General features: G+C 42.6%; 1 long non-coding RNA gene across 1 annotated transcript; it reads right to left on the minus strand.

The window, feature by feature from the left end:
• Window positions 1-2,414: 2,414 nt before the first annotated feature.
• Window positions 2,415-35,930, minus strand: LOC308592166. The gene is made up of 6 exons (XR_014010403.1): window positions 35,513-35,930; window positions 31,044-31,275; window positions 24,683-24,787; window positions 9,403-9,506; window positions 3,744-3,832; window positions 2,415-2,629 (listed from the first exon to the last, which is right to left on the minus strand). It is a non-coding gene; the product is annotated as an uncharacterized lncRNA (long non-coding RNA).
• Window positions 35,931-72,089: the final 36,159 nt, after the last annotated feature.

The following is a 72,089-nucleotide window of genomic DNA, read 5'->3' on the forward strand; positions in this document are numbered from 1 at the left end:
AGCCGGAGCTGTTTAGGGCTTTAAACGTCAGCACTAACACTTTGAATTGTGCTTGGAAACCTACTGGGAGCCAGTATAGGTCTTTCAAGACTGGTGTTATGTGGTCTCGGCAGCCGCTCCCAGTCACCAGTCTAGCTGCCACATTCTGGATTAGTTGTAGTTTCCAGGTCACCTTCAGGTATGGTGATCTCACAGGTAAACTAGTCCCCAGTTGACTGTGACTGACAGCAGCTCTTTGGGGTGTGAAACGAAGGTCTGCTACTTGACTATTACGCTGGAGAAACTGAGGACTGAACCTGAGACTATTTGGCGTTCAGAGCTTGTGCCCTACTACGGAGCTATTTGGGAACGGCTGAAGGTGGTTTCCCTGCTTGAGAAAAGACCGAACTACTTGTTAAACACAGTTGCACATGGCTCTATATAATATGTTCTATGGTCCAAATAAGCATTGTCAGAAAAGCACTGATTTAATTGCTGCTGAGATGACCCCACCACACACACACACACACCAATAAAACCTTTTGCAGGTGTTTCTCACACAGGGTCACCTTTTCCCTTTCTAAGACAGTTTAGTCAAAGCACTTGCTCCAGAGGTGTATTATTTCTTTAAAATATTTCTGTGCCGTTGTTGTTGTTTTTTGCCCTTTTCCAAAACAGTATCTGAAATGGGTTTACAAAATTCAGCATGAGATCACAATAAAAAGCACATCAAACCATTTGGCGCAACTGCTTCTGCAATCTCCCTCCATACCCTACGTCCCAGTTAAAAAGAAAAGAAAAGAAAATTCCATCATTTCATCCTAAAAGGTGGTTTGGAAACTTCAGAGATCCTGCCTGAAACAGATGGGATTCCATTGCTCAAAGGCTGGTCTTTAAAATCTATCATCATTATTAAAAACGTGGACACGGTTAAACCTTGAATGCTGTGTGCCCAGCTGGATTAATTAATACCCACCAGTCATTGACCTTTCACTGAGAGCGTGGACAATCATTCCCCTCAAGACAGATGATCCTTTCACTCGCCTTCCATAGATGATGCATGGAGGGACCCCCACATGCAAGACCACACACTTTCTCTCTCTCTCTCTCTCTCTCTCTCTCTCTCTCTCTCTCTCTCTCTCTATCTCTCAGAGATCAGACTCCCAGGGTGTGACATGTTTTCTTTCGGATCAACCCATAATTCACTGAATATTCATAAAACTGAAAATCAATAATATTTGTGGTGCAGCCAGCAATTCAAATAAAGGAACCCTTCTGTGGATATGCATTGAAAACTTTTGCTGCCTGGATTGAGACCAAATGGCCTTTGTGCCATTATGGGGGTGGGGGCAATATTATGTAGACATATGAGGAAAGGTCTCTTTTGCCAGCACATCTACTCACCCACCCTGAAAATTTTGGCCCCCCAAAAAGAGAAAGAGTACCTGAGTACCCTCTGGCACTCAGCTACAGAGGAAAACAAGTGGGAGCTGCAACAAAATGTTGCAGTGTTGAGTGCTGCTTTTTAGTGTGTTAGCCAGCCCTGCCTTCTTTCAGGGCAGCCCATGACTCTCCATCTTGAACTAAAGCAGTTTTTACAGCTCTTACCATCAGGAAGTTCATCTTAATGTTTAGTCAGAATCTCTTTTCTAGCAATTTGAATCTATTGGTTTAGGTCCTACCATCTGGAGCTGCAGAAAACAAGCTTTATTCATCTTCCATGTGACAGATATTTTCCTCTCAGTCTTCTCTTCTCCAGGCTAAACACTCCCAACTCCACCAATCATTCCTCATAAGACTTGGTTTCCAGGCCCTTGATCATCTTGGCTGCCCTCTTCTGCACACATTCCAGCTTGTTCATATCCTTCTTAAATTGTGGTGCCCAGAACTAAACACAGGACTCCAGGTGACGAAGGCGGAATAGAGCAGTTCCTACTACTCCCTTTGATCTGAACACAATCTTTCTTGGAAACCAGTGCAGGTGAAATTAATCAGGGGTGATATGATCAGCAAAGTTTCTGAATGTTTTTGGGAGGCAGCATTCTCACATGGAGCATGTTGCCATCTGGATGCGACCAGGGCATGGGGGACAGTGGCCAGATCCAGGAAAGCACATAACTGGCAGAAGGAGGCAACCTTCTGAATTCTGGTGTGAAACGTGGTGTAACTAGAAACCTGCAGTTCCTAGACACTTTTCTCAGTCAACCATATACAACTAGCACAATTTGAAAATTATATGTATTTGAGGCCATTCTCAGTATGTAAGAGTACCCCTCATAGAAGATACCAGCCTTCTGTAAACTTGACCCCTTACAGATGCTTTGGACCCACCTCACGGTACACTAATTACACAAATTTCTACAAATTACCACAGATTATATAGTGGGGGACTTGTGTGAGGGAAAACTTAATGATTTAGAGTCTCTGGCAGGAGCTGATCAAACAAACAGGAAAAGCTTTATTAAACAAAAAGAAGTTTATGAAACAAAGTGGGTCAGGAAATGCGTTGTTTCAGGTAGAAGCTAACTTATTCGCTTTAACTAACTATAAGATGTCTCAGGCTTAGGCACAATACTATAGGCCCAACTCTTCTTAAACTTCAGTTACTAAAAATCAGTTGTTACGCTTCAGGTGGTAGATGTTCAGGTTTCTAGAATAGGTGATAAAATGCTCAACTCAGTTTCTGTTACTTAGATATTACTGTTGAATACTTTCAACACCATACAGTTTCCTTCACAGCTTAATATTTTGGTTCATAAGCGAGGGGCACTTCTCCTCAGTTACCCACTCTCTTAACCATCCCACACCTGAGGTCTTCTAAATGGTACAACAGACCCAGGGGGTCACCTCACCCCTTGTCACTGGGCTGGGGATCTTCTGCACCTAGAAGAACTCTCCCTTCCTGGCAATACTGAGACCCAGGTAGCCTGAATTCCCACAGGATCTATCTCTCCTGGCTCGGACTCAGCCCTCCCAGAACACTCCTGTCTGTATACCCTTCCCAGACCCTCAACAGGGTCTCCCTATCCAAGCTGTCCTCTCGCTATGGATAGTCACCTCAGTGCGGATGTTTAACTTAACTCAGAACCAGTTCTCCCTATCTCATTCCCTATCTCCCAACCCGAAATGTAGCCCTGTCTGAAAACCAAACCCTGTCTCTCGTCTTAAATCCAGCCCTATCTAACTCTCTCCCTCAGAAAATGCTCCTTTTACCCCCCCCCCCAAAGTGCTGTTCCTCCCCACTCTGTGGCTAGCTGACCCTGGAGCCAATCAGCAAGAGGTTCCAATACCATGGCAAAGTTTAAGAGGAACTGCATCACCAGACTCTAGTCTGGCTATGCTGTCCATCACAGACACCATCCAACCGTCTTAGGGACTCCACTCTGGATTTGTGGAGACACTCCTAGACTTACCAGCCTCCACAGCTGGAGGCAGCAATGTTTCTGAAGACCAGTTGGTGGAAAGCCTGGGGGGGTGCTCTTGTGCTCAAATCCTGCTTAAGGGTTTCCCACAGGCATCTGTTTGGCCACTGTGAGAAGAGGATGCTAGACTAGATGGGCCATTGACCTAACCCAGCAGTCTCTTCCTATTTCCTTATGTTCATATATTCTTAAATACGGGTGCTGAGGATTGACCTGGGACCTTCTGCATGCAAAGCAGGTGCTCTGTTCCTCAGCCACAGCCCTGCCAAATTAAAAGCCATTTTATTGGCATTGACATTCAACACATTTTAATCTCTTCTGATGCTGTCGTGCAAAGCTCACCTTCCACGGAGGATCTGAAATTCTTCTGATCCCGCCAGCTGTGCCTCAGCACTCTTCCAAGGTGCTGTTTCAGAACTCAGCATTAGTCCCTGGAATGAAAAGCAAGGTTACATACAAGTAATTGAAGACAAAAATGCAGATCAATTAAAGCTGAGAAAATTCAATGTCTATTAATTTTTAATGTGCGTTGAGTGGATCTGCTGTCATCCCTTGCCTATGGAATTTCAGTTGACGCTACTTGGTGTATTCCTTGATTCTCTGTTTATATAGCATGCAAACGAAGGAGAAGGAGAAAATAAGGTGGTCCTCAGACGCTTTCGAAGGAGCGACTAATTGTACGTTTCCCATCAAACACGCTGCACTCGTCTTCCATCACTGTCCCAAGTCCATCTTTTATTTATAACATGACGAGATTTTTAAGGCTTTTTAAAATTTTGATGACTTCGATGGAGAATGACGACAGGATGGAGCTGTAGTTAGAAAATGCCTCTGAAGTCCAAGGAGAGCAAAAAAGAAGATAAGGAAACATGTTTTGGTTTTGTCAGAGACCAGAATATCCATGTTGCTTAATAGAACATTGAATGTATCAGGAAGTCAATTTCACATATTCTCAGAAGCCATGAAATATAGGCAAACATGACAGCTAAGGATGAGTTTTTATCATCAGAGTAGCACATTTGTTTCTTCCCCTTCAGTGCAATCCTACTCAGAAGTCCCTTTGAATTCAATGGCTTGCTCCCATGTCATATGATTACAGCCCTTATTTGCATTCTGTGTGGATCTTTGATTGATAGTGGTGAAATCTACAAAAGAACATAAGCAGAGCCCTGCTGGATCTGACCAAAGGCCTATCTAGTCCAGCATGCTGTTCTCGCAGTGGTCAAGCAGATGCCTATGGAAAGCCCAGAAGTTTCCCACAATGTCACTGTTTGGAATGGTTCTCTTTTCTAGGAAGGTTCTGTTCCAATGGTGTCTTGCTCGTCACCTTGGAAATCCATGTATAAAAATTGTGTCGCTATCCTGCCCTAATGCACCTGATGACTTGCACTACCTTCAAAGGAAGAGTTGTGTGAAGGATTTCTTTAACCTCTTAATTGTTAAGATTTGCTCCAGAGGAAATTCTCTAAGGACTTCCATATTCAGATGGATGTCAACCAGAAGGAGGGGCTTTTCAGTGGTGGACACTGTGGTTATTAAATACCCCCCCCCAAAAAAAAAGAAGAAAGATTCTGAACGTGGGAACACAAATGTCATTTTAAAATCTGGCTAAGATATATTTATTTTCCAGGACTCATAGTTATTGAATTGTGCTTATGCTGTTTTATTTGATTTCATTTGATTCTTGGCTGTTTTACTAAGCCTGCCATCTCATCTGATTTCTCTGCTGTTTTACACTAGCTTTGATTGTATACAATTTTAATGCTTGAGTTGGCTTTTAAAATTTGTAACCCACTTCAAAGAGGTTTTAACATCGGAAGATAACACAAATGCTTAGCAAAAAAACCATGAATGCACACAAGTTTTTTTAAAAAAAGTTTTTGCATTAAAGTGGGTTATGCTTTCTTCAGACACTAGATATCACTATTGGTCATGCCCCACTGAATTCAGGAAGCAAAGACTACATTTTGTTATGCTGCGTTCTGACTTTAGGTGTCACTATTATCTTTTCTAAAAAAGGTAAATGACTGGTCTAGTGCCACACCAATACAGGAGTATTGGAGTGGCTTCTCGTGTTCCATGAAGAGAGCAACCAAAATGAACAAGGAAATGGAACAACTCCCCTATTAGGAATGGTTATAGCATTTGTGGTTTTTTAGTTTAGAAAAAAAAGGTAGGTAGGAGGATATATTATGGAAATACATAAACTTATGTGTGATGCAGTGAATGTGGATAGGGAAATGTTTTCCTCCTCATAATTCTAAAATTTCTTGAATTCTAGAATTCCAGTTTATTCAGCGAAGGTGGATGCTGGAAGGTTCACAACAGTCAATAAAGTCCTTCTGAATTCACTCTCACAAGATGGCCTCTAACTTGGATGGTTTTAAAAGAGGATTAGACAAATTTATGCAGGAAGAGAAAGCTATCAGTGGCTACTACCTATGATGGCCATGTTCTGCCTCCATTGTTAAAGGCGGTATGCTGCTGAATACCAGATGCTGGAAATCACAAGTGGGGAGATTGCTCTTGTTCTCAGTTCCTGCTTGTGGGCTTCCCATTGGGGCATCTGGGTGGCCACTGAAAGAAGAGGATGCTGAACTAGATAAGTCATTGGCCTGATGCAGCAGGCTCTTCTTATGTTCTTATGAATTCCACATGAATTTGGAGCCCAAGCATATCTCCAAAAGAGTGCTGTACAAATGGCCATTTAACACATTCTAAGAACCATCGAAAATGCATTCAGGTGTTCATGTTTTGCTGCTTAATGTGATGGGTTAAGGGGCTGTTCACTACTGATGTCATATTTGAAAGTGGGTGGGGTGGGGGGAACCAGGAGACGAATCCACTCTGCACAGCTTTAAACTCTTTTCTCAAACCCCTCCTCTCCCTGCCTCCATAACACATCTCTGTATTATCATTAGCTTTTTGAAATCTGCAGAAGCTAGCTATATTTTGATTAACTACCTTTCCTGTTTTATCAACTGCTTTTAGTTCCTTGGCTTCCTTCCAAACTCATTTGGGTGGCCACATGGACCAAGCAATCTTGGCATCAAGGAGCATTTGCCTTTACAAATCCAAATCCTACTATTTTTTTAATTGTCATCTTCCAATCCAGACAATCAGCCTGTCCTACAGTAGACAACACAACACTTCCCATGGTTTTTGAGGTGCATTGCATTTCCATGGTGAAGTTCTCTGGTAGTTTTCTGATGTGAACGTCAACATTTCTCTCCAGGCCATTTTCCCATTGTATGGATGTGTATGACCAAGGCAATATTCACTGCATCATACCCTGAAAAACGAATTTGATCCAGTCCAAACCACCAAAACCATGGTCTACACCAGCACCAGACATTTTTTAAAGCACTCTTGGACCTATTGTTTTTGACAGGGATGCCCAACTGTCAATCACCTGATGTCAATGTGATTTCTTTTTTTGTGGGACGCTTTGCAAGGGGTTTCCCCAAGATCTGAAAAGCAGCTTCTACTCATAAGACCATTAGATGGGCCACTGGATCAGGCCTATGGCTTATCTAGTCCAGCATCCTGTTCTCACAGTGGCCAACCACTGCTTTAATAGGAAACCAGTATTCAAGCACAAGACCTCCTGTGGTTTCCAACAACTGGTATTCAGCAACATTGCTGCCTCCATCTAAGGAGGGCAGAGTAGAACCATCATGGTAGTGGCCATCCACAGACCATGAATTTATAATTTAAAGCCATTCCAAATTGGTGTCTATACTGCCTCCTATGGGAGGGAATTCCATAGTTTAACTATGTGCCGCAGGTAGAAACCTGAATCTTCCAACACTCAGTTTCATTGAATATCCACGAGTTCTACTGTTGTGAGAGAAGAAGAACTTTTCTCTGTCCACTCTCTCCGTGTCAGGCTTAATTTTATAAACTTCTATGGTGTCACCTCTTACTTGTCTTTTCTACAAACTGAAAAAGTCCCCAAGCTCCTGCCACTATTCCACTCTTAACCCATTTCTTAGTTCACCCACCATTATTAGCTAGCAATACTTTTCAGTAAGAACTGGGCTGAAATTTTCCAGGAAAAGAAATAAGATGCACCTAAAGAAAGCCCTCCTGGATCAGGCCAGGTCCCTGCCCCAGTCCAGCCTCTTGTTCTCACAGTGGCCAGCCAGAAGCCTATCATGAAAAGCTGCAAGGAGGACCTTCCTGTGACTTGCAACAACTGGCACTGAGAAGCATTTCTGCCTCTTGTAATGGAGGCAGGCCATAGACATCAAGGCATATAGCTATTGATAGCCTTCTCCTCCATGAATTTGTCTAATCCTCATTTAAAGGCATCTGTGAAACAATCACCTTGCCAACAAAGGTCCGTATAGTTAAAGCTATGGTTTTCCCAGTAGTGATGTATGGAAGTGAGAGCTGGACCATAAAGAAGGCTGGTCGCCAAAGAATTGATGCTTTTGAATTATGGTGCTGGAGGAGACTCTTGAGAGTCCCATGGACTGCAAGAAGATCAAACCTATCCATTCTGAAGGAAATCAGCCCTGAGTGCTCACTGGAAGGACAGATCCTGAAGCTGAGACTCCAATACTTTGGCCACCTCAAGAGAAGAGAAGACTCCCTGGAAAAGACCCTGATATTGGGAAAGATGGAGGGCACAAGGAGAAGGGACGACAGAGGACGAAATGGTTGGACAGTGTTCTCGAAGCTACCAGCATGAGTTTGACCAAACTGCGGGAGGCAGTGGAAGACAGGAGTGCTTGGCGCGCTCTGGTCCATGGGGTCACGAAGAGTTGGACTATACGACTATACAACTAAACGACTAAACAACAACAATGTGAAACAATCCCCCCAAAAAACTGTTGGAGAATTCACCAAAGTTGCTGCGTGCGCACACACCGCCTTCTAAGAATATTGCCCTCTCTCTGCCACCTCCAAATCAAGGAGGCAAATTCAAAGAGACCGTTTTAGTTTGGGGAAATGATCTCCGAAAGCAACCCTAAATATTAGTTAGCTAATCGGGCTATTTGATAGAGTGCTTAAAAGCCGAGGATGTTTGAAGGCCCAACGTAATATAATTTCTGCCAGTGATGTTCAGTTATAGCGGTGTCAACATTCATCAAGCTCGCTCACTCTGGTAACTTCATTATAGCAGCCACTCTGCTCTTTAACCTGTTTTCCCCACTCCTTTGCAAGAGGAAAACCTCCCTGAGTGCCTTAAGCGTATTTGGAGATCTCTTGCATAATGAACATCCCCTTCTGCAGCTGAGGGCACAGGTGTCAGCTCCTTGTCAGCCTCCAGGGCCAAAAACGGGAGTCCCTGAAATGTTGAACGAGACACCCTGCCACTACATTTTCCTGGTAGATGCTAAACTGTAAAACAGATTGTTCAAACCTTACGACACCCCCACTGCACCCCTCTGCATTCATAAGGCTCATTACGGCCTCTAATTGCATTGCCTACTTATTGTTTCCTCCGCTGCGCCATCGCCTTCGCAGCATCATTCCTAATTGATGCCATCCAGGCCGAAGCATTTTTAATAAATAAATAAATGCCCAAGTGCAATTTAGGCCAACATATCCCACGATGAAGGAGCTTTACCCCCCCTCCTTCTTTTTGCCACCACCAGGACAGAAACTCATTACGAAGTTAAATGAACTTGTTCCAAATTTCTGCATCCTCCTTCAGTTTCTCCCATCAATCTTTTTAAAGTGGCTTTTTGGCAGTCAAAGTGGCCATCTCTGTTCTGCAACAAAAGGACTTCCAGCTGAATCGGTGACCTGACTCTCAGAAACGATGGCGTCTTTGTTAACAGCTGCAGCCACTCTTCCATTTGTTTCATAGACAACTGTACAGCCCTACTTGATGAATGAGGAACTCCTCCCCACGCTGAACTCTCTTATGACCAAGAAGCTTAAGGCTTGTCCCATTGGTCTCCTGTTCCTGAGAAGAAGTACATGGAAGTGCCTGGAAGGCAATCTTCCCATCCCACCAAATGGCAGTCAATTTAGCAAATTCACTCACACAACGTTCCCTTGATGTATTGCAACTGGGTGTATTCAAATGACCAGAAAGGAGATTGGACCAGAGGTTGATGGCCGTCAGTCATGGATTCTTTAGCTGGATTCCTACATTGCAAAAGATTGAACTAGATTACCTTTTGGGTCCATTTCAGCCCTACAATTCTATGATTGTATATTCCTGCATGTTCTGTTATCAGTTATTTATATTGGACAATGTGATGATGTATCCATTCCAAACTTAAACCTGTTTCTCTTTAAGTTTCTCTTAGATTTGTTCCCAATAGAGGCAGCACACTATTCATGATAAAACTGAAAACAACCACTGCTGAGCAAAAATAAATTCCATGGAGAACACTGAACAGTCACTTTAGTCTGAAGCAAATGTTCTGTATTGCTGCTGTGTTATTGACAAAAGTCATATTCCAGCTCACTAATAACATTCAAAGAGCCATGTGGCTATTTTAATGCCACATTTTCAGTTATTACTATAAAAATTAGGTAGAAAATTACAGTGCTAATATTCATTTTGAACAAAATAGTTGAGGGAATTTGCATTATTATGATAGCATGGTGACTCATTCACCAAGGAAAGCTTTGCCTTTCTTCATAAAACTTTCCCATTTTTCAGAGTTTCTTCCCTCAAACTTTCCTCTAAAAGCAACCCATGCAACAAGCTAAAAAAAAAAATCTCCAGTCCATTCAAATAGAGAGTCAACTGCTCTGGATGCTGTGAGATGTCTAGTCCAGCTTCTACTCAAAAATCTCAAATGAACGAGACTCCACCACCTTACAAGTCCATTCCACTGTCAAACAGCTTTTACCCTCAGAAAGTTCTTCCTAATGTACATTCAGAACATTCTTTCTTGCCATTTCTTTCTGATAGTTTGGGTCCTTTCCTCCTTAGCAGAAGAAAACAAGCTTGCTACCTGTTCCAGTGACAGCTATTTAGATATTTGGAGATATCGTGTTTCTTATTGTGTTTTGACTGCATATATCAGGGATGTCCCACAGGTCGATCATGATCTACCAGTCAATCTCAGGGTGCCCCTGGTTGATCCTGGTCGATCGCTCAACAACTTCCTCCCCAAGACAACTTTGGTCAATCCAATGTGTAGATCACTTCCAGTTTTTTAATAGTGGGAGTAGACCGCAGCCTCTTGGGAGTTGGACATGCCTGCCATAGATTGCTTTGAAGACCCAGCTCTGTAATGAGGAGGGACCTTAGCTCAGTGGTAGAGTTTTGCATGCCAATGACCCCAAGTTCAATCAACAGGAGCATCTCAAGGTAAGGCTGGAAGAGGACCCTTCCTGAAACCCTGGAGAGCTGCTGATGGTCAGTGTAGACAATACTGAGCTAGATGGATCAATAGCCTTACTCAGTGCAAGGCAGCTTCTGTGATTCTAAGCTCATCCACTACCACACAGGTTCCCCTTGGCAGTGATATCTGTGTTGTGGAGCTGCTTCCTAGGAAAAGTGTGTCGAGCCTGCTCTGTTTCAATCTTCAGAAAAATAGTAAAGACTCATTATATTTATCCCAGCAAGCATTTGGGGGATTGTGATGGATTTTTAATTGCTACATTTTTATGTTGTTTATGGTGTCTATGCTGCTTTTAAAAGTTTGCCTTTATTGTTTTGCTTTAGGATGATGGATTTTTAATGGTTTTTATTTATTGTGGGCTCCTGCTTTTATGCGATGTTGCAAGCCACCCCGAGGGGTCTCATGACAGGCAAGGTAGCAGTCTAAAGTGAAATAAAATCAAAACATCTATCCTGAAAAAAAAACACCACTTTTTGTTTCGGAGATCTGAAATGGCGTGGCACACTCTGTGTACTCCTCCCATGTCTGGGCTCTGAGCATTTACCGGATTGCAGAGCGAAATAACATTATCACTTTAGCAAGGGGGAAAGTCCCATCGAGTTGCTCCTTTGTTTTCCTTCATAAATGAGTTGCAATAGTTAATGAGCGGGACTAATTAGGACTGCAGCAACCACAGCATGTAACAAAGACTCCTGCCTCACTAGCAGCACTACAGACTGTTGACTGTTGAACCAGTTTGGAGAAGATCCATTATTTTCATTAATGGATCTCATTCTTATGTGTGTGTGTGTGTGTGTGTGTGTGTGTGTGTGTGCATGCACGTGTGTTTTACTATCAGATTAAAATCACATTTTTTATTGTTTTTCCTAATGCAATCTGGTGTAATAAGTACAGAATGAATGGAATAGTTATTGTTTTAATTATTTTTTCATTTTGTTCTTTATCTTGCATCTTCCTGCCCTTATTTACTACTTTTATGTCTCCTGATCCTCCTGTAACTTGCTGATTTACCTGTAGGCATTTAAGTGTATGTGTAAGTTTTCCTGCATGCGCAGGCATATTTGGGGGGGGGCACACACACACACACTCAAGGGTGTCCATAAAAACACATCATGCGTTATTGCTTTTGCCAGCATTAGAAAATAAACTTAAAAGGAAAAACATAATAATTATCCTAATTAAAATCGCCTCCGCCACTGCAAGAGGCAAAGTTCTGGGTTCCCTGAGGTAGTGCTTCACTGGAATAGAAACTTAGCCTGTTTACTAATATGCAGAGGTGCCAAGTTGAATAAAATATTGTGGGGGGCCAGGTAAGACCCGCCCTGCATAATTGATCAGATGACACAGTGCACGCACACCATTTGAATAGGAAAGCCAACCAACTTTGTGGGGGCCCAGCCCCCACAAATATTTTATTGTGGGGCCTGAAGCCCCCACAACCCCTAGGAGTTGCCTCTTATGCTAATATGGGTCACACAGTTCTGCATACACTTCTTAATTATTGATCGATCTGTTTTCACCTTGCTGCACTTCACATTGTTCCTGAAATGCATAATAAAGGGTGCAGCACTAGGGTTCCATTATGGCCATGGGATATTTCAGACTTCCATTTCCACAGGTAGAGAGAGAGAGAGGACCATTGGACTCCCCTGTAGAAGCCTCCTTATTGCATTTGTAGAAGCCGCCTGTCTCCCACCATCAATGCTATGGCAGCAGAAGAGCATATCAGAAGCTGATCAAGGGAGTCTATTCCCCCAACATTCCCTATGCAAGGGAGGTAAATGTACCAGCCATAGAGCCTGTGAATTTATTTTTTGTCTGACTACACCACAACCCCTTTTCCATCCAGGCACCACATTCATCTTTCAAACACACACACACACAGCAGGATTGCTCTGGAATTCACACAATTCATGGTTATAAGATGTGATGGTGGTGGTAAATAGCTAAAATGGCTAAGAGTGGTTTAACAACCAATCCCTTTCCCCAGTGAATTCTGGGATTGTAGCTCTGTGAGGGGCAATAGGAGTCTCATAACCACTCTCAGCACTCTGAACAAGCTATAGTTCCCAGAATTAATATTTTTTGCCGGGGGGGGGGGGGAGCCAGGACTGTTTAAAGTGGCATCAGTAATTATTCCTGCCTCCTTTCAGAAGTTGCCTAAAAATTGTGTTACTCAGGCAGCCCTTCAAAGTGCAAGTTTTCTTTTGACCGACAGTATATACGTATGATTTTTTCCTGATATTTTTTCCTGTGGGTTTTGTTTTGTTTTTGTAGCTTTTGTATGGGGTACACATTTTGCTGTTTGTGTTTTGTTTGTTTTTTACCAAAGTGCTATTTAGAAATGTTTACAGAAAAAAGTCAGGGTTACGGTCTGGTTGACATGTGCAAACCAGACATGTTGCCTTTTAGCAATCTCGTTCTGGGGTACTAGATCACCTGCAGAAACCTCAGCATGAATCGGATTTGCAATGATGCTGGTAATTTTCCAGATGTTTCCGTCGCTGGTTGCTAAAGCAAAGTCTGGCTCACAGTGAGGTTTCTTTATGCAGCCCTGTAGACAGGGCATGGTAACTGGCTCGAAGAGGGTTCAGTTGTAATTTCCAGTGGAAAACAGCAAGGAACAAAGAACATCACTTGTAGCCACTGAAGATCAAGTCAGCACATTTAAAAGTTTAAGAGGAGACAATGTCACAAAGACCCAAGCCCTCTGCAAAATCTTTAAGCATTGACTTCAGCAAAGTAACAGCAAGAAATGCTCTCAGAGATACAAAATCTAAGAAAAATAATGCTGGCATCTAATTACCCCAGTGCAGTTTGCTGCTTTTATCTGTAATTGGACTGTATAGTCTTTCATTCTAATTTACTTTACATCTAAACTGTGATAATCAAGACAAGCAGAACAGAATGGCCTGTAACTGACTATACCACTGACACCCGTTAATGCCTAATTATAACAACTAAATTAAAGATGTGACTGTAAAGAGGTTGAGTACCAGTCTGAAGCATTTAATTCGGTGGAAAGAAGTAGAGATTTTAAATCCTATGTACGAAAATCAATATTATGGCTCATTATATTGGTATTGCTAAACAGATTAATGAAATTAAGTATTTTGCTTTTTTTAAAAAAAATGTTTTATTGCGATGTAAAGATTGTTGCTACTGTTGTTTTAACAAAAGGCCTAGATAAAGAAGAAAACCCACATCCTGAACCAATTTACACAGCAATCTAATTAAGATAGTGTTCAGAAGACTCTCTTGTGATACCCACATGTCATTTCAGGATACGGGTTATAAGTGTCATTCATAGGATTGTTATCTTGCAGAGGCTTTCACTTAAAAGGGCTCATTTCCAGGGCTTTGAAAATCATATGTAATGTTGTATAGAGGGCAAGGATTGTATCTGTAGGATAGATTGTTGTGTCACCCAGAGCCACAGAGGCATCCAGGTTGAGGTTAATGTAAGGGAAACACCCAACCAAGTGAATCAGAAGATGAACAGGGACTAAGAGGGAACGTAAACTGGTGGTGAAGGAAGAATTAAAGCTAGAAAACCGAACAATTGTCAGAACAAGGACAGAAATGTTGGCCTATAATGAACCACAGGACTCCTATTCCTAGGGCAGATGAAAATAGGAAACATCTTGCACAAAGTGTCATCCACTTCAATCAGGGATGGGGAACCTTGAGCTCTCGGGATGTTCTGGAGGTATTGTGGTATCGATTTCAGCTTATTCAGTCAGCTGATATGGGCAAAGTGCTAGCCAACCACATGCCCTCTTGATTCTTGTCCCTCTTGTCTTATTAAATCTAGCAGGGTGGGTAGAGTTGGCTGGTTGGCTGGCTCCAGGATGTGGTTGATGCTCCATCTCATGACTGGGTGGTCCCTATTGCATTGAAAGAGATGATTGTGTGACCCACATTAAAATGCTGGTGAATTTTCATGAAGACTTCTAAAAACAAACAAAAACAAGCAAAACTGATGTGGAAATATGGAGAGCTAAATTTAAGACTGGAAAAATGAGAAACTGAGAGGTCAGAATTGACCCATCCCAAATTTTAAGTGCAGTCAAGGATGCTGCCTCATCACCAGAAGTTGAAATAAGAGTCAGTTGCCAGTCGAGCCAGATTTTTCACATGGAATGTAAAGCACCATTTCACCCTTTCCCTCAGGGAGCAAAATGTCTCAAGACAGTCTTGCAAAAGCACTTGAAGAGGGTGCAGAGTCAGGCCTGGAGAGAGACCTGAAGACAGAGATGCCTGGAAAACCCCATTCAGCAACCAGGCCATCCCTGGTATAAAGGAGAGAGAAAAAGAAAAAAAGTGAAATAGCCATGAACTAGAAAAAGCACAGTTGAGACAATTCAACTGCAAATTAAATGCATGCAAAACTCACAATGACCCTTTGCGGCAACAGTGAACGGTGATGACATAATCTTATTAAAGTTGACGACTAGTTTTTAATGAGTAATTAACTGGAATTTAAACTTTTCTGGAAGAATGCAAACAAACAAAAACAGTAAAAGGGGGGGGGAATACCAGCAAACCATGTCGATTTGTAATATGGCACCATATAAAATCAGATAGATGCAATCAAAGTCAAGCAAGAACAAGAAGAAGAGGGGTCAGGTTGGAAGGGGGCAAGGGGGCATGGAGGCTGGTGCAGTACAGGAACAGCAAGAATTTGGGACTGACTCCACCACTGCCCCCCCCACTGCACTGACCCTCCTGCCACCATGTCTTCTCCCCACCCCGTCCTTCTCAGTTACTAGCAGCAACCTCCATGTTGGGAATGCAGGCATGCAATGTGCCCTGCTAATCGCTACTGGGGAATCAGTCCGTTCCTGATGTTCACTTCTTTGCCTGAGCCGAGTAGCAGCTGAGGAACTGGGAACCTTGTTAAGGGAGGTATCAAAGGTCCTCCATTGCTATGCAGGGCACAGTCCTGATGATGTCAATCTCTTGAGGTATGGTCATGAGTGCAGCAGCATCCCGTTCCTTGGCCCCTTACATTTTGGTCTTCCTCCCGTCATTCTAACAAATGTTTCAAGACAAGTTATGACATTTGGAGGACTAGCACATTTCCCTGCTTAACTGCAATTTCTTATGAGCCAATGCCCTTAGACACATTTATTTCCTTTTGTCCAAAAATACAGCGAATAAGACAAAGCCAAAAGCTGGATAATAATCTTTCCCCACCCCACCCCAGGGATTGCTTGTTCCCTACAGAAAATGCAGGGAGTTTTATTTTTACAATATGAGCAGGGAACATTCTCTGAATGACAACTGTGTCAAAATGAGTGGCCAAAAAGTTTGCAAGGATGCCAAAGTCATAAAGGAAAATAAGTTCAGAAGAAGAAAAACCCAGCTTCGCTGCCTTCAAAAGCAGAAACAAGGGACCTGGAAGCCTCCAGAAGTTGTTGGACTCCAATTCCCATCAGCCTCAACCAGTATGGCCAATGGCCAGGGATCATCGGAGTTGCAATCCCTCTGCTTGCAAATCGTCTGTCTAACCCCTCCCCAGAGAGACGATTTCTGGGATATAAGGAAGGGATTGGATGGGGTGGATTGGAGCTTAGCTACCAAGACTTCACATCTGGATAATTTGATATCAGATCAGACTTGAAATATGTCTTATGGATTTGCCTACAAGCTGATTACTGTACTCTGGATGATTGGCACACAAATCTGAAACCCAGGTGGTGCCATAAAGTGAGCAAAAAGGCCCCTTTCACATTTTCAAATGAATGCATATAGCTGGAAGCAGAATCAGAGCAACAGATTATGCCCTCAAGTTGTCTGTGTCCCTTTGAAAGTGGGAAGAAAGACTCCACAGACAACTGCATGTCTGAAGGGCTCTCTCTCTCTCCTGCTTTTCCATAGTTCCCAATCACACCAGAATATGAACTTCCTCAGTTCCAAAATACTCACCCAGCCAGTTTCAGTCAGGCCCCAAGCCATTCAGCTGTGGGGCTAGCAAAGGAAAAGGAAGAGCAAAGAAACGCAAGCAGAAGAAGCAGAATTCCCCACAGCAGCAACTCAAGTTGGAAGAAGAAAGTTGATGGAAGAAGTATCAGGAATGACAGCCAGTTAGGCAGATCCACAGTATACATTTAAAGCACATGACTTAGAATAATAGAATTGCAGAATTGGAAAGGATCCCCAGTGATCATCTGGTCCAAACCCCTGCAATGCAGGAATCACAGCACAAGATGGCCATCCGACCTCTGTTTAAAAACCTCCAAAGTCCACAACCTTCCAAGGTAGTCCATTCCATTGTCAAATAGCTCTTAACATCAGGAAGTTCTTCCTAATGTTTAGTTGGAATCTCCTTTCTTGTAATTTGAATGCATTGGTTTGGGTCCTCCCCTCTGGAGCAGCCAAAAGGAAGCTTGCTCCATCTTTCACATGACAGCCCTTCAGGTATTTGAAGATGGCTCCCATGTCACCTCTCAGTCTCCTCTTCTCCAGGCTAAACATGCCTAGACGTAAACAGAGCCGAAATTATTCATATTTGTTATTGTATATGCCTTTTTTAAGGACCCATCATACAAAATCAGATGCCATGACAGTATAAAATGCTGGTGCAATAAAATGGAAAACTCTCCTCCCCGATAATGTCTAATGTTCCTTTTCTTTCCCCAAAAGTGCCACTTCTGGCTGCACCTGCTTGATGCACAGTTCAGGAAAGCAGATGAAATCGCATCCAAATTTATTACCGAAGACGGTCCCCGGGTGAATGGCAACACTATCCATCTTTTTATAGGCAGGCACATATAACAGGTTTAAGCATCTCTTTTGGAGCAGTTTAAAGACTTCTTTGCTTTCACAGGTTTATTAAGTTTTCATTAAATTATGAAATGGCCCCAGTGGTGAGGTCCAGCCATTTTCATACACCTGAACCAGCAAAAGTCAAACCATTCAATAAACCAGGAAATTTCTTCTCCTCCGACCCCAGTGCCTGCACACCCAATATGGGGCCTTGTAATCAATAAAATGTGACAGCTGAAATACTGTCACATGGCCAGCCTTAAGGCCGATTGCCTGCCACAGGTGTGCAGTAAATAATGGCAACCTGGTTGCAGGCAGGCAGTGAACTGTTCCCTGTGATCACCTGAAGCACGAGAAATGCAGTTCCTCACACGGCTGTTTTAGAAATGTGCTCTGTGTAGGCAGCGGAAAGAGGCTGCCAAATCCTGAGATGATGGATAGAAGAGGTTGGGGTGATAACATTGTTTAATGTTCCCCCATACACTAAAGACTCAGTGTAAGTAGAAAGCTAATTTATTCCTGATTATTATTATTGAACATAAATATTATCAAAGGTCAAAATAGGCTTCTAAGTGGTTTACAAGTATAAAAGACAATGACATGTTATTAAAATACATAAATCCCTACTTAAAATGCAGTGCAACTGCATCTTACGTACAAATATCTGGGTAACTAACTTTATCATTTCTTTGCATCGTCCTTGGAAAAAGAGACAAATGGGTTCCACCAGGTTCTGTCCTGGGCCTGTTGTTGTTGTTCAAGGGCATTATAAACAACTTGGATGAAGGAATCTAGGAGGTACTCATCAAATTTGCATGTGACAACAAACTGGGAAGGGTAGAAGACAGAATCAGGATTCAAGATGAGTTTAACAGATTGGAGAACTGGGCCCAAACTAACAAAACAAATTTCAATAGGGACAAATGTAAGTAGAAAGGAGTTTCTGACTAACTAGCCGGAATAACTTTTTAACAGTAAGAGCTGTTTGACAGTAGAATGGACAACCCCTCAGAAGGTGGGTCTCTCCTTACTTGGAGATTTTTAAGCAGAACTTGGATGACCATCTGTCATGGAAGCTTTAACTGAGTTTCCTGTATTGCAGAGGGTTGGACTAGAGTCCCTTCCAACATTACAGTTTCTGATGCTTACCAGGAGAGGGGCATGCACGGGCAGGAGAACTGGATTGGCAAAAGGTATTACCCAACTAAGTTCTACACACAGTAGACCCACTGAAATTAATGTTCTCGAGCAAGTCATCCATTCCAAAGGGTCTACTCTAAGTAGATCTACTCTTGGATACAACACAAAATATTGAGTTTTGATGGCTTTTTATGGTGGGAGGGAGCTGCTACCGTGGAGGGGTGTTTTTTTTAATAGGAGGCAACTTGCATTTTTAAGCCTCCCATTTTAACTGCTCAGCTTCTTCCTGGTTGGTATACAAATTCAGTATTGGTCGAGCTTTTCTTTTTATGATCCACAACACACAATTCCAGCAGCATATCTATATGGGCAAAACATCTGTTACAGGAAAGTCAAAGGCAAGAACTAAAAGTAACACTAGTCTAGCTTTGGACTCAGGGTGCAATCCTAACTATGTCTGCTCAGAAGTAAGCACTATTGCATTCAGTGGGGCTTACTGCCAGGTAAGTGAGGGTTGGATTGCAGCCTAGCCTCAACTCTGTTATTTAATGCTAAGTGCTGAGTCTTCTGTTACATTCACTGAGGCCCCTCTTTCAAATTAAATAATCAAGCGTTATAGCTTCCACACCTTGTAATCCTATGATCTCCGCAATGACTTTTTGAAATACCACAGAAGTGGAAGTAATGCCAAACGGCATTCACTTAAATTTATAATGTCCAAATGGTGTATTAAAAGTCATTAGCTCACAGTTTGAGTCATCTAACTTTCCTTGTGAATATGCATGTCCAACATCTTAGTACTCAGAATACTTTCTGCTTCTGAAGTGTTGTCTGCTTCCTCTTCAGTACTATTTATTGGACAATATTCATATTTTATGACTTTATTTGAATCATATGGATCAATGAGTATCTGTATTTTTTTTTTTTAGGAGACTCACCTGTTCAAGCTGCAAAATTAACTCTTTGTAGATGGTTAGACTTTTTGAATCATTATACCTTTTGAGGAAGATTGACATTGTCTATAGTAACAAAGTATATTGTGGCTGCATCGCCGGGAGAAGGTCAAGCACGGAGCCCAGTGTGGCATGGCTTCAATGGCCGATGGCTCCTCACACTTACTCAAGAGAAGCCAAACACTGAAGCTGCGCTGAGCTCCATGCGCAGCCTCCTCTGCCCCCTCCCCACAGATATTGAGGGGGCGAAAAACACCTCGGCCCTATAGAGTTGGTGCCAGTGGAGTCTCCTAACAACTCTCAGTCCCCTTCACAAACTAAAGCTCCCGTTATTGAGAGCCAGTGTGGTGTAGTGGTTAAGAGTGGTGGACTCGTAATCTGGTGGACTGGGTTTGCTTCCCTGCTCCTCCACATGCAGCTGCTGGGTGACCTTGGGCCAGTCATACTTCTCTGAAGTCTCTCAGCCTCACTCACCTCACAGAGTGTTTGTTGTGAGGGAGGAAGGGAAAGGAGAATGTTAGCTGCTTAGGGTAGTGATAAAGCGGGATATCAAATCCAAACTCCTCCTCCTCCTCCTCCTCTTCTTCTTCTAATATATAATAGTGTTTTAAATGTATAGTGTAGATTGGACCAATGACAGCTGCCTCAGCTCTGAGGGATCTGGGGCCTGGTGACTGTGACAGAGTGCTTCATAGTTGGAATTTATAAGGAAAAAACACATCTATGTCTGATAAAGATTTTTTAGAAAATTAAATGCTCAAGGTGGCATACATGGTTCTTCCCTATCTCATTTAATCCCTACAAAAACCCTGTGAGGTAGATTAAGCTGAGAGGCAGCGACTGGCCCCCTGAGCTGACATGCAGTGAGCTTCGTGGCCAAGTGGGAATTTGAACCCTGGTCTCTTCCAAGTCCTAGTCCAACACTTTAACGACTATACCAAACTGGCTCTCAATGTGCATAAACTAAATAGGGCCAAGTATCAGCATTTGTTTGGGAGGCGACCTATTGCACGTCTAATGCGCAGAGTATTAATGTAGTCTTCCCACCCCCTTCATTCGGGTTTTTTTTAAAAAATGGAGGGGGGCATCACCTCACCATTCATTTACTCTGCCAGTGTGCATACACACAATTCTAGGGTGGACAATGCCAATGTAGGAGCGATGTAATTTGAACTCTCCAATGTACACACAATTTACTTTAAATGTTGTATGGTTGCAAGCTGATTAACAAGTCAGCTCAGAATCCAATTTATTATCATTCTTGTCATATTTTGGATTCTTCCCCTTTCCGTATGACTAGAAAATATCAGTAAAAAAATTAACCTAAAGCTTAACGGCTTATGTAAGAATGCTCGACTAAAAAATGTCACTGGAGTTATTGAGCTGCACCATTAAACCCCTCCCTCCCAAATACGTTGCAGACTAATTTCTATCTAACGCTTAGTCAGCAAACAGAAATGCCAATGGTTTTCTTAAAATTCTATCTGTATGAACCAAACCAATAAAGGATCTCTTCTTAAAGTTGTGTATATCTTTGTAGCTTAAAAAAAAAAAAAACCAACACCAAACAGCAGCCTAATATTTAATTTTGTTATACAAAATAACTTTAAGGATATATATATATATATATATATATATATATATATATATATATATGATTCTTCTGATTTCCTTCAGCTCACTGTATTTGATTTACATCAATTAGGTCTTTCTTATAAGATATCATATAACAAGAAGGCTAATAACCCAGAAATAACCTCATTAAAAAGACAGCATATCAGTCTAAGCAGAATGAACTCTTAAGCAGAAAAACTACTGACCTGGAAAGTAGCAGGAAGAGGTAATAGCAATGGGAGGGGGGGGGAGAAAAATGCATTCCTGTTAACTAGTCAAAAGTAGAAACCACTGGCTATATTTTTTTAAAAAATAATAATAATGCAATACATGTCTGGGAGAAAGGTGTGTTTTGAAAAACAAATTATTTTTTATCTTTTCAGATTCTGCAACTCAGAGGCTTCCTAAGATGTATGAAATGGCTAATTTGGGGTGTTGTCTGGTGCTATCTAACTAGGACATTTATGGGTCACAGAATACGTTTTTGGCCAGCCAAGCAACAATAAGCTTGTGCGTTTCACAAGAGTGGATGACCCCTCAAATACCATTGCTAGCTCTCTGGTTACTCTCTGTTACACGAGAGAAGCACTGACAGGGTGTAATGCGCTGACATCATCAGCATGCTGTTCCAATGATTACAAATCCACCTTATTATGCCTGGTAATGGCCATAAAGAGTTGTTTATAGAGGGCAAGCGGAAAAGGTGATTGGAAAACCCTTGGCTCCTCAGAAGAGAGGCCTGCATAACATAGTGCCCTTATAAAACCATCATGATGAACATGCAAAGATGGTTTTCTTCTGCCCCAAAACTTTCCTTGAGGAATTGTTCGCATGTTTTGGAAGTTGGCGTAGGGCCCATGAGGGAGAAGAACATCATGGGATTCTTCGGATTGGCTATGCATGGCGCTTTGAAGTCCCAACATCAAGACTGCATTGCATTTGACTGCATGATGTCATTGTGATGTCAGATGATTGACAGGTAGGAAGCCCCATTCCTCTGCCAAATTTAGGACCTGGCCAGTGAAGCCAAACAGGTTCCCCCATCTCTGATTTAAAACATTGGCCACCAGCAGTGATGGCTACCCACTTGGATGGCTTTAAACGAGGATTAGACAAGATTATGAAGGGGAGGGCTACTAACAGCTTCTGCCAACCTATCAGTTTGAAAGCATGCCAAAAAGTGCAAGTAGATAAATAGGTACCACTCCAGTGGGAAGTTAAACAGCGTTTCCGTGCACTGCTCTGGTTTCAGTGTTCTGTTGTGCCAGAAGTGGCTTAGTCATGCTGGCCGCATGACCCGGAAAAACAACGGGAGGCCCCATTAGCTAAAGTGGTACCTCAGGTTAAGAACAGTTTCAGGTTAAGAACAGACCTCCAGAATGAATTAAGTTCTTAACGAGAGGTACCACTGTACATGCCTTGTTTCTTTTTTCAGATTGTACACTGGATTCATCCAACCTAGCTCCAGAAGTGGCAGAAAAAACTGCACTCATTTATTTTCTCACACAAAAAGTCAAGAATAAGCCCCAAATATTGCACCTCCCCTCCTCAGAAGGAGGAAGGGGAATCCCCAACACAGAATCGCCAACCAAGTATGCCACATAATCCTGTATATCCTAGAAGATGAGACGAAACAATGGGTCCACTAGGAGGGAGACACCGTCAAAAATATCCCCACAACTGCAATGCATTACTGAATTAAGTCTGGATAAGAAGAAGAAGAAGAGTTTGGATTTGATATCCCGCTTTACGAGACCACTACACCACATTGTTGTGAGCCTCTTGTATTGAACCCTCAAAGGGAATTTTCTCCTACAGGCTCAGTTCCGTTGAGCCACATGTATTTTACACTGCTGATCACCTTTGGCCTTTGACTTGTTCTTAGGACTTGCTCAGTGTTTTATGGTTTTCTTTACCATTTGATAAAGAGATTTACACATTTCCTAAACACACACACACACACCCAATAAGAAGTAATCTTTCTCTCTCTTCCCTTACCCTTCCCAGTAGAGTTTCAATGCATAAAATCTGTGTTAACACCATCATACTTCCAGTTTTGCAAAAAGAGAAAGAAAAAGCCTTCCAGCTACATGTTTATTCTAGGTTTAATCTACTCAAAATGGATGTAGCTTCCTTTTGCTCAGGGCTGCACTGCAGGCCAAACCACACTGGCTGGTCAATGAGGAAGTTGCTTTGAAATTTCATGACATCTCAATACATTTCCTTGAGCTCAAAAGGATTCATCTATAATAAATGCTACAAACTCAAGATCAGACCTCAAATACGCAGCACTGGATATATTGGAAGATGAGTATGGGTTGTATCCCATTTAAGTTTCATTCTGAGTAGACCCATCGAAAGTAATAATCCAAAGTAAGTTATGTCCATTAATTTCAATAGATCTACTCTGAGTCAGACTAGCACTGGCTAAAGCCTTTAGTGTTTAATCCACTGCTTGAACTATAGGTACAGGGGCTTATCTCCACTTCAATGCTAGTTGATCAGGAATAACTTCCTTGTGGTAAGAGCTGTTTGACAGTGGAATCGACCATCTCAGTAGGTGGTGGACACTCTTTCCTTGCAGATTTTAAAACAGAGGTTGGATGGCCATTTGTCATAGATTCTTCCTGTACTGTGGGGATTGGACTAGATGACGCTTTGATCTCTTCCACCTTTCAGTGCTGTGATTCTATGATTGCCGCTCTTTGAGGCTGAATTGCATGCTATATTTAAATGTAAAACAACTGTGACCCTATTCAGGGAGTCAAGTTTTGCGATGACAGTTTGACCACAATGACAAAGAAATAGCATTATCCACCTTTCAAAGAGAACTGGCAGATATAATGTATTTGGATTGTCATCAAGCTTCTGATGGCCACACCTTGGAGGAGGCAATTAAGGAAATCACTAAATAGTTTCACACTTAAAGGCAAAGTTAAGTTCTGGTAATGAAGAGCAGGAAGTGACAAAAAACTTTTTAGCCTCCAACCAAGTCAATAATATCTGTTTTTATTAGGGAAAAAATGGGCTCCAGTGTATTAAATTTCAATTTCCGTGCTGTTTCACACATTATTTTTCCTAACCTGAAGATTAATATTTGAGCATAGATCTGTGTGTGCAATTAATGGATAGATATGCAAGTGGCTATTTTGCATAGCTGAACATTGGCTGGCTGGAAAGTAGACTGTTGTTTTAATAGAACAATTGGAGATGGGTACATCAGTTGCTTCACAGCCTGTGCCAATTTTGCACAGGTTCATCCCAAAATTCATTCTCCCTTCAGGAAAATTTGTCTTTGGGAAAATTCTCATTGCAGTGCCCCATTTTCTAAATTATTTTCTCTCACATTATTATTATTATTATTATTATTATTATTATTATTATTATTATTAGTCTTCTTCCCAGATTGGGGCTCAAGGCAGCTTAAACAAATTCAAACAGCACAGATAAAATACAAAAAGCTAAAAACATGTAAAAGATATACCAGAACATCCTATTCATCCATCTCCTTCAGTATTGTCCACTCTGACTGGTTGCAGTTCTTCACGGTCTCAGGCAGAGGTCTGGCCCATCCCTGAAGAAAATATTTCTGGGGAGGAAGTAAAAGATAGGCTGGGTTAGAGCTCAGCTGCCAAGACTTCAGACCTCAGTCAGATGACATCACACTAGACTTGAAATGGGGCTCGTGGATTTGAGGGCTTTTACGCAACCTGTGAGAAGAGGGCACTTTCAGCCTTTTTCAAGCACATTCATTTGTTATTATTATCATAGCTGTTTTAAAAAGAAAGACCATCCTTTTTGGGGAAAAAAATAATCCTCTAAAGCCCCAAGTGAGCTAAGTAGGAGGTTTTGCCGCCAAAATTTTGGCAGCCAGGCCCCATCAATAATTTACACATCACCCAGAAAGCATATTTCTCACTGTCATAGCAATTTATCATTAGATAGATGTTCTTGGCACCCAACACACAGTGTTAAAACTTGATATAGACAGCCAAATAAGTGAAATGCGGAATGCTGACAGAGTAGCTATTGGCAAGCTTTGATGTATCAGTATTTTAGAAGATATCAACTTCTCCGATGAATGCTGAGGCAAGGCGAACAGTTGTCAAAAGGGAGAGATTGGTGGCTTGTCTTCCTTAGGCGGTTGTGGGGGGTTTTTTCTTAATGCATATGTTTAGTGCTAATGATTTGAGCAGTTCCAGTTGCTCCTAATTGCACTGTGTAGATTTCAGTTTATTTCTTTATTTATAAAAAAACTATTTATATACCGCTGTACTATAAAAATATATCACAGCGGTCTACAATGTAAAATCATAAAACCATACAGTAAAATAATATAAAAAAATAAAAACAAGTTAAAAGGAAACACACACCATTAGACCATTGTGGGAGATGTACTATTGATGTCCTGCATCAGCCTGGTAGAATAGGAAAGTTTTCAGTAGGCATTTAAAAGCTGTTACAGGAGGTGCCCATTGATTTTCTATTTGCAGGGTGTTCTACAGGACTGGGCTGATGACACAAAAAGCTCAGTTTTCTCACTGTCTGGGTTAAGCCCAAGGAGAATGCCCCATGGTAAGTTCCTGAACCAAACTCCTAGGCACAGTAAAACTATATGGTGCCTATACGCTTTCTGTGTGTGCAGAGCTTCCTCCTACAGAAGGAGAGCCAATTGAAATGCCATACAAAATAATTAATTAATTAATTAATTAATTAATGTGTCCAGTTCTGGACACCATTCTTTAAGGATATTGACAAGCTGGAGCATGTACAGAGGAAAGTGACCAGGATGGTTGAAGGTCTGGAAACCAAGCCTTATGAATAACGATGGAGGAAGTTGCATATGTTTAACCTGGAGAAGAGGAAACCAAGAGATGTGATCATCAGATATCTAAAGGGCTATCATATGGAGCAACTGTTCCTCATAAGGCTTGGTTTCCAGAACCTCAATCATCTTGGAGTCAAGATTTAGTGTTGGAAATGCTTGCTTTTTTTGCTGTTCTTGGTATTAATTTTTTGTATCTTGATTGCTGGGCCTTATTATGACTTATGTGGGGATCGTTTAATTTTACTGTGTGCTTATGGAGATGTTTTCATTTATTGCTCATGACTCTTTTTTGCTGTATTTTCATAATTATGTAAATCTCTTCATGTTGTAAGCAGCCTTGGAAAGGAGGCATATGGATAAATTATGGTGATGATGATAACCGATCAAATTTCGCCCCCATATTTCGTCTCTCTCTAGACTCCATCTGCCCCAGCTGCCTAAAGAATTTGACAAGGGATGCGGGGATGACTGCTTCTTTTCCCTGCTCCGCCTTCCCCTTGATGCCTGTTTGCAAGAACAGGGTGTTCCTTGAAGAGTAATGTTTGCTAACTCTCTCACGCACATGCTTCCTCCACTGCCACCCAGCTCCCATTGCACTCATGGTAGCCAGGAAGGATTTCGGAAGACAGACAGCAAACCGGGCTCTAGCAATTGGCAACTGTGTCAGGAGTGACACTCAAACAGAGTGAACACCTCAGTTGTGGAGAAATATGGCCTCCTCAGCAAAGGTTGCTTAAAACAAAAGCTCATTTATCTGAATGCGGCAGACACGCAATCAATTTACATGAAGAATTTCAAAATTAGTCAGATTGTAATGAACTATGAAATGCTGATTAATGCGTTTTTGCAATGTTTGGTTAGAAGTGCACGGTGCCCTGTAGCATATTCTTGCTATTTCCAACATGTACAGGCTAATCATAAGGTTCATATTAATTGCCAGAACATAAACAGTCTCTCAATTCTGACAATCTCTCATCCTTAAGCGCACGCACACACAGAGAGACACACAAACACAAATATTTGCAAATAGAGAGCCTGTCATTAAGGTGAGAAGGTGAGGTAGTTGGTGAGGCTGGGAGACACCTGCTGGCTTCCAGGGTCACCCATTGAGTTCCATGGCTGAGTGGAGATTTGAACCCTAGTCTCCAAGGTCCTGGTTTGACACTCTAACCACTACACCACTGACTTGATAGGGAAGGGTAAAGACCCATCAACCCCTAGAATTTGGCTCCTATGGATGGATGAATAGGTAGGTAGGAATATCTATCTATCTATCATCTATCTATCTATCTATCTATCTATCTATCTATCTATCATCTATCTATCTGTCTAATCTATCATTTCTATCTATCATCTATCTATCTATCTATCATCTATCTATCATCTATCATCTATTTATCTATCATCTATCTATCTATCTATCTATCTATCTATCTATCTATCTATCATCTAATCTTACCTTTCCTCCAACAACCTCAAAGCAGCTTACAAGATACTCCCTTCAAATATCATCTTCATAACAATGCTATGAGGTAGTGTGATTGGCCCAGGATAGGTGAATGGCTGAGCAGGAATTAGAACTCCAGTCCCAATGTTGTGGTGCCCTTCTAGCTACCAAGAGGGGGAGAGGGAAGCTACCAAGAGTGGAGAGCAGGTCATTTGGTGAAGGGGTGGTGGTGGAGCCAATCTGACGCTCTTGACACTGTGCGCCCAGCACACCCATACCACCCAGTTGGCAGCTACCCTTATTGGTCACACTGGCTGTGGCTGATGGGAGTTGGGAGTCCAACATCTGGAAGGTGAAAAGTTCTCCAGTAGGCGAAGTTTGAAACTAGAGATTCCGAAGAAATATTGTTTCTGATTCTCCCATCCCAAAAGTCACATCCTTACAGGGCATGTCTTAAATAGTTTCTTTCTGATTTATCTGAATCAGTCCAATTATTCATGTTTATGCAAGAAATGCATGAGCTTTCTGGCTTCAATCCTCCATATCCTTTCCTCCAAAATGAAGGAAATCCCAGCTGGACTTTGGAGTTGACATGCATAAATTTTTTGCTGAATGCGGACTGGCCTCTTTCTGTAGTTTGATATGGTTGGTGTCATTCATATATATATATATATATATATATATATATATATATATATATATATCCCATAGCTGGATTTTAAATGTGCATGCTGCTTATCTCATCTAATTTTATTCAGAGTCAGATTTGTTAATGAAGAATAGGAAACAATATTATTGGTTATGTGGTTATCAATGAGAGTTTTGGAACTGCCCTTGCAATAAAAATTCAGAAGCAGGGCAAAATTATTGTTATTTTAAAAGAGTTTATTATCTTGTGTAGGTGAAGTCTTCTCAGAAGTATGGGATATGTGAAAAAAATAAACATAAATCCCATTGTACACAATGGAAGATCTTTCAGTTTGGGGTTGGTGGTTGCCAGTAGCAACAAAGAATGGAAAATTGCCATCTGGCTTCAGGTTTTAAATGGGATTTGAATAATCAATTTAATAATGGATCTTGTACACGCCTCACAAAAATAATCACTTGTGTTGGCTTCTGAACAAAACTTTTGAATAAGACAAAGATATGCCTTACAAATGTAATACAAAGCGAACAATCATCTACCACAATTTTGATTTGCATTCCTAACTTTACTTAAAGTTGAGAGGAGCTGCTCTCCTCATCTGCTGGGTTGTTCAGATACAGCTCATTTGTAAATAGACAAGATGATCACTGCAAAGAGGCAACAGAGCTAGAGGACTCCAGTTCCCCAATCCTCCCACAGAGTATAAAATGGCTGCCCTGAGGGAAGCCATTTTAACTGGCTTAACACAGCAGCCATTGCCTCATGGTAGGCTTGCCAATTCTCCCAAGGTTCATGGGTAAGATATGTGGCCCCTTGGCAGAGCATGTGCAACTGACACCGAAGGTCCCAGGTTCAATCCCTGCCAACTCCATGTCAAGTTTTTCTGTGCCCTTACTAAGTAAAGGTAAAGGGACCACTGACCATTAGGTCCAGTCATGACCGACTCTGGGGTTGCGGCACTCATCTCACTTTATTGGCCGAGGGAGCCGGCGTACAGCTTCCAGGTCATGTGGCCAGCATGACTAAGATGCTTCTGGTGAACCAGAGCAGCGCACAGAAACGCCATTTACCTTCCCGCCAGAACAGTACCTATTTATCTTCTTGCACTTTGACATGCTTTTGAACTGCTAGGTTGGCAGGAGCAGGGACCGAGCAACGGGAGCTCACCCCGTCGCAGGGATTCGAACCGCCGACCTTCTGATCAGCAAATCCTAGGCTCTGTGGTTTAACCCACAGCGCCACCCACATCCTATGTGCCCTTACTATATGATTATAAATTATTTCAAAGGTTCCATTTGGAAGGTCCTTGCACTTCAACTTACCATATGTAAGGGAACTTTTATTTTTTTGTTTTAGAACAGGGTTTTCATAAAATGGGTGAAGGCTATGAAAAGGCTGGCGAAATTAAACATCTGCATTGTTAATATTTTCACTCTTCGTAGATGGAATTATTGTTTAGGAACAGGGATGCTGCATAAAGGTTTCACACTATTCCTTCATTTACAAGATAAATATCGTACCAAAAATATCCTCACACAGTGCTGAGACCAGCAAAAAAGATGGAGCTGATTATCCTGAGCTAGAAGGGTTACAGTTGTACAGAGAAGCTTGAGAAAGATTTCTATTTCTGCAAAGTGTCCTTAATGTGGCACATATCAAATTAGGGAATTACGTGGCACTCCTGTGGAAGCAAAATCTGAGGCCGAGCACTTATGTTTTCAAGCTAACATCTTCCTGACTAGGGTTGATTTTTACTTCTACCATTAGTCATCAGACCAGTTCCTACTCCTTAGCCTTGGGATGTCCACTGTTGCTGAGGTAGGGTTTTCTCCTGACAACCTGCTTAGCCCCTCCACAGTGTCCCAAGCCACTGGGCCTCTCTCCTGGTTTCCATGCTCTCATGGCATTCCTACTCCTCTTCTGGCCAAACCTGCCAAGAAGTGTCCATGGGAATCATGACAACTGACTGATCCAGTGGGGTCTTCTTATATACTTACTACAACTTCATCTGAAGGAACAGTTGAGGATATTTAGCCTGCAGAAGAGGAGACCTGAGAGGTGATACGATGGCCATCTTCAAATATCTCGAAGGGCTGTCACATGGATGATGGAGCAAGCTTGTGCCAGTAGGTAGAAATCAAACCAATGGATTTAAGTTACAAGAAAGGAGATTCCAACTAAACATCAGGAATAACTTATTTGTGGTAAGAGCTGTTTGAAGTGGAATGGACCACTCCTCAGTAGGTAGTGGACTCTCCTTCCTTGGCCTGATCTAGTGGGCTTTTCTTATGTCATTATTACAACTTTATCTGAAGGAACAGTGGAGGGAGTTGGGGATATTTAGTCTGGAGAAGGGAAGATTGAGAGGTGGTAGGATAGTAAGCTTCAAATATCTGTCCTATCCCCTCTCAGGCTAAACTCCAGGCTAAACTCACCCACCTTTCTCAGCTGTTCCTCACGAATGAAGCTTGGTTTCCAGGCCTTTGATCATCCTAGTGGCCCTCTCCTGCACACGTTCCAACTTGCCAATGTGCTTCTTCAACTGTAGTTCCCAGAATAGGACACAGGACTCCAGGTAGGGTCTTCCCAAGGCAGAAATGAGTGATAATTTTGGGAAACCATTTTAATTTTTTTTCTACAATCAAGTGATATAAAGAAATAAATAAAATAAAATACCACTACTTCCTTTGATCTGAACGCTAGACTTTTGTTGATGAGGTCAAAAATTGCATTAACCTTTTTTTTTTTTTTTTTTTGCTGCTGCATCAGTGTTGACATGAGACTTTTGTGGTCTGCTAAAACTCCTAGATCCTTTCAACATGTAAATATGAATATATCTGACCCTAGACTCCACCTTCTGCAACAGACATGGCACTGAAAAAATTCTCCCCCACCCTCCATGTCCATCCAAACTCAAAGCTTACAGAGAGATGATTTGCATGGCAGATATCTGCTGAACCAGCTTGGCTCCTCGTTAGGTGTGAGGCAATATGTTTCAGTTCATTTTGAGAATGTGATGTGACTTGGAGATGAAATGGATGTCCGTCTGCTAGACAGGTGCCAGAAACATCATTATTCCATCTCTGCGTGATTAATTCCTCTTGGGCCCCTGCCAGATGGCATGGAGAGAACACTCTGCGCTGCCAATCAAGTGACCTGAAATGACAGAACAACGTTGTGAGTAGCCAGCCTAATCAGGCAAAGGTCCAACAACCGCCAGGTGTCATTTATAATTTCTATAACATATTTCTCTTCCTTCCGCACCCCAAAAAGAGTCAGCTTATTTGGAGAATTATCAAAGTCATTATTGTTAAGAATTGCCCTTGCAATGTATACCGTGGAATAATAATTACTCAACTGACGGCAAATTGGCCAGATTTTAAGGTTAAGTGTGGTTGAGTGTACCGATGTCAGCTACTGAATGGTTTGTAGATTTCACATAATATATCTGTTGCTGGATGGCATGACTTTGGGTTTCAAGTGAGGGGTGCTCCCTCTGTGCAAAATGTTGCAATGAATGCTAGCTCTAGATCAGGCTTCCTCAACCTCGGCCCTCCAGATGTTTTTCGCCTACAACTCCCATGATCCCTAGCTAGCAGGACCAGTGGTCAGGGGTGATGGGAACTGTAGTCTCAAAACATCTGGAGGACCAAGGTTGAGGAAGGCTGCTCTAGATCCTCCACTTTATTATATTTTATTTCTGTGTAAACAATTTTGTTTCTGCTTTTTTATGCAAGGGAGCCATTCAAACCATTTGAGCTCCCACCTGCAATCCAAAGTGGTATCTCCCACCAACAAAGAACCACATGAGCGTGCTAACAGTGTGCCCAGCTTACAGCATCAGATCACCCCCAGACAAAAACTGCACACAAACAAAAAAATTCTTACCTAATGATTTAGACAAGACTCTCCAGAAATATTTTGATACCTGTGGGCCATAGCCTTAGACGGACCAGCAGATATATCATGGCTTCCTCGCCTGCCATTGGTGTGGCTGTTCTGATGTCACAGAGGAGCTAAGAAACCTAGCTATAGGCAGCAGGCTGCTAAGCGGAACAAGGAGGACCTTAGGATCTGAATGCTGATGTTGATGTGCAAGTTTTGTTCCAGCCATGGCAAAGTCTTACACAAACCTTGATCCATCCAGGGAAGCAAGAGACTGTCATAGTTCAAGGGCACATTTCAGATAGGCAAAAGCCTCGAGGAGGACAAAAACTAGGTGAGGAGAGATGGGGTGTGACCTGTGGGGAAGGAAGGAGTTGTGGCCTGGGGAGAGTCCTGGGGGCCACATGGAAAGTCCTGAAGGGCCACATTTGATTCCAAGGCCTGTGGTCCCCTACCCCATTTTAGAGAGGCAAAGCTTGATTTTGCAGACCACACAAGGCCCACTCTTTGAAACAAGGGTGTTGTTCCTTGTTTAAAAAGCATCCGTTTGAAAGCAAAGGTTCTTCCCGCCTAACCAAAAAAAGAAAACTACGTCAAAAGGGTCATGCCAATAGATCTGATCCAATGAATGCCCGTGAGTATGTCGAATTAGCCCCTGTTTGTAGCCTAAATGCCGTTTGTGGCACAGGTCTATAAGGGAAACGTCATGACACAGTAATTTGGGCAATGGGGGAGTAATTGAGTTAAGATATGCTGATAAAGATCGATGGCCAAGGTTTGGCGTTATGACACCAACAAAGTTACAATGACATTAGCCCAAAGAGAAAGACACAAATCCATTACAAAGATACAATCAAATATTCAAAAAAGCCCGGCTTGCTCATTACTTATTCATGCTAATACAAGTATATTAAGAAATCTAAACAGTGTTAGCACTCAATCTCTCACAGACCAAATGAGCTTTTGCATTTATCAGCCGCGAGTCATCAGGACCCAACGTTAGCCGTACAAAGGTGGTAATATGACATAACGGAGATATTTATATCAGCACGCGCTGACTGAAAGATACAGTGGAATTTATTAAATTGAGTAATGCCTTTGCATTCTGGGCTCCAATAAAAGACATAACTGTGCAGAAGTCATTTCCCCAGACAATAAGATTTACCTTTGTAATCACTTAATGATCCTGTATGTGTGCTCTCCCCCCCCCACTCTCTCTCTCTCTCGCTCTCTCTCTCTCTCTCTCGCTCTCTCGCTCTTGCTCTCTCTTCTCTCCCCCCCCCCGAGTTGTCCAGCAAAGAATGTCCTTAGGCAGAGGTTTTCAAGCTTTTTAAGTCCACAGCTCCCTTAACCAACTACATTCTTTCTGTGGCACCCCTGTGGGGCTCAGGAGCCTAGCTATGTCACCCCTTGCCTGCAGAGCTGGCAGCCTCTCACCCTTTTCCAAACACCCTCCCTTGTGGAGTGTTCCCTCAGCCTCCTCTCCTATCCCCTCTTCTTGGGAGTCCTCTGGGCAGCCGCTGCTGCTTCCCCTGGTCTCTGAGCTGCCTCCCCCTATGCCCCAAAGAGAGTTGCCTCCAATAGGCACCATTTGCTCAGGGAACTTGTAGCCAGAGCTGCTGCAACAAACAGCTGTGCAAACCTTGGGGAGGCAAAGACGTGAGGGGGCATCAGAGGAGGGTGGGAAGGAAAGACGGACAGAGGCCATTGGTGCCTGCAGCACCCCTGACTATTATTCAAGGCACCCCAAGGTGCCACAGCACACTGGTTGAAAACCACTGCCCTGAGGAAATCAAGACAAAACCTTTAACCCCCACCCCAATAATCTTTCTACTTGAAGATTGGCATGCATGTCTAGTACATTTTTCTGCTCATGTGCATTTTTTGCTATTGTTCATTCTTTCCCAAATGATCAACACTGTGCATAGTTAAACTATGGAAATCGCTCCCACAGGAGGGAGTGATGACCACCACTTGGATGGTTTTAAAAGAGGATTGGGCAAATTCACAGAGAAGAGGGTTGTCAGTGTCTCCTAGGCACAATGACTCTATGCTCTGCTTCCATGGTAACTCTTCTGAGTACCAGTTGCTGAAAACTTCAGGAGGGGAGAGTGTTCCTGTGCCCAAATCCTCCTCGCTGGTTTCCCTTTGGGGCATCTGCTTGGCCATTGGAAGAACAGGGTGTGAAACTAGATGAGCCATTGGCCTGATCCAAAATTCTTATTGACCAGGTAGGGTCATAAAGAAGAAAGTGGACATTCTGGTCTCAGTCCCAAAGTGTAAAGAGCTTTAAAGATCAGTTCATTTCACACTTCTCTAGTCAAAGCAAAGTGTGGCCATCATATTGTTCCAAACGGCAACCCATTTGCCTTTATGGATTTTTCTTCATTAGTAAATAGGAAACATTACAACTTATTTTATTGGGTTCCCACCTCCCCAAAGAATATAGGGTGAAGTACACTGTGTTCTCGCAAACAGATGGGGCTTTTCTGAGCTATAGGATTTCTATTCTGCTGCAGCGAAAGCCATTGATTCCCCTTCATGTTAATCAGATTTCAATTTATGAAAATATGTTAGCAAATCAAGGTTGTGCACCTTAAACAGGATGGATTTTGTCATCAGTTTCGTTTGTACAATGAGAATTTTAAAAAAGCCTTTTCTTTCCTAAAAGTGGTAAAGTTCCGCTTTTGAAAGACACAGCTTTCATCCAATCCAATTTCTTCTTTTCCCTCCCCCAATCAAAATGTGAGTTAAAGGGGGGGGGACTAAATGCAGACGCTGCTTTAGTATTTCTTGCACATAGTAATACCTAGCACAAGGACATATGTAGATCTGCAAATACTGTTTACAGTTCCTGCTTCAGCGTAAAAACACTCAAGAAAGGTATAGTTTCAGTTTTATCCCAATGACATTTCGTTTATTAACTGTGACTGATAAATCCAGTGCCTCTGAAATCAGATAAAACTTTGATAAATGGCTTCTTTGGGAGCAGATCGCAACGGCTAAGCCCTGTTCATCTGTGGCCACCCAGCACCAATCAGCACCATTTTATTTAATCAACAGCTCAGAAAACACGGCATTTGAAAGCTATCATTCCATTAAAAGATGGGAGAAGATAGTCCTTTCCTGTAAGGGAGCCTTGGAAGACACAAAACTACAAAAACTGAACCGTGTGTGTCTGACAGCAGGTTTTATACTCTTAAGTACAAAATGAGGAAGGGACAGCAACCACTGCAAAACTGGGGAGGATTCCAAAACCCTCATGAGAATTTATTCGCAGTGCAGTGGTTAGAGCGTTGGACTGAGACATAGGAGAGAGCTGAGTTCAAATTTTCACTCAGCCATAAAGCTCACTAGGTGATTTTGGGGGCCCAGTCATTCTTTCTCAGCGTAACCTACTTCACACAGTTGTTGTGAGGTTTCAGTGAGTTGGCTGCCTTGAGCTCCTTGGAGAAAAATGATAGGTTATAAATGCAGTAAGGAAATAAATAAAAAGAATTAAACTTACCCTTCCCAGAATACTAGTGCAAGTCAGACTTCCTCTCAGCTACTGCTTTCAAAACAAAAATGTGTCCATTAATTGCAGCCACACAGTTAATATCACACATAGATTGGTCTTAATTTTTTTTTGCTGCCTGCACCCATATCAACAGGAATCGAAGGGTAAGTTTGCAACAAATCTAAACACATTTACTAAGAAGTAAGCCTCATTGAACACAAAGAAGCTCAGACCCTCCAAGTGTCTGTATTTTCCAAGGTCAGTCCCAGATTTACAGAAGATGTTCCAGTTTCTCGTTTGATCCCAGAATGTCCCGCTTTTCCTTAGGACGTTCCTATTTTCATCAGAGAAATGTTGGAGGGTATGGAGTTATGTGACCCCCCGAGCCAAGGAGATACAACCTTTAGGAGACATCTGAAGACAGCCCTGTATAGGAAAGTTTTTCAGTGTTTAATTTTTATTATGTTTCTGGGAAGCAACCCAGAATGGATGGGGCAACCTAGTCAGAAGGGGGGGGAAGAAGAAGAAGAAGAAGAAGAAGAAGAAGAAGAAGAGGAGGAGGAGGAGGAGGAGGAGGAGGAGGAGGAGGAGGAAGAAGAAGGTCCCTATTTTCATCGGAGAAATACTGGAGGGTATGGAATCTTGCTTCTGAGTAAACAGCATATGAGACGAATCACTGCATTTTTCCCTTGTACAACTGGCACTTTTTTAAAAAAAATGTTGCTTTGTCTAATGCAGGGTCTCTGTTCTTTACAGCAGCTTCAGATCTTTCCCAGTCATTTTCTTCCAGCTGTAGCTAGAGTGAAAGAGAATGTGTGATGGGGTGTTGTTCCTGGGAACCTGACATTTATCATTCAAGTGAAAGAAGATCTGATGATTCTCAAATGACATAGCCGAGAGCAAGTTATATGATCTTTGTTTCCAACACATAGAATAAAAAGTTACATTTCTCTCTGGCCCATAATTCATTCTGTTTCCAGACATTTCCCTTTTTCTTTTTGCACCACACCAACCTTACTCCTGTTTCTCATAATCCTTAGATCCCTGCCAGCTCCTCCTGCCCTGCCTGACCCTCATTATGCCACGGAAGGAGTCTGCAAGTAGTTGCCGCCTGCATTGTCAAGCCCTAACCATTCCACTCAAGTTCCCAGAACATTATTGAAAGAGGTCTCATGACAAAAAATGGACAACTCCCTCAATTGCACTTTCTCATTTTTCCACTCTTCAGTTCTTCACATTTCCACATGTGTCTACATGTTGTTGTTGTTGTTGTTGTTGTTGTGGTTGTTGTTGTTGTTGTTGTTGTTGTTGTTGTTGTTGTTGTCTTCATGAAAATTCATCAGCCTTTATGGTGCAATTTTCTCCAAATATACACATTTTTACATGCAATTCTGCCCAATGCACAGATTTTTGGAGAATTATTTCCCCTAACATTAATTGTTCCTGTCACTGATAAATGCCCGCTTATACACATGTTACCCTAGCAGGTGCATTTTTCTACACATTATTTGTCTGGCGCCTTGCACTGCAAAATTCAGAGAAATGCAGATTTTGAAGAATGGCTATATTTCAGGTTACATCTGGTGTGAATTTGGCAAGTTCATCTTCCAGTGAGAACCAGCTTGAACGTCTCCTTCATCCCTAGTCAGTGGTGGAGCGTATGCTTAGAAAGCAGAATTTTCCAGGTTCAATCCCTGGTGTCTGCACTTAAAAGGTCCAGGGTGATTTTGATTATTTAACCTCTATACCACTTAATATATTTAAAATATCTCTAAGTCATGTACAAAAAAACTGAAGCAACAACAGACAACCTAAACAAAACATTACAAAAATAACCAGTTCTATATAAAACTTTTATGTTAATACAAATTTACTAATATCAATTCATTTTCCTCTGTCTCTCCGTCACCTCTGTTTCCAATTCACACCCTCTGTCTCAGCCTCTGAATTCTCACCCAGGGTCCAAACAAACTTTCAGCTCACCCACAACAAAAGTCTCATGAGAAGAGTTGCTGGAAACAGCAGATATCAGCCTAGTCTCCCACTCTAGACTTGTTTTTTCTGAGTATGCTGAAGGTGGATGGTACTTCTCCAGGCTGCCCACAGCTGTGTTCCATTCAGCTGTACTCTCCACACCCAGTTCCAGGTACAGCAGGTTGTTGAGTTTTCCAGTGGGTCCAGAGCATGGGGAAAGGGTTTCCCTTCACTTACAGCTTTTTCCTCTCCTCATGTTTCTGCTGCTTTACTGTCCCGTGATGGGAATGATGTCTACCTGATGTCTAAATGTCAACCCTGTAGGTGTGAATCTAATGTCCATTGGAAGCACATTCCAAAGGACAGGTGCTGTCACACTAAAAGCCTTGGTTTTAGTGGGCAAAGGACAAACCTCGGAAACATATGGCCCTGCTAAGAGTGTGTGTCTTGAGGAACAAAGTAAACATGCATAGGATCCAGCTGTAACCTTTTTTGCAATCCTCTGTTCCAATTCAAAATGGAAAACAGCAATATTGTTTTATTAAAAAGCAGACTTCAGCACCTGAAAATGCTGCTCTTGTTTGCTGCTTTTTGGAGGTGATATGATAATGAACTTTGCAACCTCTGAATTATTTTTTTTAAAGCTGCTAAATATAAAAAAGCAACATATTTAAATGGGGAGGGGGGATAATTTCAAAGCAAAAGCCAAGTGTTTGCTTATAGAAAATATAAGGAGTAAACTTTTAATGGGCTTGCTTCCAAACAATTTAATAGCTAAGTGATATATGGTTTACTTTAATACACATTCTCATTAAAACTCAAGTAAATATCTCTGGATACAGACACATTCCATGCCAGTTCTCTTTATTACTTAATTTTCCAGGTATCCCAGCATGATCTGAATAAATTATGCTGACAATACAAGACTATAAATGATAAATCAACAACACAATTTTAGTGATATATAGGATGAAATGTAAATAATAACCAGAGCTGCTAATTGCCCTGCTACCTGGCAACAAATCAGTAAGTGAGCTATTTCCACTGGTAATGCTTCAGTAGTGTAACACCCCAATCATTAAGCATTTCTGGCTGGTAAGCTCTTTCTGGGGTTTTTCCCCCTCTGTATAAGATGAAACTGTAGTATGAAAAATAACATTGGAGAAATAATAAAACAAAAAGGTGGCAAATGCATCATTCCTTGATGGTGGTGGGATGTGACCGATAATGCTATTTTTGGTTTGGAGATGTGTTAAACCCCTGGTATTCTAAAGCTTCTTTTGTCTACAAATGCAGATAAGAGAACCATTAAAACCTTTTCCTATAAGTCCATCATCTCTGTCTGTAAAGTCAACATTCTCATTATTGTGGATGCCTATGCATTAATCTGCAGCATCAGCACCATCAAAGAACTTCTCTCCAAATATCCTTTACTAGCAGACTTGCACCCGACATTGCTCATGAATTTTTTTAAAAAATAATAATAAAAATCAATGCAAGTTTGGAAGATTCAGGTTCCAAACCTTGCTCAGAATAGTGGCCAACTGTGTCCAAACATTGGCAAAAACTTGCTCCTTGATTTTAGGAACCATTGTGCCAAAATTGTGTAAAGTCAGTGCAGTTTTAAATGTTTGTTCCTCCATCTTGATTCAAAATGGTGGCCAATTGTTTCCAAGCATAGATGAAAGCCTTCTCCTTAATCTCTGGAAACTTCGTGCAAAATTGGTTACAATATTTTAAGAAATGTTCAATTGCATTGCAAAAAAAAAAAAAAACAACTTTCCAAAACATGTGTTTTCATTTGATAAATTTAAATTTGCATTTGGATACAATTAAACCGAGAGATGCATTGCAACATTCACAAGTGTGAAATCTTATGGACGTCTAAGTTCTGATCAACACACATTAGTCCAGGAGGTACAGATCAGATATTTTTACATAGAAATATTGAATACATCAAGCAGAATTAGCATGAGCATCCTATGCATTGACTAATGATTTTAAGACCACAAGGGCAGTAAGGCCCCCAGTTCTGATCACCACCTTCCAACCCTTCTCTGTCCCCCTGTTTAAAAATAATTCCCAGCCCAAAGCTATGAGCAGTGATATGTGGCTGGACCTAGCTGCCATATTAACATCCCATAATCCTAAAACAGCATCATCCGAAGGCATTTTGGAAATGCAGCTCAACTCAGCAAGAACTGCTTCCTTGTTCAGAGCTCTGCTGCTGCTTTCACTACCACCACCCAGTGAATCCGTCGGATATACCAGAGGTCACTTTGCTCAAGTCTCCCTCAAGCCTGGAGCTTCCCTGGTTTCCATCCGCCTTCAGCCTATTTCAAGGTGCCTGTCACAGAAAAATAGGTAGCTGGAAGTCCATCTAGCTCAGATTTGTCTACGTCAGAGAGGGGACAGGGGCCTTTTTGGTACCACAGAGCAGATCCTCATCAGGATTTGTCTGGTCTTTGGCCACAATAAAGATTGATTGATTGATTGATTGATTGATTGATTGATTCATTGATCCTCATCAAGATCAGCCTTGTGTTCAAGAGTAGAAGAAGAGCTGGGATTTGATATCCCGCTTTATCACTACCCGAAGGATTCTCAAAGCGGCTAACATTCTCCTTTCCCTTCCTCCCCCACAACAAACACTCTGTGAGGTGAGTGAGGCTGAGAGACTTCAAAGAAGTGTGACTAGCCCAAGGTCACCCAGCAGCTGCATGTGGAGGAGCGGAGACACGAACCCGGTTCACCAGATTACGAATCTACCGCTCTTAACCACTACACCACACTGGCTCCAAGAGTATGTGGAGTCTACACTGATGGGCAGCAGCTCATCCGGGTTTCAGACACAAGTTCTTCCTGGTGATGCTGGCAATGGAACCAATGCTTAAAACTGTTTGGGGGAAGTGAGATAGGAGGAGGGAGAGGAGGAACTCTGAAAGGCAAGCTACTGTATTTCTGCAATATCAATACATAGCATTAAATCAGATAAGCACCTCCCCTACAGTGTTTAATTGAGAGAGGTGGCTACTTAAGACAGCCGTTAATTAGCCTTTGCTTTGGAGTTGTTAGGGACCTGTTTACCAAAACCTAGTAAAGCAGGTTATCAGTTACTTTAGCGAACGAGATAACCTGTTATCTTGCAAGCTGAATTTGCAAAAAAAAAAAAAAGACAAAAGACAAAACAAAAACCTTGTGCATCTAATCGTTCAGCACCAAAGGGCAATTTACTCATTGACGTTTGATTATGCAAGAGTTGCTCACGATCTCTTTCAAAAGATAAGCTCTCTTTGCCGGCTGGCTGCAGAGCTGAGAAGAGGCTTCTTGGTGAAGAAGGGAATATGTTTATCTCATACTGGAACACCCACCAGATAGTAAGATAAAGGTAAAAGACCCCGGATGGTTAAGTCTAGTCAAAGGTTGCTATGGGGTGTGGTGCTCATCTCACTTTTCAGGCCGAGGTAGCAGTGATTGTCCACAGACAGCTTTCTGGGTCATGTGGCCAACACATGACGGAAACCAGAGTGCACAGAAATGCCATTTACCATCCCGCCACAGCGGTACCTATTTATCTACTTGCACTGGCATGCTTTCAAACTGCTAGGTTGGCAGAAGTTGGGACAGAGCAATGGGAGCTCACCCCGTTGTGTGGATTCAAACTGCCGGCATTCTGATCACAAGCCCAAGAAAATAAATAAGATTTGGGGCATGACATTTTTCCCATGTCAATGCACTCGTTATTATGCATTTCACCCAGGATGCTGTCGTGCTCCCCTCATTTCACAGCTAAGCACAGAGGTCAGCAACCTAAGGCCCATGGGCCAGAAGCAGTCCATGAGGGTTGTGTAACCGACTCATGAGCCACCGCCGAACCAAGCCGCCCACTCAGCAAGTCCCAGCGCGCTGCGCTAAACTGGCACAGTGCGGCACGGGGACTCTCTTCCGCGGCGCCGGAAATCGCTTCTGTGCATGCCCAGATGCTGAAAATTGCTTATGCGCAGGCGTGATTTTTGGCATCTGGGCATGCGCAGAAGCAATTTCTGGCACCGCAGACATGCGCAGATGCAATTTCTGGCACCGCACTGCACCGGTCCAGCCCACAGAGGATCTCCACTGGAGTGATCTGGCCCATACCCGGTAAGCCTTGCCGACCCCTGGCTAAGCAGCTTGGGTTCAGCATCACCTATGTTATTGAACAGACTCAAATGTTGCTTTCAGGCAGTGCTAAGTTGAAATGCTCCATCAGTCTCACAAAAAACCCACCATCCCACCCCCATCCAATGAGAGAGAGTGGTTCCCTCTCCCCGCTTTCATAGAGGTGCAAATTTCTTAGGCATTTCCAGGTGTGCTAGGGGTTGATTCATAAGCTGAGGTGACCCAGGTTTCATTTCCCCTCTCTCTTTTTTTGTCCATTCATGTGGAGGAAGGAAGCTTCCTCGTGTCCATTCTCTGCACACACCACCCCCCTTTACTTCCCGGGGACTGGGTGATAAGACTGCTGGGGGAACACATTATTTTTTAACTTTCTATACCGCTTACATGCCCACATAACTCCTTAGTGTGTTACCAGTATAAAAATCCATTTAAAGAAACTCATACATGATTAAAGTACACAATGAAACAATTCAGTCAAAACATTAAACGAACATTCATGATTAAAACTGACAGTAAAACAAACTCATGAAAAAGTGTAACAATTTTTTAAAAAGCAATTTAAACTATTAGGTCAAGAAGTCCAGGGGAATGATGAACTAAGCAGCTAAGCAGGTGTGTCTTCAAGAGCCAGCAGAATGCCAGTACTGATGGAGCCTCCCATATGTCAACAGGGAGGGAATTCCACATCACTGGTGCCACCAAAGAAAAAGCCATGATACCACTAGCCAATAATCGTCAGATCATTGCATTAGATTCCAGTCCAGTCAGGAAAACAAGACATCTGCCTGTGCAGAACCTTGCAGCCTTCTACAAGTGGAGCAGATGCAATGGGGCTTTAAAAAATGGAGAATACATGGGGAAAAGAACTTTCAGCCATTTTGCATTAACTAAGGTGAGTCACCCCACCACAATTCTAAGAAGTTCCCCCACCTTCATGACTGCAAATTTCAAAAGTCACAGCCCTAATAAGAACATATGAAACATCCATACATCTATGTACAGTCATACCTCGGGTTACAGACAATTTGAGTTGCGAGATTTCGGGTTGCGCACCATGCCGAACCTGAAAGTACCGGAACGGGTTACTTCCGGGTTTCGATGCTTGCGCATGTGCAGAAGTGCTAAAAATGCTTTGCGCATGCACAGAAGCGCCAAATTGCAACCCACGCATGCGCAGACGTGGCGCTGTGGGTTGCGGACACTGCAGGTTGCGAACGTGCTTCCTGCACAGGTCACATTCGCAACCCAAGCATCCACTGTATCTGTACCAAGCCAGACCTTCTTTTTTGGTGATCACTCGTAACCGAGTAAGATTGTCTTCCCTGAGCATGGTCTTAACAGTGAGTCCGTAAGTGACTGTGGAGGCCAAGTCTGGATCCACACATCCTTCCACAGTGGGGTTTCTGGGTGGGAGTTGATCATGGTGAGGGTTTGCCAAGCATGCCTTCCTCTTAGCACATTTCTCCCTTTCATCTAAGCATTGTGTACTTTGACCGGCAGCAGCTCTCCAGGCTACCAGACACAAGTACTTTTCAGAATCATATACCCAAGATCCCTTTAATGCAAAACCCAAGAGAAGCTAGCATTTGAACTTGAGACATATCAAAATTTAGGATGGGATGGCTAACCATCGCCTTACTGGATGTTACCGGATTACAACTCCCATAAGCAACTCCTAGCCATTGGCCATGATGGCTGAAGCTGATGGGAGTTAGAATCTAGCAACATCCAAAGCACAACAGGTTCTACACCCCTAAACTGGGATTTACAAAAGTTGGCAACAAACTGTGTCTGACGCAGAATTTGAGAGCTATTTTTCCTCTGGAGATGACATATCTATAGATACTTCAGAAGAAATGAAAAGAACCTGAATGGGATCAGCCAAATTATAGGGTAGATATCACAACATCATCATCATCATCATCACCACTGGCCCCAGTTTTGCTGAAAACAGTATTTCCAGAGTAATTATTCTTCCCAAAGATCTGAATTAAAACCTGCAACTTCAGAACCACCTCAAGAGCTTCCAAGATGGGTTTTGAGAGTTACATTTCTTTTAACTCTGCTGAAGATTCAATTTTTGCAACACCTACAAAACCACATGAAATATCCAAAACTCGATATGTTGCATTCTTTTTAACTAAGATCTGCTTTAACTCAGTGCTAGTGTGCAACTGAAGTCAAAACATTTTTGCTTTTGGCAGATGATAGCAATAAATAAAATAGCCCTGACGAACAGCAGAAAACTGTTAATTATGTGTTGTTTGCTCTATTCTTTGTGAATCACTTGCATGGTTAAAAATTAATTTTATGATGTTATTTAAAACAATACATGTGACATTTCAGATGTTCTAGAGAAGGATGCTCAGTAATAATAAATAGGTGGACTTGTCAAAGGAAATTTGCTAACTCAAGCATCTTAAATGGATAAAAGGAACTAACTATAAATTACAACAAGGTAAAAAAAAGAGAAAGCTTTATTTTCTTTAGAAAAGCCCCCAAACATCTATCTTTTGTTTTTATTCATTGATGAATTCTGGATAGGCAGAGAAAAACAATAAAAGTTTGATGATTACATAGCCATCCTTGACAACCTTAAATATTTCAGAGACTAGGAAAAATATCAGTCTAGTCTAAGACTTGCATTAGGAGAAAAATTAATTCTGCCAGTGACATCCTAAAGAAGGCTGGGGAAGAAAAGGAGGGTGGAATAATGGGGGAATAACTGAATGCCCACTTGAAATATTATTCTCACTTTAGCAGTTATGATCATGCAGATGTGGGCACAGCTGTCCTTCCAATCCTGGATATGTAAATGGCAGGTTCTGTATTGCAGTTCCTGAATCGATGTTCTAGTTCTAGTTTTAATATTGCAGCAGGCCAGGCCCTCTTGCTTTTGTTGGAACACACACATTTAACCTATATTTAGATACAGGTTTTAAGATGAGGTCCATTCCAGGCACCACATTGACACTTATCAATGGGTGGCCATCCAGATGACATCAAACAAGACTTGTAAGGTATCTGGAAACTGTCCTATGAGGAATGGTTGGAACATTTGAGTAAGAACATAAGAACCTTCTGGAGCAGGCCCAAAGGAGCCCAACTAGTCCAGTATCCTGTTCTACCAGTAGCCAGACAGATACCTATGGCATCCTCATCCCTTGAAGCAAGACAGGACCAAACCGGGAGAAGAATCAAGAAGAAAAGAAGTAAAGACTGGAAACTAGCCAAGGATGCACAAACACACCAGAGCCCAGGATGACCTTGTTGCTCAAGAAAGACTCAACACTAACAGGAAGTCCTTTTATATTCCTTCCTGTTCAAGAGCATCCCATGGCTGGCATGGGTGGGTGGGTGTCCTGAAGATCCTTCACTGAGAAGCTACCACCTGTCATTCAGTGATTCATCACAGGGGGCAGCCAAACACGGATCGAGCAGTTCCTAACCCTTCATGGATATTATCTGGAGGCTATGAGGATTTTCTTTGGATACAAGGGGTCCATTTTCTCATGAGCATAGCTCCCCTTAAATCACGATTTTATGCTAGCACAATGCTGCTGAGAACCAACAGAAACATTTCTGACCAGAAGGAGAGAACCTACCTGTCTAGAACTTGTACACTATGTACAGAAGAGCCAACGAACATGTGGGAACATAAGAAGAGCCTGCTCAATCAGGCCAACTATCTGTCTAGACTAGCATCTTGTTCTCACAGGTGCAAATCAAATCCCCCAGTGGGAAGCCCTTCATGTCAAGCAGAAGGGCTCTCTCCCATCCTGTGGTTTCCAGCAACTGGAATTCAAAAGCATTTTTGACTCAGTCATGGAGAAAGAGCATAGCTTCCTACATTAATTTGTCTGAACCCCTTTTAAAGCCATCTGGGTTGGTGGCCACCACTGCCTCCTGTGCGAATGGGTTTCAGAGTTTACTTATGTGTTGCTTGAAGAAGGACTTTCTTTTCTCTTCCAACATTCAGCTTCATTGGGAGTCCATGAGTTCGAGTGTTATGAAAGAGAGGGAGGAAAACTTATCTCTATCCATTTTCTCCATGCCTTGTGTAATTCAGGGATTAGGAGACACAACTGTCACCACAATTCAACTTTCCCCGATTCCATAATTTCCACAATTCAATATCCCCTGTTTGTTTGCATCAGTAGGGCTACAAATATCCATAGGCTACAAAAGAAGCCCTGGCAGTGCAATCCAAGACACATCTGCTCAGAAGTAAGTCCTGCTGAGTTCAATGGGGCTTACTCCCAGGGAAGTGGCTAGGAAACAGCAGCATAAAAAGTCTTGCAAGGCACTATGTAACACATGTCCAAAATCTCATCTCTCTCTCTCTCTCTCTTTGTAAGTCCTTTGTAGCATATCAACAGATTTTTAATTCATGAAAAGGATTTTGCAAGAAAAGGTATTATTGATCTTTCTTAAAACTGTCTGAAGAATTCCCTTTACTAATTCTAAAAAAACTGAGCAGTTTGCTGTAAATAATTTACTCCCCTCCCCCCTCTGTCCTTGTACACAGAAATGTCAGGATCCTTCTGACTTTGGACTGTCATATTTCATGAACTTTTTTGGTCCTTATATGGACATAAAAGAATAAGTTACTTGTTCAACAAAATTAAGTCAGTTGTGGCAAATTAAGTCACTGCAGGAAGCAGTGGAAGATAGGAGTGCCTGGCGTGCTCTGGTCCATGGGGTCACGAAGAGTCGGACATGACTATATGACTAAACAACAAATATATATACCGGTACATACATATATATGTGTGTGTGTGTGTGTGTGTGTGTGTGTGTGTGTGTGTGTGTGTATCCTTTTATATACCAAAAAAGGAGATAATTATTGATGAACGCACAGTGTTCATAATCTACGCATATTTTAGGTCTATGTCATACCCCAAGGGAGCATTCATAAATCAAATATTTTGTATTCTCTGGCAAGGAAAACCAGACAAACAATGCTATTGAAGAATTCCCTATCTGTGCCATGATAAATTGAGGTCCAAATGTGATATCTTACAAATCCTGCTCTGTGTATCCTTTCACTATCAGAAGCATGGTGTTTGAGGCTGGGACAGGACCTTATTGGTGCTGGCACCCAAGTTGTGGAATTTGCTGCACTAGAAAATGTGATCAATTTCTTGCTTCCTGCCTTCCAGCACCAGGTTAAAAGCTTCTCATTAGATTTGTTTTTACACAGAGGGTGATGTGAACAGCCCTCCAGATGTTGTTGGACTCCAACTGCGACAACTTAAAATTGTGAGGTTTTTAAAATTAGATTCTTATATCACAAAATCAAACATGAAATATCCCATCCTAGCGCAAAAGATGAAGTTTCAACACTGCATCCAAAATAACATCCGGAAAACATAATAAGTTCCCATCCCATACAGCCATTTGTATAGAAGGCAATGCACAGTTTTTGCTAACCAATAATTTGAATAATATGAAAGGACTCCTCTGTTTGAATAGGAGAGGCAAAGTCTCATACCAAATGCAACCTGACATACGTAGGACTGCCCTAAAATTCACTAAAACTGTTTCATTGATTAAAAAATCATCTGTTCTATTTAACTGGGGGAAACGTTCAAAAAAGGGATTAGTTTAAACACAAGTACTTATCAAATGGACAGATGGTAGGTGTTATTTTTCTTGTAATGCAATGCCTCTTTGTGGGTGATCCACTGGGTAGCCACCTTATTCCACCTGCGGTCCAGGGTATTGGGGGGGGGCTCCCCTCATCCAGGCCATTAGAACTATCTGCCCTGTGAGCAGGACAGGAGGAAGAAGTGACCCCATCACCACCTCTTTAAAGAAACCGTCTGTTTGTAATGCTATGCTACGGATATGGGTTGGAGGATATGGTCCAGTCATCTGCAGTCAGTCTTTTGCAAGGTGCTCTAGGAGCCTGAAAGGGTCAATTAATGAATCAGCCAGAATCCAAAGATATATTAGGTTATGGACGTAATCACATCAGGCAACACGCATAAGGCTGGTGTCCATTGAGAATGGGAGGGCAGAAGGCAATGAGATCAACAGGTGAAGCTGGAGCCAATGAGAAGCAGAGCCATCCCTTGATTGGTTGTAAGAAGACCAGCTGGCAGGTAGGGGCCATCTGAGAGAAGTGGTGGGCCAATGGACCAGCCGCCACTGCCTTAGAAGTATCTCCTGGTGTAATAGAGGCCCATGGTAATATGTGGCAGGAGACACAGTACCCTTAGGATTAAAAGCAAGGCTAGACAACAGATCTATGTAATTACAGGCATTTCAGGAGGCTCAAGCTCTCGGTTCTGGCTCCCGGTTTCCTGAGGGGGAGAAGCTGGCTCAAACTCTCCAGTTAAGACAAGGAAACCAGGCAGCGTCCCTGCCAGCGCACACTAATCCTCTCCAGTATGGTTTTCTGCTAATTTGTCATGGCACATATTTGCCTTATGTCTAATTAGCATCAAATTGCAAACTGCTATTTGCTAACAATTTGTTGCATCAATCTGCTTGGAAATCTATAGTTTAGCATTGGATTGCAGCTTATCCTGTCGATCAAAATTCCAATTCACACCATACGCAAAAAATAATAATATCCTCCTCCCGCCAAAAGGAGGAAATGCGGCAATGTTTTATTACACAACCAGAGAGAGAATTAAATAGGAAAACATTCCAGTAGCAGCCCATGCAATGTTGGGTTATGTAAGTTTGCACTGTGTTGTATCTTGTTGCTTTCTTACGAAGCACAGGAAGAACTGCATGTAGAAACGTATCAGTCCTGGTGGGATATCACAGTAAGAGCATAAAAGTAGAAGAAGGGCCTGCTGGATTGGGCCAATAGCCCATCTAGTCCAGCATCTTCTTCTTACAGTAGCCAGCCAGATGCCCAAGGGAAACCTGCAAGCAGGACTCAAGCTCAAAAGCACACTCCCCTCCTATGGTCTCCAGCAACTGGTATTCAGAAGCATTGTTACCAGCCCTGGAGGCAGAGCACTAACTCCATCGTGGCTAGTCACCAGTGATAGCCTTGTCTTCCAAAAAATAAAATACAATTTCTTTTAACGTCATCCATAAGAACGTAAGAAGAGCCTACTGGGTCAAGCCAATGGCCCATCTAGTCCTGCATACTGTTCTCACAGTAGCCAACCAGATGCCTGTGGGAAACCCACAAGAGGAACCCAAGCACAATAACACTTTTTTCCCTTCCCCCCCCCACCCCAGGAGATGAAAGTTCTAATTCAGGGGACCTGTGGCCCTCCACATGTTGCTGGGCTGAAGTTCCCTGACAACTGGACACACTGGGTGGGGCTGATAGGCATTGCATGACCAACTCCTGTTGGGTCATGGGCTCTCCATCCATTTCTAGCACAGTGGTACCTCAGGTTACAGACTCCGCTAACCCAAAAATAGTACCTCAGGTTAAGAACTTTGCTTCAGGATGAGAACCGAAATCACGCTCTGGTGGTGTGGTGGCAGCCGGAGGCCCCATTAGCTAAAGTGGTACCTCAGGTTAAGAACAGTTTCAGGTTAAGGACGGGCCTCCGGAATGAATTAAGTTCTTAACCCGAGGTACCACTGTAGTTCCCAAACATTTTCAGAGCACTGCCCGCTTGGTTCCATAAACTCATCCCCAATGCCCACTACCCATGGGGGGAAAGGCATTATGCGCAATAGTGGTTTGCACAACCCAGTAACACAATAAATTTCAAAACAGTAAGAATTATTTGCACATTTATTCAATCAATTCAAAAAATGTGATCCATCTTTTCAATGTCTGATAGTCATTTAGACCTCCAGCTCCCCCAGCCACTCCTTTGCCTCTTAGCACCCCTTAGGTAATTCCACCCTCCACCCCCAGGGGGTGCTACCATCCACTTTGGGAACCAATTACCTAATCACTTGCAGCAGAAACCTCTGCTTGTTTAGAAGTCCATTGTCTTCAGTGTGTTCAAGGTTTCAGCTATAACATATATAGAGAGAGATTTGAATGGTGGGGAGGCTGCTGTCATATCATATATTCCATCCTAAGACACACACACACACACGAAGAAGAGTGGGAGGAGAAAGATCTCTGTATGCTAACAATGAAGAAAAGATTAACTTGCCAAGCATAAAATCTGAACGTGCGGGCGAGGGGGGAGCCCAAGGTGCTTAAGAGTACTCAGCACTGACATAATTAAATCTACCACATCTAGGTCAGCTGAGGATGCGCGGTTTAAGCACCTATGATTTATTCAAAACTTTTGAACAATCCTGCTCCCTTTGACAGCTCCCTAACTCTTCTGCTTCCCATAAAATGGTTGATCTGCTAAGGCGGCAGACATAGATTGTGCATGGATTGGGGATGTGGGGTGTGTGGAGGGGAAGTAAACACAAATGTTCAAACCGGAAAACCAGAACCAGGGCAGGCATCTTCCAGTGACAGGGATGCCATGTCACCCAAGTCACGTATGGGTGACGGAAACGCCTGTGTTTGGGCAGTGTGTGTGACTTTAGCCAAGCAAATTAGAGAGCCATTATGGCATAGTGCTTAACAGTGTTTCCTAAACTTGTGTCTTCAGCTGCTTTTAGACTATAACTCCCATCATCCATAGCTAGCAAAAGCAGAGGTCAGGGAGGATGGGAACTTTAGCCCCAAAGCAGCTGAAGACCCAAGTTTGGGAAGCACTGGGCCTTGGAGAGACCAGGGTTCAAATCTTCACACAGCCATGAAGCCAACTTGGTGTGACCTTCTCACTGCTTCTCAGGCTCACCTACTTCACAGGGTTGTTGTGGGAATTAAATGAGGAGGGGGGAGAAGAACCATGTACTCCACCACGAGCTCCTTGGAGGGAAAGGTGGGGTAGAAAGGCAATTAAAATAGAAATTAAAAAATGAAACTAATTTAATAAGTAAAGGCAAAGAGGGTCAAAGTATCAAATGAGTTACATGTGAGAACAGGATGCTGGATTCAATGGGGCATTGGCCTGGTCCAGTGGGGCCCTTCTAGTGCTCTCATTGCAAAATGCAGCAAAGTGCAGATTTTGAAAGATGCCTATGTTTCCATTCTCATGTTGGTTGGGGAAGTGTGAATTAGGTAGATCTCCGGGTATAGGGCAGTATATGAAATCAATATATAATAATAATAGGTTTGCTGTTAGCTGAATCAGACATCTCCCACATCCTTAAAAGTCTGAGGGCAGTGGTGGCCGTAGTAAAAAGATATGGGTGGAGGGTCCTATGAAGATATCTTGCCCAAGCCCTCCCCACAAAAAAATAACCTCCCTGTTTTGGCACTGGACAAGCACGCAGCCTGCAAATACATGGGGGTCCTGCTGATACTGCAATGAAATGCAGTTGGGGAGCAGGCAGGGCTCATAGCCTTGAGCCTACATTAGCCACTGTTTCATTTGTACAAGAAGGTCTATCACTGTCATTCCAAAGTGCAGGTGTTCTCAATGATCTCTCTCTCTCTCTCTCTCAAGAAGGAAACGGTCTCGCATATTTGTGGGTTCAGTGTTTGCAACCAAAGCCCCAGGGTGGAGATATGGGAGGAAATGCATGTCCTGTACGTCGCTTGAAAACAACTGCCATTCCAGACAAGGATCTGTTGTCTTTCCCGGAGAGGTATTTGACAATGAAAGATCAAAATGAGTCTAAAACATGCTCCCTTCTCCCGGGAGAATAGCAGGACTATAAAATACTAAATAGGCTTATATCCTGGTGTAATACAGTTGCTAATGCATGTTTCCTTACTTGCTTAATACAATATGAAACCATCCAAGCTCTCCCGTGGGCATAATAGAACTCACTAGACATGGCACAGTAAAGATGCTTCTGTGCTGGTCTGTAATCTGCATCTACCCAATAAACAACGTGGGGTGGGAGGACAGTGTACCCTTGCGATTGCATTCGAGCTATGTGTGGGAATCTTCCCTTGCAGAGAAATAAATGTGTCAGACCAAAACAAAAAGCAAACCACATTCCCGAAACCTAAATTCATTGGCATGTGTGGGATTTCACGTGCAATAAACAAAGGGACTGGATGGGAGAGTTATTTCTGCTATCTAAACAATGAAGAGATAGCCTTGAAGCAGTGATAGAGGGGCATCTCCCTTGAGCAGATCTGACTTCTCTTTAGAACAGATGTTCACTAGGAGTAGCTGCGCATTCTTACGTGCTTTCATTTCCCCATGGGATTATTTTTTCTCACTGTTCTTCTGTTCTCTTCTGCCCAACACAACCAATTCAGCCATCCAGAGACGTTTCTTGAGACAACCTTCTCCAGATGTTTTTGGACTCTAACTCCCATCAGCCCCAGTGGGATGGGGAAGGTGGAGTCCATACCATACTGGTGGGCACCCAGTTGGGAAAGGTTGCCCTAAGACCTTACAATGTTCTTGTCAACATGCCTGTTCTGCCTTTACACTGGTGTTTTCTTTTTCAGAAATAGCAGTTGCACAACAACTTGAAAATGTTAGCCTGCTTACTCTTTTACAAAGGGAGAGAGAGAGAGGACAATGAAATCAATGGTGCACCATTTCCAAAGCCTTTTGCAACATTGGCGTGGTAGCACCTCAGGGGAAGGGCTGTTTCATTTTGTCTTGGTGTCTCAAATCACCAAATGATCATCTGCCCTTCTCTGTGATCCTTCTATTAACCTCTCTTAGTTGAGCCCATCCTAACGGATGAAGGAATTGGGGGTGTTTAGTCTGGAGAAGAGAAGACTGAGAGGTAATCTGATAGCCATCTTCAAATACCTGAAGAGTTGTCAAACGGAAGATGGAGCAAGCTTGTTTTCTGCTGCTCCCAAGTGTAGGACCCAAACCAATAGATTCAAATGAAAAGAAAAGAGATTCTGACTAAAAACTAGGAATAGGAATTCCCAAAGTTAAGAGCTGTTTGACTGTGGAATGGACTCCCTTTGAAGGTGGTGGACTCTCATTCACTGGAATTTTTTCCAACAGAGGTTGGATGGCCACCTGCCAGGGATTATTTAGTTGTGATTCCTGCATTGCAAGGGAACTGGGCTAGATGAGGTTTGGGGATTCCTTCCAACGCTACAATTCTATGACTGTTTGATCGTCTTTCCTTCTTTGTGCTCCTCCTATTAGGCCCTCTTGGCTGAGCCCATCCCTCTGGCAAGTTGACTTAGCTCTTCTTGGGGAGACAAGGTTCCTCCCCTTCTAACTGTCCCTTATTTTGAAGGGTGGTTGAGCCACACTGAGCCCACAATGAAAACGACTTGGTCCTGCTCCCCGTGCCCAGTGTCGATGTTTTCCCAGTGATTCCACAGGAGTCAAAAACTCAACAAAGCGCATCGCGGATGCTGTAAAGAGAACAGGCTGCTCATGTCTGTGACCACTGTATGCAAACCTTGGCATTAGTCACCGCCGGGCTGCCTCTGACAGCCCTGAAGTGAGGGAGATTAATGCGAGGCAGGGGTACTTTATTATTGTCATTCTGTTCTTTCACACTCTGCCTCTGACTTTCAATTTTGCTCCAGAATTAATTGTCTGCTCCTTACAGTATGACTGATGTAGAAGGGTACAAGCAACAGAGGCACCTGGTTCTGGCCTTGACAATCTGAACTCGCACACAGAAGGATGTATTGTTGCACGGCCACATTTGTGGACAGACAGGCATCTTTCAGGGGGATCAGCCAACATTTCTCTGGGCTTCAGTCAGGTTTGACTGAAGATTATCCATTTTTAAAAAAAAAGATCCATCCCTCTCCAACACACACACACACAGAGCCCATTTTACTAGTTGCGACAGTAACAAAATACCAGCATCATTATAAAGTGATAGGCCATGATGCTCTCCTCTGTGTTTTTCCTACAGCCCTCATGCAATGGCTTTGCATTCCTAGGCTTTGCGTTTTTACGTTGGAGGGGTTGTAAATTAGTAACATAGGCAAGCTCAAATCCCTACCCTCCCTGATTTAAGCATTGTTGGAAGAGCATTATATACAGTATCTCCGACAATAAAAAAAATACATGACTATGTACATCTGTATCATTTACTATTTACAGCCCTTAACAGCGCTGAAGCAAATTACTTTTTAAAAAGTAAGACAAATATTTAAAGATCCCCTATCTAAACGGGAAAGCCTGGCTGTATATCAGGTTTAAGATGATCTGCTGTAAGGAAAGATGAAAGAACATATTTGCCGGGAAATTGAGGCCTGCAATTTTAGGGTAAATATATAAATAAATGAAGAACCCAAGCCTCCTTGCTGTAGGAAGTGTGACTTTTCGTTTTTCTTTTTTTAAAAAAGCATTAAGCTCTGATCATGCAATCATATAGAACAGGGGTTGCCAATGTGGTGCTTTACAGATGTTTCTGGACTCCAACTCCCATCAGCCTCAGGCATCATGGCCAGTGGTCAGGGATGATGGGAGTTGTAGTCCAACTGCTGGTTGGAGGGCACCACATCAGCTTCCTCATGTAGAACACTGAGCTTTAATTGATGAGTTGGAAGCATCCCAAGCACTATTAAATTATTGTCGCCACCAATTTCTTTCTTCTAGGCTGGGGGTGAGATCTGCAATAGTGTAGAACTCAGTTTCTCAAACTTTCAACACAAAGGGTTGTCGCCAACTATGTTCCAATCACAGTAGACCCATTGAAATTGCTGGACCCAAGTTAGTCATATCTGTTAATTTCAGTGTGTGGGGGGTATTCAACTAAGTTTTACACGGAGTGGACTTATTGAAATTAATAATCATAACTTAGTCATGTTCATGAATTTCAATGAATCTCAAAGTCAAGAAAAATAACTTGAAGCTAGAAAGTGACCCACTGGTCATACTTCTCTGAGCTCCTGATAAAGATTACAGACTTCCAGACAAACCATTAACCATCAATGGTGGCTTTTGCCTCTTCAGAGGTAAGATTGGTGGTAACCCAGAATAAGACTTTCTTCATGGCTGTGCCCCATTTATGGAAGCTGCCCCCCTTTGGCCATCCAATGGTCACCTACTTCATTAGGACTCACCCTAACCCTAACCCTTGGAGGATTTTAAGCAGATGTTGGATGGTGATCTGTCATGGATGCTTTACCTGTGATTCCTGTATTGCAGGAGATTGGACTCGGTGAACCTTGGGGAACTATTCCAGTTCTACAACTCTTCGATTCTATGAATTAAACTGATGTGAAATGGACTCAAGAGGGAAAGGAGTTTTGAATCTATACATTCCAAATAGCCAGGAAGAAAGCAGCAGGTCTGCAAAAGCATCTCAGAAAGGGGCACCAGAAAGGACCACAATAGGATGACATGACATCAGTGTGATGATGCCCTCCCCTTCAAATGCATTACCAGGGCAGCTTACCATAAAATATTTTAAAGTATAATGAAGGTGTTAAGCTAAAAATAGCAACTCAATGAAAGCAAATTCAAAATAAACGACGTTAAAGAGCTTAAAAACCTGTGACAATCGAAAAGTATGCATCTGGTGCTGGAAGAACAGCAGAGTGAGCTCTTTGGGAATAAAGTTTCAAAGCCAGGGTGCCAGCATCAAAAAGGCCCTCTCTGCTGTAGGCACCCCTCACAGTTAAGGCAGCAGGGGAATCAAATAGAAGAATGGCTGATGAGAGTTTCACAGTACAGACAGGCATAGGTGGAGATAGGCCATGAGAGGCTTTTAAGATCCAGGGCAGATTTTTTATTTGAACCCCAAAAGGGACTAGGAGCACCCAGCACAACATGCTAATGATGCGAGGTCCCAGTGAGCAGTCTAGAAAAGGGACAAATCAGGCAGCCCCATGGTTTGGAAAAAAATACTAGTCCCTGTGGGGTGCCATGTTTTGTGTGTCGGGGTCTCCAAATCCCTTCATCAGCGGCTGTTTAGGGTTGCCATATTTCACATTTCAACCACAAAGTTGTTGAAATTTTTTCAGGAAACCATTTAAGCTTTTTGAGTTGTTTTCTGCTGCTTTTCCCATTGCGTTGCCATACATCCGGGTTTTCCCTGACATTTTGCCAATTCGGCAAAATTCCCCCCTGAAGCCATTTTTTCACCTGAAACAAGGGCATGTCAGGAATTTTCCTGACGTGTGGCAAGCCTATTGCTGTTGAATCAACCGGAATGCATCAAAACGCAAATTTCACTCATGGATGAAACTGGGACAACTCTAGTTCAGTGTTAGCTTCCAGATAACAATTTAGTTGTGACTAAGAGGACTCTGCCATCTCATGTGGAATATAAGGTTATATGTGGCTTCTTGTCAAGATGGTTGCATACTCTCTTCCCAAACATTGGCCTCTGAGTACCAGTCACAGCAGCTTGTGCCTGGCTTGTTGACTTCCCAGAGACAGGTGGTAAGCCACTATGGGGGAAAAGATCTGGATTATAGAAATATAATAATAGAGTTGGAAGGAACTCCAAGGGTCATCTAGTCTAACCCCCTGCAATGCAGGAAGCACCATGAAAAATCTAAAAAATCTAAAAACCTCCAATGGGGAGTCCACCACCTTCTAATGGAGTCCATTCCACTGTCTTAGCATCAGAAAGTTCTTCCAAATAAACATATTTGGAATCTCCTTTCTTATCATTTGGGACGCGGGTGGCGCTGTGGGTAAAACCTCAGCGCCTAGGACTTGCCGATCGCATGGTCGGCGATTCGAATCCCCGTGGCGGGGTGAGCTCCCATCGTTTGGTCCCAGCTCCTGCCCACCTAGCAGTTCAAAAGCACCCTTAAGTGCAAGTAGATAAATAGGTACCACTTTATAGCGGGAAGGTAAATGGCGTTTCCGTGTGCTGCTCTGGTGCCAGTTCGCCGGAGCAGCATCGTCACGCTGGCCACGTGACCCGGACGTGTCTGCGGGCAGTGCTGGCTCCCGGCCTCTAGAGTGAGATGAGCACACAACCCTAGAGTCTGTCAAGACCGGCCCGTACAGGCAGGGGTACCTTTACCTTACCTTTTACTTCTTATCATTTAAATCCACTGGTTTGGATCCTTCCCTCTGAAGAAGTAGAAAACAAACTTGCTCCTTCTTCCACATGGTAGCCCTTCTGGCTAGGTGGGCCTTTGGTCTAATCCAGGGGTGCTTGTGACTGAAGACACTATTATTGCCACTGAAGAATTAAAAAGCATCACCAAGCTGCCTTGTCACCTCAGATGTCATGATTAACTTACATCTTTCATGTAGTTTGGATAGCAATAACAATAGAATGGACAGGAAACATATTAATAGGTGATGTTACTTGATATTAATGTCTCTCCCTCTTTCTCTTTCTTTCTCTCTCTCTCTTTCTCTCTCCCCTCCCCGCTCTCTTTCTGCAAGGACTTCAAGAACACCTTTCTCAGACACACGGCTTGAATATGCAATAAATCTCTGCAGCTTTATCTCATCCCCAGCTTCAGTATGATCATGGAATTACGTTAAAGGGTACAGAAGGCCAAACTCTCTTCCTAGTGTATACCAGAGAGAAAATTACCACCACTTGAGTCAAGGGAAGATCTAACTTCATCAGATTAATGATTTATCACAGGCGCAATGAGCAAAATCTGAGCAGTTACGGTTGCTTTTTATGGACACAGACATCTTCCCTCATCTTCCTTTGTACAGACTCCCATTGAGGAGTTGATTGTAGCAATATTTCTCCACTTCCCAGAGTTATCATGAAGAGCCAGATTAGACAATAAGCAGGATGAAGTGGTAAAGCTTTTCTGTAGAGTGAACCACTTGAGGCTGTTGGAGGAGATTGTATATTAAATATGGTGGGTACTAAGATTTTCAGAGTCTACTTTGGGTTTGTTTGTTTTTACTAGAAACTGGAGATCCACCAACTGGACCTTTGTTTGCAAGTTGTATACTTAGAATTTAAGAATTCTAAGTTTTGGTTATCAGAATTGTTTTGATTATCAGAACTGAGAGGAGCTCACAGTCTTACCACTGGCTACCCTCAAGCTTTCTTCCCTATAGCAATATAATTTAGGGTGACTGTCATTCTGTTGCTGGCAATATTTACTTGTTGGAAAGAAAAAATCCTTGCTGATCACCCTACAGATCACTCTGAGATATGCCAAATTAGGTTCTACTTACTGTAGATGCTGCCCCACTCCCTCACATACAAATGTAGCCTAGTCATCTCCTTGTTCTATAAGTTTCTACACACTGAGAGTTTTCATACTGCAGCAACATTTAGTTGTGCAATCTTCTCATACACAGGCACAAATTTGGGGAGGGATGTGACTCAAGGGCAGAGCTTCTGCCTTGCATATAGAAGGCCCCAATTTCAATCCTCAGCATCAGTAGGAAGAGCTGGGAGAGATCCCTGTCTGAAATGCTGGGAAGCTGCTGCCAGTCAGTGTAGGTGGGCCCATGGTTCAATTCAGTATAAGGCAGCTTCGTATTTTCCTATGGACCTGCAGCCCACAGTGATCCCCATCAGGAAAGCCTTTACCACTTGGATTCTGCTAATTGTCGAGGCCAGCCTTAACTCTACCCCTTCTTGAAAGGAAAAGGTGTGCAAGGATAACCCGTTGTAATATCCTTCAAAGCTGACGTTAAGTATTCAACTGTTACTTAAGCAAAGTGTGAGCGATTAAATTAATCAATCTTCCCAGCCATGCACTGAACAGATGTTCAATAAATCCTCCTGCTCACGGTGGGCGAGGGGGAGCAGGAAGTCCACTTTTTAGCTGTCCTTCATCAGTGACATCCCTCAGCCCGTCCTTTCAGTGGGCCTCCTGGGCCACTGTCAAGGCAGTTCTGCTGTGTTGTTTCTTTATTATAAATAACAACAGGCCACCTGGTCTACCTGCAGTACCTGGAAGCTGAGGTTTAATGATCCTTCAGGCTACATCCTCTGCTCTCTCCTGATCCCCGATAATGGGACTGATGGGAACGGCAGAGGAGTGACGGATGGCATTGACAGATGACTCCAGACAAACATGTGCTGACAAGTAGTGAATATGGGGCAGCCTTGCAGAAAGGTCATGATCAAAAGTACTTGCTTGACTTTCAAAGTCCTCCCCCTCCTCCCTATGAAAAACAACGATTCAGGAGCTTTAGTAGGTCTTGGTGGGTGTCGTTGCCCCCTCCTTCCTTCGTTTGATGGTAGGGTCCTCAGGAGAGCCCGAGGTGTTTAAAGCATTGCCTGTCCATGTCAAAAGAGGGAGGAATCAACACAACTGTGTTTATACAGCAAGCATTCTCACGGCACATCAACCTGGACGGCTTTAAAAGAGGATTAGAAAAAGCTGCGGAGAAGAGGGCTACTAGTCATGATGGTGAGGCAACAATGCTACTGAATATCAGTTGTTGGAAACCACAGGAGGGAGAGGACAGCAACAACTGGCAGGCCTCAGGTTCATCATGACTGTCATTATATCAATTCTAGTGGAAGGGACTCTCTCAGAAGGCAGTGGATGGAGGTTTTTCAACAGAGGTTTGGTGGCCATCTCTCAGGGATTCTTTAACTGCAATTCTTGCATCGCTGTGGTTTGGACTAGATGATCCTTGCCATCCTTTCCAATCCTACCATTCTACGATTCTGTCATTCTAAACAGGGCATTATCAAAACCGCCCTTCTTCCCAGCTGAGTCCTTGAAGGAGGGAAACAAATGTGGCTTCCGGCAGCAACCCAGTCCTTTTTAGTCACTCATCATTAAGCCAAAGGTCCAGCCACATGGATATGTGATCCATTTATATATCAGTCCCACCCTGAAAGCCCCTCTCATGATAGCAGCAGCAGCACATGACGACAATGACTCAAGAAGAAGAGGATGGAGCAACATCAGGTCGGATCTCATCTCGGAAACCTTTTTCATGTTAATATCAACTGTGACCAAAATGAGTCGACTGACATTCAAACGTAATTGTTAAAATCCCTCCACCTCAGATATACAACTTCAACCTTTTGAGTGCTGCCATTCCATATATGGACTTTATCCACATTTTAATGAGGCTTTAAAATCTCCGAGATTAAGCTGGTATTTTATGTAGATCTGCCTGCTTTTTATGATATCTTGACATGTTGTACAACATTTGTGACTACATCGATCCTTATAAATTCAGCATCCCCCTCTCCATATATATATATATATATATATATATATATATATATATATATTCATGACAAATGCTTCCTTCTATTCCAACCCTCATCCTCTGCATTAAGCACATGGCATTATAACCAGGAGAAGGGTCATATATCTCCCTCGCTTCTTCCTCTATTGCATGTCAATAAACAGGTGGAACTGTAATGTTTGCACATTGGTAGGCAACTTATGGCTGTGTTCTACCTCCACTGGCAGAGGCACTCCGGCTCTGAATGCTGGTTGCTTGAAATCACAAGAGGAGAAATTGCAGCTATGTTCAGGTTCTGCTTCCAGGCTTCCCATTGTGGCATCTGACTGGCCACTATGAGAAGAGGATGCTGGGCTAGACGGGCCATTGGCCTGATCAAGCAGAGCTCTGCTCTTGCTCCCAGTACATTGTCAGCAATATGCTGACAAGTTTTGGGGTGACCAAAGGTGCTGTTTCTCTCATAAAAAAATTAAAATCTTGCACAGTTGCCAGGTATCTCTAGCAGGCCTCTCTACAGTTGATATGGGGAACCTTTGGCCCTCCAGATGTTGCTGAACTACCACTCCCATCATCCCCAGCAAGTGTGCCCAATGGCCAGGGATGATGGGAGATGTAGTCCACCAACATAGCAAGGGCCCAAGTTTCCCCACACCTGCTCTATAGCCTGCCGGCTACATTCCCTTCCAGGACCGGAAACTCAGCTGGAAGGCCACAAAGACAGTGCTGTGTGGAAGCCCTACAAAGTCTCTTCCCTCCGTCCTCCCTAATCACACAATCAAAGTGAGGAAATCAAATCCTCGTTCAGCTCACATGTAGCCTCCCTGTGCTTCCTTTTACTTTTTAAGTTCAGAGAAAAGGTGAGTAAGATAGAAGTTCATAAAATTATGCATGGCATAGAAAAAGTGAAAAGAATAAAATTTTCCTTCTTCTCTCCTAACACTGGAAATTGTGGGCACCCAATGAAGCTGATTTGGGGTAGATGAAAGAAAGTAGTTCTCCATGTAACAGTTAAACTATGGAACTCACTCCCACAGGAGGCAATGGTGACCACCAATCTAGATTACTGTAAAAGAGGATTAGACAAATTCATTGAGGAAAAGTAAAAAAATTCCTTCCAGTAGCACCTTAAAGACCAACTAATTTAGTTCTTGGTATGAGCTTTCGTGTGCATGCACACTTCATCTGAAGAAGTGTGCATGCACACGAAAGCTCATACCAAGAACTAACTTAGTTGGTCTTTAAGGTGCTACTGGAAGGAATTTTTTTATTTTGACTATGGCAGACCAACACGGCTACCTATCTGTATTGAGGAAAAGGTTATTGGTGGCTACTCGCCATGGAGTCTATGCTCTGCCCCCAGTGTTGAAGGCATTAATGCTTCTAAATATTAGTTTCTGGAAACCACAAGAGAAGGCTCTTGTGGTTGGGTCCCTCTTGTGTGTTTCCTACAGCAGCTGTTCAGCCACTGTGAGAAGAGGATGATGGACATGATGGGCCCTTGGCCTGAACCAGCAGGTTCTCATGTTTTAATGCTTTCCAACTAGGGATGGAAGGATCTGTCTATTTCAGTTCTCTCAACTTCTCATTTTCCATTCTTATGTTCAGTTCTCTACATTTCTGCATCATGTGTGATTTTTTAAAAAATCCTCTGAAAATTCAACTGCAGTTTAAATTGGATTTCTCCTGATAAACTCATTCATTTTGACTAATATACTCTTTTTTGCAAGCATTTTGCTCTGATATAATGCATTTTTGTATGTCATGTCTACAGATTTATTTATTTTTATGCACCCTTTCCCCTAATATAAGCGCATTTGTAAACATTGGTTGGGGAACTGCAAAATTCACAGGTAAGTGAATAGCTCTGTTTTAGTTTTGGTAAGTGTGGGTTGTTAGAATCAGCTTTAAATGTGAACTGAACTGAATTTCTATCCAATCTCTACATACAGTACTAGAACCTGGGACACCCAACAAAACTGTAATACAATACATTTTTATGCTACTTTTGCAAACATATATTCATTCTTATGCTCAATTTCCCAGAATATATGTATTTCTCTAAAGTGCAAATTTGATAGGATAGCTGTATTTCAGTTCACATATTGTAATGGCAAGTATGCATCTGGTAGATTCTGGTAGAGTGTCAAACTAAAATCTGAGAGGTAACGATAAAGGTAAAGGGACCCCTGACCGTTAAGTCCAGTCACGGACGACTCTGGGGTTGCGGCACTCATCTCGCTTTATTGGCCAAGGGAGCTGGCGTTTGTCTGCAGACAGCTTCCAGGTCATGTGGCCAGCATGACTAAGCCACTTCTGGTGAAACCAGAGAAGCGCACGGAAACGCCGTTTACCTTCCCGCCAGAGCGGTACCTATTTATCTACTTGAACTTTGACATGCTTTCAAACTGCCAAGAGCAGGGACCAAGCAACAGGAGCTCACCCCATCACGGGGATTCGAACCGCCGACCTTCTGATCAGCAAGCCCAAGGCTCAGTGGTTTAGACTACAGCGCCACCTGCATCACCATAGATCTGAGAGATCAAGGTTCGGATCCCCAATTGACCATGAAACTCGTTGAGTAACCTTGCGTCATTGTTGTAGGTGAGAACAAATTAAATAAGGAGGGGAGAACGAAGTATGCCAGCTTAAGTGAAAAGGTGGACACAAATGCTTGAGTGAAAAGGTGGGATACAAACAATGCAACAAAATAAAATGACGAATGCAATAAATGCATTTAAATGCGAACTGAATGGATTTCTCTCCTACCTGCCCCATGCCTCACAAGGGCAAGCATTGGGCTAATGTTGCATCAATCTAAAATATGCCTCCAATCCCAACTCTAGACAAGGCTGCATGGATTCATCCTGCAGTGTTTCCTCTAATGTACACTTTCAGCTTAGCGGGGAGGTGGGGGGGGGGTGGCAAGGAAGAGGAAAGAAAAATGACAAATCCTATGTGGAGAAAACCATGTGGTTCTCTCACACCTGGGACAGTTATACATCTTCATGCCCTCTTCTCTGCTCAAACGCAGAGACATGCCTTCCCCGTGATTTTTTCCTGCTGTTTCGTGCTTTTAATCTGAAACAAATGATTGCAAATGGGGAGTGGGGTGCATTGAAAGTGGGGGTGGGGAGGGAGAGAAAAGCATTATCACCTTGGCGGAACATCAGGAGTATTAAAAGAGAGAGAGAGAGAGGAAGGAAGAAGAAGAAGAAAAGGGTCTTTGGGCAAATTCATCTTCCACTGCTACAATCAATCTCTCACCTAAAGAAATACACAATAACTAGGCAGGAAAGGTTTAAGATTTATAGCCCAGAAACATCTACACTGACCAGCATATACCTTAGCCTCCTTGGCTTGCCTCCTTGCTGGAATGGCTCTTTCGAACAGTTACAATGATATACTGTCTCTCCCTACTGTTTTACAAGTACATTAGCTTTATTTAATGAGATCTCTGAGTAATTTAACAGATGTATATAGGACATAAGACTAGGAAAACTCTTGCTACTCGAAGACTTTTGCCAAAGCAGCTCATCTGCGTCACGACGCCTCGGTATAATGTTATTGGGGTTTGGGGGAAGTTTTTTTAAAATAAAAAATAAAAAAATGAGGCTTTAAATGGATGGATCATATCTATAATTGGCAACAACACTCGTATGCCCACAGTTACTTGTTACTATACTGGACTGATTCATCTCCTCCCTTACATAGGATAAACGCAAGGAGTGGAGTGGGTTATGTTATAGAGAGAGAGAGAGATTCCAGGAGGAAGACTGTATTTCCTCTTCACCTTTATGTCAACCATTTTCATTTTAAGAACTTATACCTCGCTTGTCTGGTGATCAGAAATGAATAAATAAAAAACAATAAAGCCAATAGACTGGCAAGAATCAATTATATATATATATATATATATATATATATATATATATATATATATATATATATGCTTTCGTAGATTTTCACGGGTACAGGAATGCAGGTTTTGGTGTCTTCGGGTGTCTTCCCGTGTAAGAGTTGGGGTGTCTAGGCGACGTTTCGACGAGGTCTCACTCGTCATCTTCAGGCTGGTGCTTTCGGCTTCTTGTTACTGGAACAGAGCAGGATCTCAGTGTTTGAGTTCCTATAAATACTGTTGAGGGGGTGTGGTGTATAGCCTCCAACGTTCTGGGCAGAGAGGAAGTTCCCAGGTTAGTGTGTCTTTTCTTCTTTTGTTCATTAATTACTTGAGGGATATCTTGAGTGATTTCTTGAGTGATATTCTGAGTACCACTTAGGAGGGTCATTAGGTGTGGATTAGTTGCTAAAGCTTTCGTGTCTTGACCTCTTGACCTTGTGAAGAGTTTTTTCTGAGAAGATGGCTGTACTGCACTTAGTTGTGCTCTGGTTTGGCTTCGTGTATAGGGGCGAGCTGTGGTTTTGTGCCCTGTGCCAGCCAGATCTGTGTAGGGATTGCAGGGGGGTGCAGCATCCGGAGGTGCCACTATGGTTTGGCTACTGGATGGTGTCTGTAATTTATCTGTGGAGAGGGTCTGGGTTTGGGTCTGGTGTGGTTGATTGGAGATGGCGTTCTGTGTGCCTCTGGTTCTGGTGTCGGTTTTTGTGGGGAGGGCTATTTTCCAGATGTCTGGCAGGCGGGACGTATCGTCACGCTTGTTCATGTTGTGAGGGTGTTTCTCTATCTCGATGGCTTCCATGATTATTCTCTTGTGGTGGTGTTCCATGTTAAAGAGCAATTTGGAATCTGAAAAATTAATTTCGTGTCCTGTTTCTTTCATGTGTTGGTAAAGAGAGGAAGTTTTTTCTTCTTTTTTGACGGCATTCTTGTGTTCTGCGATACGTGCATTTATTCGTCTGTTTGTTTGTCCAATGTACGTGGCTGGGCAGACTTTGCAGGGTATTTCATAGACCCCTTGGTTTTCTAACTGGATTTTATCTTTGGGGTTTCTGAGGATATTGGCTATTTTTTGGTTGGTGCAAAAGGCTGTTTTGATATTGTGTTTATGGAGGATTTTGCTAATTTTATCTGTAGTGCCCTTGATATAAGGAAGGAGGGCCATGCCATTGTTTTCTTCTGTGTCTTGCTTTTTGGGGGGTGTTTCTTTTTGGATTAGCTTCGTAACCCTGTTTTGCTGGTATCCGTTGGCGGTTAACACATTTGAAAGATTCTGTAACTCAGTTGTCAAGTGGTCTTTGTCAGCCAGGCGTTTGGTTCTGGAGATGAGAGTCTTGGCTACGGAGTTTATTTGTGCAGGGTGGTGGTGTGATTGTGCATGTAAGTAGCGGTTGGTGTGTGTTTTTTTCCGGTAGATAGTGTGTCCTAGGGAGCCATCAGGTTTTTTGTAGATTAGGACGTCAAGGAAGGGAAGTTGGTTGTTGGCTTCTATTTCCATAGTGAATTGTATTTTGGGGTGTAGGCTGTTGAGATGTGTGAGGAAGCTATCTAGTTTTTTCTTCCCGTGTGGCCAAATTACAAAGGTGTCGTCAACATACCTGAGCCAAAGTTTGGGTTTGTGTTCTGACTTGTCTAAAGCATTGGTTTCAAAGTGTTCCATGTACAGATTTGCGATGACCGGTGAGAGGGGTGATCCCATAGGTGCTCCTTCTATCTGTTTGTATCTTTGTCCATTGTGGATGAAGTACGTGTTGGTTAGGCAGTGGTTGGTCAGGTCCAGGATGTATTCGGGGGGATTGTATTTGTTTTGAATGGCTGTCAAGGCTTCATTAATGGGCACTTGTGTGAAGAGAGATACAACATCGAAGCTCACAAGTAGGTCGTCGGGATGTAGGTTTTGCTTCTTTATTGTTTCTATGAACTGGAAGGAGTTTGTAACGTGTGAAGCGATAGATTCTGCATAGGGCTGAAGTTGCTTAGCGAGAAATTTAGCGAGATTTTTTAGAGGTGAGCCTATGGAGCTGACTATTGGTCTGAGTGGTGTTCCTTCTTTGTGTATCTTGGGGAGACCGTAGAGTTTGGGGCATCTGGATGATTTTTCTCTGGGGATGATTCTTAGCTGGATTTCTTCACTGATAGGAGAGGCTTTTATTTTGGATTTGGTGGTTTTTTCCAGATAGGTGGTGGGATCTGTTTTTATAGGTTGGTAGGTAGGGTCTTGGAGTAGATTTGATAGTTTTGCTTGGTAGTCCGATGTGTTCATCACAACAGTGGCATTACCTTTGTCTGCTGGGAGAATGATTATGTTGTTGTCTTTCCTCAGGTTGGTGAGTGCTTTCTGTTCTTCTTTGTGTAAATTGCTTCTGGGTGGTTTGCTGGAGCAGAGGATGTTGGTGACTTCAAGTCTGATTTTATTGGCTTCATCTGGGTTGATTTTGGTTAGGCTAGCTTCGACTCCGCATATGATGTTTTCCGTGGGGATGCGTCTCGGGGCGACTGCAAAGTTGAAACCTTTGGAGAGTACTTTGGTTTCAGTTGAGGTGAGGATCCTGTCTGATATGTTATGTACTGTTTGTTTCATGGGTTGTTGTGGAGTCGAAGCTAGCCTAACCAAAATCAACCCAGATGAAGCCAATAAAATCAGACTTGAAGTCACCAACATCCTCTGCTCCAGCAAACCACCCAGAAGCAATTTACACTCACCAACCTGAGGAAAGACAACAACATAATCATTCTCCCAGCAGACAAAGGTAATGCCACTGTTGTGATGAACACATCGGACTACCAAGCAAAACTATCAAATCTACTCCAAGACCCTACCTACCAACCTATAAAAACAGATCCCACCACCTATCTGGAAAAAACCACCAAATCCAAAATAAAAGCCTCTCCTATCAGTGAAGAAATCCAGCTAAGAATCATCCCCAGAGAAAAATCATCCAGATGCCCCAAACTCTACGGTCTCCCCAAGATACACAAAGAAGGAACACCACTCAGACCAATAGTCAGCTCCATAGGCTCACCTCTACAAAATCTCGCTAAATTTCTCGCTAAGCAACTTCAGCCCTATGCAGAATCTATCGCTTCACACGTTACAAACTCCTTCCAGTTCATAGAAACAATAAAGAAGCAAAACCTACATCCCGACGACCTACTTGTGAGCTTCGATGTTGTATCTCTCTTCACACAAGTGCCCATTAATGAAGCCTTGACAGCCATTCAAAACAAATACAATCCCCCCGAATACATCCTGGACCTGACCAACCACTGCCTAACCAACACGTACTTCATCCACAATGGACAAAGATACAAACAGATAGAAGGAGCACCTATGGGATCACCCCTCTCACCGGTCATCGCAAATCTGTACATGGAACACTTTGAAACCAATGCTTTAGACAAGTCAGAACACAAACCCAAACTTTGGCTCAGGTATGTTGACGACACCTTTGTAATTTGGCCACACGGGAAGAAAAAACTAGATAGCTTCCTCACACATCTCAACAGCCTACACCCCAAAATACAATTCACTATGGAAATAGAAGCCAACAACCAACTTCCCTTCCTTGACGTCCTAATCTACAAAAAACCTGATGGCTCCCTAGGACACACTATCTACCGGAAAAAAACACACACCAACCGCTACTTACATGCACAATCACACCACCACCCTGCACAAATAAACTCCGTAGCCAAGACTCTCATCTCCAGAACCAAACGCCTGGCTGACAAAGACCACTTGACAACTGAGTTACAGAATCTTTCAAATGTGTTAATCGCCAACGGATACCAGCAAAACAGGGTTACGAAGCTAATCCAAAAAGAAACACCCCCAAAAAAGCAAGACACAGAAGAAAACAATGGCATGGCCCTCCTTCCTTATATCAAGGGCACTACAGATAAAATTAGCAAAATCCTCCATAAACACAATATCAAAACAGCCTTTTGCACCAACCAAAAAATAGCCAATATCCTCAGAAACCCCAAAGATAAAATCCAGTTAGAAAACCAAGGGGTCTATGAAATACCCTGCAAAGTCTGCCCAGCCACGTACATTGGACAAACAAACAGACGAATAAATGCACGTATCGCAGAACACAAGAATGCCGTCAAAAAAGAAGAAAAAACTTCCTCTCTTTACCAACACATGAAAGAAACAGGACACGAAATTAATTTTTCAGATTCCAAATTGCTCTTTAACATGGAACACCACCACAAGAGAATAATCATGGAAGCCATCGAGATAGAGAAACACCCTCACAACATGAACAAGCGTGACGATACGTCCCGCCTGCCAGACATCTGGAAAATAGCCCTCCCCACAAAAACCGACACCAGAACCAGAGGCACACAGAACGCCATCTCCAATCAACCACACCAGACCCAAACCCAGACCCTCTCCACAGATAAATTACAGACACCATCCAGTAGCCAAACCATAGTGGCACCTCCGGATGCTGCACCCCCCTGCAATCCCTACACAGATCTGGCTGGCACAGGGCACAAAACCACAGCTCGCCCCTATACACGAAGCCAAACCAGAGCACAACTAAGTGCAGTACAGCCATCTTCTCAGAAAAAACTCTTCACAAGGTCAAGAGGTCAAGACACGAAAGCTTTAGCAACTAATCCACACCTAATGACCCTCCTAAGTGGTACTCAGAATATCACTCAAGAAATCACTCAAGATATCCCTCAAGTAATTAATGAACAAAAGAAGAAAAGACACACTAACCTGGGAACTTCCTCTCTGCCCAGAACGTTGGAGGCTATACACCACACCCCCTCAACAGTATTTATAGGAACTCAAACACTGAGATCCTGCTCTGTTCCAGTAACAAGAAGCCGAAAGCACCAGCCTGAAGATGACGAGTGAGACCTCGTCGAAACGTCGCCTAGACACCCCAACTCTTACACGGGAAGACACCCGAAGACACCAAAACCTGCATATATATATATATATATATATATATATATATATATATATATAATCAGTACAATAATAAAACATTGGTTTAAAGCAAGAAATCAATAACAAAGGCACAAAACTAGTAACAGTAGCAGAGAAACTAAACCAGCCTTTGTCAAACACATCTGAGACCTGAGAAGTTATGTCCTGTTTTACTTCTGCAAACTTTTGGGTGTCCCCCAATTGTAGGGTTTCAAACTGGAACTTAGAAATCTTTGGGGTTGTTTCTTTTCTTTCTTTAGTAACAAGAAACAGTCAATAATTGCTGCAAATGTTGATAGCGATGCTTCTTACCTTTCTGAGGGTTCTTCTGTTTCTAGGTATGAAGGTAATCTGATTGGCAGGCAGGTATTTAAAAAGGTATTAGAAGGAAATGACAATGGTAATAAATTCAGATTACTAATTAATGACACAGGGAAATGGAATCCAGACTACCTTCTCTATTTTTTCACTGAACACAGACACACACACACAAAATGAAAGGGGATTCACTTTTGTACAAGAAGCAGGCTGAACAATCTTTATTCCCACATATGTGGATATGATTGTAGAACAAAGACCCCATAGAACATAAGTTGCAATTCCCTTGTATACACTTCTTGAAATTAATTCCTCTAAGTGCATCTACTGCTGTAGATTCAACAAATGACTGCAGTGGTGAGGGGGGGGGGAAATCAGCAATTCCAAATTTCTCCCATTGTGCTAATTGAAATCAGCTCCCTCCCTCCCTCTCTCTCTCTCTCTCTCTCCCCCAGTAAGTAATGTATAGTCTCATTAAACACAGGATTTGTTTCAGTTTATAAATGTATTTGTTATATAAAACCCTTTTTCTAGGAAGCCTAAAAGAGAGTGGGGGGAGAGACAGAGGGGGCCATATTTACTATTCCAGCAAAGTGCTCAGTGTCCTCTTAGCTTCCAGGATATTGTGTTAACCTTGAATTAGACCATAAACTACAGTCACGGCACATTTATGTATTTTCCCTCCCCCCTCTACAAAAAAAAAAATCAAAAAAAATCAGGGTGTTCTCAACATGATTGATTGCATGTTTGGAAGAGGATTCGATGCACTTCCTGATCTAGAGTTTTAGTGTGAGTTTAAAGAATATGTATTATATCCTGCACCCTACCTATGGTTGTGATTAACTAATGGGACCAGGGCTATTGGAGAAAGCAGGGATGGAGAACCTGTGGTCCTACTGATGCTGTTGGACTTCAGTTCCCATCAGTCCAAATCCTGCACAGCTAATCTCAGAGGATGGTGGGAACTGCAGTCCAACAACATCTGAAAGGCCATCCCTGGTGCAGAAGCAAATGATGCAGTAAACTTTCTGCAGCTAAGCAGGTCTGGAGTCAACCTGGATGGGAGACCACTGGGATAGGGGACCATTCCTGGAAGAATTCATACAGTCCACCCTCTTAACTCATGGGATTTCCTGCCATCAGGTGTAGTGACGACCACCAACATGGATGGCTTTAAAAGGGGATTAGATAAACTCATGAAAGATAAGGCCATTAGCGGATGCTAGACTGAATACTATTTGCTTTATGCTGAATGGTATGTCTGAATGTCTTTTTTGGGCTCCATGATCACTGCAGATGGTGACAGCAGTCATGAAATTAAAAGACGCCTGCTCCTTGGGAGAAAGGCGATGGCAAACCTAGACAGCATCTTAAAAAGCAGAGGCATCACCTTGCCAACAAAGGTCCATATAGTTAAAGCTATGGTTTTCCCAGTAGTGTTGTATGGAAGTGAGAGCTGGACCATAAAGAAGGCTGATTGCCGAAGAATTGATGCTTTTGAATTATGGTGCTGGAGGAGACTCTTGAGAGTCCCATGGACTGCAAGAAGATCAAACATATCCATTCATTCTTAAGGAAATCAGCCCTGAGTGCTCACTGGAAGGACAGATTCTGAAGCTGAGGCTCCAATACTTTGGCCACCTCATGAGAAGAGAAGACTCCCTGGAAAAGACCCTGATGTTGGGAAAGATTGAGGGCACAAGGAGAAGGGGACGACAGAGGACGAGATGGTTGGACAGTGTTCTCGAAGCTACAAACATGAGCCTGACCAAACTGCGGGGGGCAGTGGAAGACAGTAGTGCCTGGCGTGCTCTGGTCCATGGGGTCACGAAGAGTCGGACACGACTAAACGACAACAACAACATGTCTGAATCCCAGGAGACTGCTAGGATGTTTAGGTCCTGCTTGTGGTCTTACTGGAGAAATCTATCTGGTTCCCTAATGTGGGTAATAGGATGTTAGACTAAACAGGCCTTTGGTCTCAACCAACAGGAACCTTACATGGCCATGAGAACTATTTAATGAAAGTGTAATATGGATATAGATGTAATAAACATATTAGATCAGATAATGTTTTTTAAAGTTCCAACTAAGAATGTCCCTCCTCCAAACCCACCCACCCCCACTTTCATTTCAATTGATGACAATGCCGATTTTATCCATGAATAGGAATAGAGTAGAAATTCACTGAGGTTAGCATTTAAAGAAGAGTTTGCCATATCCATACTTTCTGAAACAATATCCAAACTGAAACATTTTGCACTTCTCTGAATTTTGCAATGCACTTGTGCAGACATGTAACAGGTACAAAATACAAAATACATATACTGTACCACTTGTCCTTTAAAATACCTGTACCAGTGAAAACAGCATAAAAAAATTGTATTGTATGGAAAATTATAATAGTAAGTTAAAATTACATATAAAATGTGTTTATTAAGATAAATTCATTTTAAAATGCTGAGAAATTATCTTGGGGATTTCTTTCTCCTTTTTTAGCAAATTGCTGCAGCGATGTGTAGAACTAAATTTAGGGTTGGAAAAATGAGAAAATGAGAGAACCAAAATGCATCTCTAGTCATGAAACATGTCAAATTATAAACCCAAATCCGAAACCCCAAATCCAAATGAATAACATCTGAGAAGGATGGGGATAAAAGGAAGAGGAGAGACTTTGGGGGTGTGATGGCAGAGTCCATATTCATTGCCTGAAATTTCTTTCCTTGAGAGCTATGCATTAAGTTGTATTTGTTTAATGAGAATGACACCGGAAAGATGTATAGAACATGTCAGATACCCAGTTCCAAGGCGTTCTGGGAAAAAGATAACATCAGGAAAATCTGGCCACTCACTTTGTCTTGTAGCCAGACTTCTCTATCTACTGGTTCTTCAGGGGATTATAAATGAGAGGGCAGAAGGAACAAGGAGCAGAATAATGAAAATACACACACACAAAGAAAAATTATAACATTGCAGAGCAAAGTAAAGCCAGATTTATTGACCTCACAACTACATAATCAAGCAAAAGTTATCACTGCAGAAAACTTTTAAGCAAGGCGAATGATCTTAAATAACAAGGGAGTGCGATGAAATTTACGGCACTTTTAAGATATGCAAATTGAATGCAAGGTATAGACATAAGGGTAATTAATTGTAAATCTAAGAATAATGTTTCTTTGTCAGGGCTGTCTCAATGTTGCGGAATACATTCTAATGTGCCTTAACTCTGAACATTTCTTAACTAAGGGTCTAATTATAAGATGTTCAGAATTTCAAAATAGCAGT

The sequence above is a fragment of the Podarcis bocagei genome, assembly GCF_964188305.1.
Source record: "Podarcis bocagei genome assembly, chromosome: 7".
Classification (NCBI taxonomy): domain Eukaryota; kingdom Metazoa; phylum Chordata; class Lepidosauria; order Squamata; family Lacertidae; genus Podarcis; species Podarcis bocagei.